The following is a 72089-nucleotide window of genomic DNA, read 5'->3' on the forward strand; positions in this document are numbered from 1 at the left end:
GATCTTTCCACTTTGCTGCTGAAATCACAAACTCTACTCAGCCCCATGTAAACTCCAAGAATTGTTAAGCCCACTGCCTTCCAGATGTTCTTTCCCCAGCCTTGGGTAATTTTCCTCCTGTACATATACAGACTGGTACTCACTTAAAATGCCCCCACTACAGATATCTGGAGCTCCGTCTTTGTGTAACTCCTTTCTTTCTGGTATTCTGACAGTTTTCTAACCACCTTGATCTTATCTAATTAGAATTTCTGCCTCCTGAATTCAGTAAAATCTCCAGGTGTTGCAACCTGAAAATTACCTCCAACAGATAACAAGAACTTAAGGTTCACCTACCCCATTTGTTTCCTTCTTTCGAGGATCAAAATTATATGTGCTCTGTGGTCCAATTGTGGTCTCAAAAACTACAGTTTCATATACTTTGTCCAGTTTTCCATTTGTTTAAGGATGGGAGGACTATCTCCTCCCTATCATTTCATTATGGCCTGAGGTGGAAATCCACATTTGCATTCTGAATTTTTCATATTATTATACTTAAACTAACTCATTTACAGCAGGTGTACAATATTCCATGGGATGAATATAATGAATTGATTAAGAAAGCCCATAGTAAAACTAGCATTTTCCTATTAAAAATAGTGTTACAATAAGCATTCTTATGCTTACAACATAGAATAATTTTGTGATATTTTGTTTTATTGGCCAACTTCCTAGAATAGATTTTCTGGACCACAGGGTATGAATATTCTAAAATACATATTTCCTAATTCCCCTCTAAAACTTTGCAAAATTAACACTACTCCCAGTAGTATAGAGAAGCATAAATTTTCCCCAGCATAAGAAAATTAACCTTTACCAATCTGAGAGAAATGTGTCTTTTGTTTTGATTTCCACTTATTTGATTATGAGTAAGGTTGGGCATATTTTGTATTTTACAAACTATTTATTTTTATTTTCTGTCATTTGACCTTTTTTTAAGTATGTCTGAGCTAATTGTGCATAATATATTTAGTCTATACCATATTTTTGCAACTACTTTCACAATTTTATTTGTCTTTTAACTTTGTGTTATTTATAACATGCAGAAATATTGAGTATTTATGCAATCAAAATCTTCAATATTTTCCATTTATGGTTTTGGGTTTTGTGGTTTTCCCTGCAACCCTCCTCAAACATACATTTTTACATCTTCTCTTATAAAACTTCACAGTTTAATTTTTAAATTTTTGCTAATTTACACTTTATTTTGGTGCAAGGAGTAAAGTAGAAATTCCAGATTTTTTCCAAATAATTATCAAGCTGTTTTAACTTTATTGACTCCCTTTTTCTATCACTGATTTCATCTACCACATTTATCATTAAAAGAAAATCCTTTTTATGGACTTTATATCCATGGATTTGTCTGGACATAATTTTCTGTCTAGTATCAGATTGTTTTCATTATTGTAACTTGTTAAGTTTCAATATGAATTTTATGAACTTATGTTCATTAATTTTCTGGATATATATTTTCCTTTACATGAAGCATTTAAGTTTCAATATTTGATAGAACTGATACCTGTCAACCTCTACCTATTTTTTCCTTTAAAAAATATCCTGGATATCAGGACAGACATTTTTCCAAATGAACTTTATTTTTAATCAAAATGTATAGAATAATTTATGAAAATTTATACCTTGTAACATCAGTTGTGCTATCAAAAAAAGTAGTTTAAGTTTCCATTTACTTTAGCCTTCTCTTACATTCCTCATAATATTGTAAACTGTTCTAAAAATAATTCTGTATAATACTATACTACTACTCATATATGTTTTCTGCTAAGCTTATTCCTATATATTCCTATATGTTTTTGATATCTGTATCAATTAGAGAAGACTAAGTTCTGTAATGAGAAATTCCAAATTCCCAGTGAGTTATCAGGATAAAAACTTTTCTTGTTCACATTAGAATACATTCCAGAATGGAGATCAGCTTTCTATAAAGGATTCAGAGACACAGGCTTTATCCACCTTGTGGCTCTGCCTTGGACAGAATCATAAAATTAATCTTCAGCATTTGTCCAGAGAAGGTAGGAAATGTAAGAACTCATGGGGAAATGGTTCCAGGCCTAAAAAATAGCACACATCACTTCTGTGCACAGTCCATTGGTTAAGGCTAATCCTATAGCTACACCCAGTAAAGAGCTGGGAGATGTTGCCTTCCTCTGGTCCAAAGAAGAAAACAAAACTATCTGATAAACATAAACATAGTGTCTGGTGCAATAATTATTATAATGGGGAATTTTTCTATTTATCCTTATTTTTGAAAATAAGGAATGGACATCAGATTTTGTCAAATTACTTCGAATTATATATTGACCTAATCAATATGCTATTTTCACCTTATATTTAAATATACGTATCATTATGAAGTAGAATATATATTTAGCATAACACACATACTTAAAATATACATTTGATGAGTTCTGACATATATGCATACTGAAAAACCATCACCATAATCCAAATAATGATTTCATTCACCTCCGAAGTTTCCTCATGCCCTTTTATAATCCATCCTCTCTCCCACATTTGTACCCGGTAATTACTGATATGTTTTCTGTCATGACTGATTAGATTGCATTTTCTATAATTTTATATAAATGGAATTATACAGTATATATTCTATCTGGCTGGCTTTTTATATTCATAAAATTTATTTTGATTTTCATATATATTGTTGTACATGTTAATAACTATTTCTTACAGTTTCTGAGAAGTAATATATGAATTTACTACGATTTGTTTATCCATTCATCTTTTGTTGGATATTTGGGTCATGCCCATGATTGAACTATTATGAATAATCTACTATAAACATTCATATACAAGTCTTTGGAAATATGCCTTCATTCTCTTGGGTAAGTATATAGGACAGAATGGCTGGGTCATGTGGTAGATGTATATTTCATTTTTAAAAAGAGATTTCTTAAGATATATTTTATATACCATTCATCTATTTTAAATGTCCTATTTAGTGTTTTTTAGCATACTTACAGAGCTGTGCAACCGTGACCACAGTCTAATTTTTAAACATTTTCATCACTCTTTAAAAAAAATACTTAAAGGTCACTGTTCATTCTCCATTCCCCCATCTCACCATCCTCAATCCTAGAAAGCCACTAATCTACTTTTCCATCTCAATAGATTTTCCTTTTTCGGACATTTTATGCAAATGGAATTATACAAGATGTGGTTTTTTATAACTGGCTACCTCTACTTAGCATAATATTTTCAAGGTTCTTCCATGTTGTAGAATGTATTAGTACTTCATTCCTTTTTATTGGTGAAGAATATTTCATTGTATGAATGTATCACATTTTATTTATCTATTCATTAGTTTATGGACATTAGGGCAGCTTCCACATTTTGGCTATTATGAATAATGTTGCTATGAACATCTCCATACAAGACTTTGTAAATATGCTTAATTCTCTTCAGAACATACATAAGAATATAATGGCTGGATTATATGCTGTACATATAGTTAACTTTGAAAGAAACTTCTGAACTGTTTTCCAAAGCACTTGCAACATTTTACATTCCCACCCGTAGTTATGAGAGTTCCAATTGTTCCACATTTTCATTATCACTTGGTGTGATTAAGATTTTTAATGTTAGTTAATCTAGTGTGTGTTTAATTGTGGTTTCAATTTGCATCTCTATAATAACTAATGACATTGAGCACATTTTAATACACTTATTTGCTATCCATACAACATTCTTGGTGAAGTATGTTTTAACTCTTTTGCACATTTTTATTGGGTTATTTATCTCCTAATTATTCAGTTGTAAGAATTCCTTATGTAATATAATATTATGGACACAAGTCCTTTGTTGGATTTGTATGTTTTCAAATATTTTAACCTAGCCTTTGTCTTGCCTTTCCAATATTTAATAGTATACTTTAAAGAACAAATATTTTTTCATTTTTATTATTTAAAAAAATTTTGTTGACGTATAGTTGCTATACATTATATAAATTATAGGTGTACAATATAGTGATTCACAATAATGAAAAAATGTTTTTAAATTTTTAACTCTTAAATTCACACCTATTATCCTTCTGGAGTAATTTTTTTTATGGTGTAAGAATTAAGTTCACTTTTTCACATGTGGATATCCAGTTATTTCAGCACCATATGTTCAAAGATTATTCTTTCCCATTGAGTTGTTCCAAGCCCTTTGTCAAAAATCAGTGCACTTATATGTGTGTATTTCTGGACTCTATTCTAGTCTATTGATTTATACATCTATCTTTCTGTTAGTGCCACATTGTGTTTGCTGAAGATTCATAATAAATCTTGAAATCACATGGTGTAAGTTCTCCAACATTCTTCTTTAAAATTGTTTTGTCTATTCTATATCTTTCACATTTCCATATAAATTTGGGAAATAGCCTGTCAGTTCTTACAAAAAAAGAAAAGCTTGTTAGAATTTTGATAGAGACTGTTGAATCTGACAGATGAAGACTGTCAACTGAGAGAATTGTCATCCTGACAATGCTGAGTCTTCCAATCTCTGACACAGTATTCTGTTCACTTAGATCTTCATTTATCTCTCTCAGCAATATTTTATAGCTTTCAGTGTATAGGTCATGGAAAGTTATTTTATCAGATTTATACCTTAGAATTTCATATTTTATGTTAATGTAATTGTCTTTCATTTTCTACTTTTTCTTTGCTAGTGTCTAAAGACATTGCATCCTGCAACATTGCTAAACTCATCTATTAGTTCTAATACTTTATTTGTAGATTTTGTAGGATTTTCTACATGATGATAATGATATGTTCTGTGAATAAAGATGGCTTTTCTTTCTTCTTTACAATCTCTGTGGCTTTTTATTCTTCTTGACTGATTGAAATGGCTATGACCTATAGTAAAATATTAAATAGAAGAAATAAAAGTGGACAAATTATACTTATTCCCAATCTAGGAGACAGGCATTCAGTCTTTCACCATTGAATATGTTAGCCGTAAATTTTTCAGGAAACCTTTTATGAAGTTGAGAAAGTTCCCTTTTATGCCTCACTTGTTGAGGGTCTTCACCTTGAATCGATGGTGAATTTTGTTAAATGCTTTTTCTGCAACTGTTGAGTGAACATATAGTTTTTCTTTTTTATTTAGATAATTAGGTGAATTACATTGATTGATTTTTAAATGTTAAATCCAACTTGCATTCTGGAGATAAAACCCTACTTGGTCTTTCCCCTCCTCAATCAATTCTCGCTCTTCCATGCCAATCATCACTAACCATACCCCACGACCCTTTGTCCAGGCCTTGTATAATATCTATAATGGACCTTATGTAATACCTGTAAAAAGTCCTGCAAAAACAATTCCTGCAGCCATATTTACAAGCACTTGAATCTGTAGTTCTTTTGAATATTTGCTTCTACTTTTATGATGGTTGAAGGAGAGAATACGGACCTTGAGTTATAAGTGGGAGAGACGAGGAAAAAGGAAAAACATAGGAGCAAGACTCACTTTAAGCCCTGCCTCAGTATATTATACAATAGCAATAATGTATTATAATCAAAATAAAATACAAAAAAACAGTACATTATATATATTTTTATGGGGTGGTACTGGCTCTTTTTTTGCTCATTTTGTTGGGGAGGGGTAGTTAGGTTTCTTTCTTTCTTTATTTTTAATGGAAGTATTCAGGATTGAACCCAGGACCTGGTGCATGCTAAGCATGCATTCTACCACTTGAGCTATACCCTCCCTCCATATTACATATATTGGCCATCATAACAGGCACACATTCAGGTTTATTTAGGGAGAGATTATGAGAAGGCATACAGCTTTGCCTAACAGTCTCTTTTTTATTGGCTTTTTTTTTTTTTTTTGCTTTGTTTCAGTATTTTTTAAATACTAGCAATCCTTTTTAAGTGTACAGTTCAATAATGTTAATTATATCCATAATGTTGAGGAATATATCACTAGAATGTTTCATCTTGCAAATCTGAAACTCTACCTCCATTAAACAACAACTCCCTGTCCCACCTCACCCCAGCTCCTGGTAATTACCATTCTACTTTTTATTTCTATGAATTTGAATATTTTAGACACCTCATATATGTGAATTAAATGGTATCTGTCTTTTGTGACTGGCTTCCTCAGCATAATGTCCTCAAGTTTCACTCCTGTTAACCATGTTGTAGCATATGTGAGAATTCCCCTCCTTTTTAAAACTGAGTAGTATTCCACTGCATGTACTTACCACATTTTGCTTATTCATTCATCCATCAATGGATATTTGATTTGCTTCCACCTCTTTGCTATTGTGAATAATGTTGTTATGAACATGGGTGTGCAACCTGTCTTTTAAATACTATTATAAATCTAGCTCAATGTAACAGAGCTGTATCTACCTCTTTGCTAAACTTCTTCTGTAGATAACCATTCTCTTTAATTAAATATTTATCATTTGTAATATTTAATAGGTTAATCGAGTGATTCTCAGTCAAGGGTGGTTCTTTACTCCTTAGGATGTTTGGAATCATGAAAGGAAGTTTTTGTTTTCACAATGACTGGTAAACACCACAGGCATTCATTGGGTAGGGCCAGGATTACTAAGCATTCTGTAACGCAAGATAGGTCTGCTGAATGAGGAATAAAGAGACACACCAGGAGTTCTAACAGCACTTCCCTTGAGGTAGACTAGCCATTAACCATGTGGATTTATGTTCATTAAACTAAACACTGTTGAAATTTTTACTATATCTAATTGTTCTGTTGGTAGGTTTTCAAAAAATATTTTAATAACTATTATTTCCTTTTAATAACAGGCTGCTAGCTGCAGGGAAGATTCTTCCTAATAACAAAACCATTTAATTGGGACTGTGTCCAGGGAAAATTATATTTGGATCATAGGAAGAAAAAAAAAGTATGGGACCCTCACTTGTCACATATTTTATAAAGGATAATTCTGGCAAAAAAAAATTAAGAGCAAAGTCAGCCTTGATAACTAAAGTCGGAAAATACACTGAATATAAACTACTTATAGGTAGTATTTGTAGTCTCCTCAAGAAAAAAGGTCATGTTGGTTTGGATCATCACTGTAAATCCTAGAGCCAAGCAGACAGAAGGTGCTCAAAAAAATACTGAATATTGAAAAAAGAAACAGGGAGAAAGGACAGGATAAATAGCAGACTAAAAGGATTACAAGTGAGAGATGCTCCAATTAGTAATTGATGCATTTTGGCATTAGGTCCTGGGTCCATCAGGAATATTGATGGAGGAAGGATGGAAGTAAGACCTAAAGTTCTAGCACTGGACCTCCAGGGATTCCAGGTGGTGAGCCTTGAGACCCAATGGCTCCTCCTGGGGTTTTCTTGGCCCTCAGAAATGAGGGTATATTTGAGAATAACTTATAATACTGGTCTTTTGAAGATAGTTCAGGGGTCCAAAAGTTATGAATGTAAAAGCACTGAGAGGATCATAGTGTTGGGAGACTTCAGGATTTGAGGATGAGGGAAAAACGGTTAACTTCTATAGGCTTGTGGAATATGGGACATTGATATTGCTACTTGAATATTCCAGAGCCTTGGTTATCACACTTACTTTGTATCAGAATCACCAGGGAGCCTTTAAAAAACTGCAAAGCCCAGAGGTTCTGAATGAACTGGGATGGTACCCAGGCATCTATATTTTTTGAAGCTCCCAGATGGCCTTTAGGTTAGGTGCACTGGTGAATCCTCAGGAATAATGCACTGTGGGTTATGAGGTCTGTGGCTGGATGTAAGAGCATTGGAGAAAAGAACATGGAGTGTTGGGGTGAGAGTATTTGGAAAGTGGTGGCTGGATAAAGGAGAGTGGGGGTCATTTGCATACTTTTATGCTTTATATATCAAGTGCTGGTTATTTTCCACATCCTTCAGAGGCTAGTAGATTTGTGAGAAAAGCACAAAATTTGCAATCAGGTACCATGGATTTAAAGTCAGTCTGGTCTACTTACAGACTGACTCACTTTTAATAAGTTACTCAACCTCTCTCAACCTGATTTTTGTCATCTATAAAAGGAAAATAATCATTTTAAAACTCGAAGAGTCACTGGGGAAGGAGGAGTCACTGCAATGCCCACACTAATGCTACTCATGATTAAATTCTGAGAGGCCTTCCCAAGCTGAAGTCATTTTCAACTTAGGGACGTTGTCTACAAATTTAGTGCCAAAATAAGAGGAGAGACAGGCAAGAAACACACTGATGGTGAGAGAGCAGACACAAAGGAATATGAAGGCAGGAATCTGCAGTAAGGACTCCATGATTCAAAGCTGAGAAGCCAGACAGGAGAGAAAAGTAGAGTTTAGATCTAAAGAGGATTTGAGGCTAAAAAAGATAGCATGACCCCCTCCGAGGCAGTTCAAGACTAGATAACTAGAAGATACAGAGACTAGAATTGACTCACTCAGAAGCTGGGTGCCTCCTCTCTGTGAGGTACCTTGAGGGACCACCCTTCCCACTTAGCTCCCCACTCGTGCACAAAGCTCCACAGTCATAACTGAAGGTCCTACGTTGGATGTTGTAAAAAAAAAAAAAACAAAGGAACCCTTCTTTTAATTATAGCTTCAAATGAGGAAAATACTTTTTTTCTAAATAAAGTGGCCAAAAGCTTAAATTGAAATGAGAGATTACGGAAAATGAAGGGTAAATGTAACTTTGTCCTAATATCCAGGAATTACCCCAGCAAAGCCCTAAAGCAGTGTGTGTTTTCAAAAAGCTCTCACTGCCAGCTTGGCTACCGTAAAAACAGGACACTGTCTGTGAAACTGAAAACAAAAACAAGCACCCTCTAAAAACATATTATAGCCTATTTATTTCAGAATTTTACTTTGCACTGAAGCATTTGGTTAAAATTAATTTGACCTTCCATCTGTGAAATTATTGTTTTCCATGGGCTTGGTCATACGAGTATTAAATGGTGGTTTTAGTTTCATCACTTTCTTTATTATAGTTTAAGATCAGTGTTTTATTATCTATGTAGAAAGTAGGACTGAGAACTGTAACTACATTCATCACATTTCTGCAATGAGAAAGCATTTAATGAGCTTCACATGAAATGCTACCGTGAGGAAATGTCACAGTTAAAACCGCACAGCTATCTTGAATATGTAAAATCTCCCACCAAAAAACAAAGCCAGGTACACCCTGAGGACTGTCACCGAGCCTGGCACTATCACCACCGTTGTTCAGCAGCCCCACCTCCCCCTTCTCTTCATGTTCACGCGCTGCTTACAGATATCACTGCATGATCAGTAACACGCAACTCAGTATGCACACTCGGTAGATGGAGAAGATTATATGAATATGAAAACTCACCCTCTGACAACACTCACAACCTTACAGCCCTGCTGATTTATTATCTGCCTGACACGTTGTACCCTTCAAACCCTCAAGCTTAAAAACATTAAATAAAAGTGTTCTGTATTCCACCTTCAAGATCAGATATGAGGAATTTCAAGACCATTGTATGATACACACTGTCTTTCTCTTCACTTGGCTAGAGAAAAACAAAAGATATAAAACTAATTTAAAGGAAAGAAACACAAGATAAGTAATACCATTTAAGCGGATTTCAGAGTCTTCTGACACAGACACCACCCCAGCCACTCCACGTGTCGGGCATGTACAGAGCTGAGGAGCTAGCTGGGGCGCTGGCGCTCCGGCACAGCTTCCCCGACTCTGATGTCAACTGCAAAATAGGTCAGACTCTGAGGCACACCAGTCACATGCATATCATCATTATGGGAAATTTATGAGTTATTTACTCAGCAAGCTTGAAAATATCAAAGAATGAATTTGGCTCTTATTAGCATGAAGCCTTTTAAAATGACACCCAGGAAATTCTTTTCTGCTCTTTTATTTGCAATTCATCTCCTGAGAACCTTTGTACCACATCTTGAAATTATGGAGCCACCCACAAATTTCCTCCTCTTCTTTTAGACAAATATTGATTTTTGCCTGTCCTTCTATGCCCAAGTATTTTGGGTGGGATGGAAATGAATGTCACATACCTCTTTCAGGTTGTAAGTGCTTAATAATGAGATGCCCTCGGGTGCTGTGGCACTAGCCGTGGAGTCAGTCACGAATTTTGGAAGGCGGGGTCCAGGTGTAGGGAGTAGCTTCATTGTATTTTAAGCTCTTGCTTAAAAATTAAGGCTAAAACATGGTGATGTGGCATTAGGGCTGGGAATGTTGTTATGCTGCTGAAGAACCAGCCCTTCCCAAGTGCTTTGCCCTCAGATAGTCCTCTGGAGAGTGAGCTGCATCAGAGGGACTCGGCTCCCCTGCAGGGGTGCTGTGTGAACTCTCCTTTCCGCAGAGGCTCCAGGCACAAGAGCTGGTTAGCTCAGCGTTGGAAGAGCTTCCTCTGAGGCTCCCCATAAAGAGCCAGTTCTTCCCAGGAACCTGTACCACCTTTCCTCCCAGCTGTGTACAGTCCACAGAGGCTACGGGAAGGGAGGAGGCACATTTCTCTAGAGTTAGCTTACAGAACTCAGAGCTAACCCCTTCTGTTGGAGGTGGAGCGTAACAGCAGTGAAAATGACCACCAAGACAAGAAAATATGAAAGTGAGCTGAATAAAAATATTCCAGGGCTAAGTAGAAGAAAGAGACTCAAATCTTGCCTGGCAAAGCAATCATTTGGAAAGAGCTGAGATACTGTGGAGACTCAAATAGAGTAAAAAAAGGAATGAACTCCAGTCTTCCAAGACTGAGGTCAGTTTGAACTTGGACAAATCAGTTAGCTTTTCTGGGTTTCGTAATGTGTTCCTTAATAACATTTGTGAAGTACTTTAGAGATAACAGGGTATTTCTGTACTCATTTTATCTTGTAATCATCACCGTAATGCCATGGAGTGAGGAGGAGGAGAAGGAAGAGGAGGAGGAGAAACATCATTTAGTTGTTGTTATACATCAGGTTCTGTTCTAAGTGTTTTCCATGTGTTAACTTAACCCTTCACCAGTTCTATAAAGTAACGATCCTTGCTAAGCCCACTTTATCGAAGAGAAACGGAGGTGAAAGGGGTGGCGTAATACACCTGATGACACAATCAGTAAATTTTTACAGAATCCAAACTGAATCGGCCTGGTTTCAGAGCTCCAAACCAAATGTATGATTATTGCTATGTTCATAGGACAATGAAAAAAATATGATGAGGGAGGAGCACTACAGAAAGAACTGTGCAGAGATTAAATCAGGTTTTCTCAGACTCCAAATTGCTTTCTTTCTGTAAGCAAAGCATTGCTGAGAGCTACATGACCTCATGTCAATCTGTGCAGCAAGTGGCATCAGAGAACTCATGCACTTCCCAAAAGCACTTCATACTACCCAGGACACTGGGAAAAGTCGCTTCCAAGGTAAGAGGAAAGTGGGCATTATTGTTATTACTCTTATCATTCAGTTGAGTAAACCAAGGCTTCCTACTATTCACACAAGTATAATGAATGGACAGCTATAATGTAGTTAGGTCTTGCTGACAGCAAAACACTGTATAATGTTCCTCAAACATCTTTTTAGCTGAGTGGTATCCAGAATTTCCCTCTTATTATACCCCTTGGAAATTCAATTTGTAGGAGTCATTTAAACTCTTCTAAAATACTCTCATTCTCTCTTTCCTCTCACACAGTAGGACTGCCTTCTCCACTCCTTAAAGTTAGAGCAGAGCCATGGGACTTCTTCCAGGCAGGTAAGTGACATGTGTCATTTCTAAGCAGAAGGTTAAGAGTCAGTGAGTGATTGGCCATGTTCTCCTCTTTCTCTATGTTATGGAGACCAGCAAGGCTTTGCAGGTGGTTCCTAGGACCCTAAGTGAGGAGATACGGAACAGTCTCCCTGCTGACCTGCTTAAGATGTTTAGTCTGAATGAGAAATTATCTTTTCCTGTGTTAAGTCACCAAGATTTGGAGACTGTTGTTACTACAGTATAATCTCTGACTGATATACAGATTTATAATTGTGTTAGAGTTCAACACAAGAACCAGAAACCACTCAACATATTATTTTAGTGGAAATACTATTAACAAAGTGAATAAGGTGCTACAAAACCATTGGAAAGCTTGAAGGAGAAGGGTTTAGGCCAAAGGTGCCAAATTGGCCCTCAGAAAAAATCCATCCCTGGTACCTGTTTTCATAAATAAATTTTTATTGGAATGCAGCCATGCCAATGTATTTATATATTGTCTGTGGCTATTTTCAAGCTATAGCACAGTTGAGTAAGTGCAACAGAGATTGTATGATCCACAAAGCCTAAAATACTCTCTGTTCTTTATAGAAATTTTCCTATCCCTTGTTTAGGTTATGCTTTCTGGGATGCATGCTGGAATCTTCCAAAAAGATTCAGAATCTACCAACTTAGGAAGCTACTACCTCTGAGGCCACAGCTGGAGCTTTGCCAAAAAAAATAAAAATTAAAAAATAATAATAAGGCAATTCTGCCCCCATTCTATCAGCCCGGCAACAGAGAGAAAGTTGAAGAAATTAACACTGGAAAGCTGATGCATGAAGACCGTCCGTTTGACAGAGATGCAGAAGGCAACACCTGCTTCACTTCTGCCTCCCAAAACTTGTGCAGGTAAACGTAATTGGTGGAGCCTACTTCTCATTCAGAATTTGAGCTTTTTGGCTGCAGGAAAGTACCAAGCATAGTTTTTAGGTTTCTAACTTCTTTTCTAGAAGAACAATGAAAGGGGGATTGAATGGCCAATCCAGAGTATTCGGCTTGTAGGAACTGTTTTCTATTTCTGAGAGTTCGTCCCTTTATGACTGTACATGAACCCTTGCAATACATACTTTCTTATTTAATCTAATTTGAGTGTATTCCTTGTAATCATTAGAAAATAACTTGAAATCAAGTTACAAAAAATATGGGTACTATCTCAACTTTATAAAAATATACATATACATATGCTTTGCATATTCATTTCCATACCATTTATAGCAGTTGCCAGCCAACAATAAGTGGTTAACAAATGTGTATTACATTGTCAAAAAACTTCTCAGTGTGGGGAAGGGATAGCTCAGTGGTAGAGCGTCTGCCCAGAAAGCACAGGTCCTGGGTTCAATACCCAGTACCTCTGTTTAAAATAAACAAACAAACTTAATTACCTCCTTCTCAAAAAAAAATTTTAAAGTTGAAAAAAAAAATTCTCATTCTATCCATTTCCCTCTATATCAAATAAAATTCTCTCCCTTTGGGTTTCAAGACAGTCGGTCTGGCCCTATTCTACCTAACCATGGGGCTATCAACTCTTAACTAGGTTTCCCTGACCTCAGTCAAGTTGGTCTGACTGCTTACCTTCTATAAACATACCACATAAGCCCCTAGCTCTGCGTCTTCCCCAATATTTTCTCCTTTTTCCCCTTTCCTTTCCCTCCAGCCCATCTGAATTCTTCAGAGCCAATTTTTTGAAGCAGCTGTTTGTTTGTTGTCTCAGTTCTACCCTGACACTCATTTCCATCAGTCCGTGGGACAGTAAAATCACCCGTGTCATTGAATTAGTGGACACTATAGTGGACTGTAGTCCTCATATTACTTGACCTCTCAGCCACATTTGAAGCTGTCACTGTTCCTTCCTTGTGAAATCACTTGGCCCTACGATTCTTTGACAATACCCTTGCCTGGTGTACTCCTCTCACCTCAACTGGCCAGCTTGTCATCTTCCTGTCTTAGACAGATCAGGCTGCCACAACAAAATATCACAGGCTGGCTGGCTTTGACAACAGAAAACAGACGTTCATTTTCTCTCAGTTTTGGAGGCTAGAAGTCCAAGATCAAGTTGCCAGAAAATCTTGTTTGTGGTGAGAGCTCTTCTCCTGGCTTGCAGACAGCTGCCTACTTGCTGTGTCTCCACATAGCTTTTCCTCTGTGCATTTTTGGAGAGAGAGCTCTGGCATCTCTTCCTTTTCTTATAAGGACACCATTCTATTTTATTAGGGTTCCACTATTATGACCTCTTTTAACCTTTATTACCTCTCTGAAGGGCCTACAGACAAATCCTATCATATTAGGGGTTAGTGCTTCACCATATGAATGGAGGAAGGGAAGACAGGACACAATTCAGTCCATAAAACTGCCACCCAGGTACTGACTGTTTCTCAAGCCTTTAACCTAGGCTCTGCCTTCTCTGCATTCCCTTCCTAGGTGACTTTGTCCAAGTCCACAGAATCAATTACCATCCTCACAATGATGATTCATTGTGGTTTATGTTCTAGATATGAAGAAGATAATTCTCCCACACTCCTTTTGTTTTCTTCCATATGGAGGATGCCTGTTCCTAAAACATTCCTGTTCTTCACAAAGGAAGGAGATACTATTTTTCAAATGCTAATTTTGAGAAAAATTAACCAGGAATACTTAGGTCAGCACTTTTTTCTTTCTTTTTAGAAACCAGACAAGAACACATGTTCTGTTCTCTCCTCCTGTAAGTTTCCAGGCACAGGGCTCACCCATGTTTGGTGCAGCACTACCCATGATGGGCTGGGTAGGTCTGTCTATTTGTGGGGTTCACTATTAGTAAAGAGTGCCCACAGTCAGAAGCCATGTTCAGCAATACTAATCTTATCAATAACAAAAACAGTTTAATTCTCCATCTTACCCTTAGATTTATCTCTCACTTAAATTTGAAATTGAGTAAGAAAGGTGGCACTCTGTATTGGGCCTGCACACAACAGCTCTCATGGAATTGAGTTCCATCTTCAGATCCATCTCACACACTTCAGAAATTTTTTTTGAACTATGTCCAGATACTATACTATGTACTGAAAATACATATGTATATTCTCAATGAATAAGATAGCTAGCTCTTCCTTACTCATCCATTCATTTGATTAATCATTATATACTGAGCATCTGCTCTATATGCTTGATATACATCAACTAAAATGAATGGGAAAAGATGTATATCCTTGTGGGATTTATTGTATTGGGGGAAGACAAACAATAAATATAACAAATAAGTTCCATGATACATTAGGTGTTAAGTGCAACAACAAAAACAACAACAAAAAAGCCAGTAGAGAAGAGTAGATCAGGATAGTTGAGACTGTACTGTGATTTTTAATAGGTTAATCAAGGTTAATTCTCATAGCGTGGTTGACATTCGAGCAAAAAGTGGAAGGTGATAAGGAGTTAGCCTTGTAAATACCTGGGGAAACTGTATTTAGACAGAACAGCCAGAGCAAAGGCCCTTGGATGAGAGTGTGTCTAGTGTGCTGTGGGAACTGTAAGAAGGCCTATGTGGCTGGAGAAGAGAGAGCAAAGGGGAGAAACGTAGGAAATACGGGTAGACAGAGCCTTGAGGCCAGGGCATGGCATGCTATTGTAAGGACTTTGGTATTTAATGGAATCACTCTGGCTGCTGTGTCAAGAATGCCTCATTGAGAGGAAGGATAGAATCTGGGACACCAGTTAGGCGGCTTTTGCTGAGAGAAGAGTGGCTTAGCCCAGTCTGATAGCAGTGGAGGTGGCAAAAAAAAATAATAGATTTGAGTATAGCTTGAAATTAAGGCCAGCAGGATTCCCTGACCAACTGGGAATGAGGTGTTAAAGAAAGAAAAAAGCTATAGGTGAAATCAAACCTGCTTTTGTTTTTGTTTTTCAATTTTTAATGTTCCATTTTATTTTCTCTTTTGGATTTTCTTTTTTTTTTTTGCTATACTTCTTTGTATTGTTTTATTTATTTCTTTGGAAACACAATATGCATCTTTTTCTTATCATAGTGTATTTAGAATTACTACTGTATCACTTCATATGAAATGTAAGAAACTTTTAACAGAATAAATCCATTTATTCTTCTCTTCTGCACTGTTGACATCATATATTTTACTTGTATCTACATTATAAATGTCCCAAGAAAATATTTTTATTCTTGCTTTAAACCACCAGTTGTTCATTAAAGAAACTATAAGAAAAAAAACATAGATAATCATTTATACTTACCCATGTATGTATCATTTCCCAAACACATTATTCCTTCCTGTAGATCTGGATTTCCATTTGCTGTTATTTCCCTTCTTCCTAAAGAACTTCCTTGAGCATTTCTTATAGTACAAGTCTGCTGGCAACAAATTCTGCCACTTTTTCTTTTTCAAAAAAAGGTCTTTATTTCACCCTCATTTGTGAAGGATGTTTTCAGTGACTATAGACTCTGAATTGACATTTTTCTTTCCACCACTTTAAAGGTACTGTTCTTATCACTGTTCCTCTGTATGTAGACTTTTTTTCCTCTATTTTTTATGATTTCAAAGGTTTTTGAAACCTTTTGTTTTCAGCAATTTGATTGTGATGTGCATTGGTGTGGCTTTCTTTTTGAGTGTCCTGCTTGGGGTTTGCTGAGTTTCTTACATCTGTAGGTTAATGTTTTTACCAAATTTGGGGAAAGTTTGGCCATTATTTCTTTAAATATTTCTCTCTCTCTTTTTCACTCTGCTGCCCCTCCTGGGACTCCAATTTTATGTATATTATACTTCCTGATACTCAATGGGAATAGTGTTTAATAGATCACTGAGAATCCATTTATTTTTGTTGTGGTTGACAAGGAATGTTTTCTCCTCTCTCTTTTACTGCATCATTTTATATTATGATTTCCTATAGGTTCTCATTAAAAATTTTCCACATATACATTATGTTTAACAATCTAACCCAATAAGTCAAACATTCCCTAGTTTCCATGGTAGTATGGAGGGAAGACTTCTAAGAAAAGTACCTAGAAAATTTTATAGCTGCTTTTGGAAGAAGATAATTATTTCTCTCTGCCAACAATGAACTAAATTAAAGTCTAGTGTGAGAATTTTGGCAGATATTTGAAGCCTTGTTGCCATGGATTTGGAGGATGCTTCATATAGCAAATTGAAAGACATTTCTGTATTGGCTCTTCTGTCCAGAGTGTGGCTCAATTAGTTACACAACCGTATTCAATGATATTCTACTTATTTTGCCAGGACTTGAAGTAAGTAGTCATTAATTTGTAATCTATTATTATAGTTACAAAAATCTCAAAATATTTTCAGTGGGCACATTCTGATAAATAAAACAATTAACATTCATTAAAAAGAAAAATGTTTACTTCCTACCATCAAGCACCTCCTTTCATTCTACCAAACTGCTTTTTGTGAAAGGAGTTTTTGTTGCTAGTTGTTGTTGTAGTGATCCAGGCTTGCTGACTAATTCTCTTTTCTGTTTCTCACTTGACTCTCAATCACAGGGCCCAAATAAGGTGCTTAAAAACAAGACCATCGCCCCAGCGTTTCTGATGCATTACTGAGTCACTACGCGATCTAAATCAGGAGAGGGCTTCCCTGAACAGTATTTATCAACAAGGCTCTGAAGATGTCATCTTGGATTTTACCTGATTTAAGCAAAGTGTTGATTTGTTGCTGAAATCACAAGAGAGGATTATAGAGATGAGGACATCCAGAGGTTAGGAATGAGAGCGGAAATCTTCTCTGAAGTGACTGTGGGAATCAGGCTGTTAATTCATTGTTGAATGATTACTGTAAATCCAAAGTATGTGAGTTGGGAATGGGGGGAGGAGGTAGGAGAGAGCTACTGAATTACATATTCCACTAAGGGAATTTAAAAAGGCACAGAAAGCACGATTCTTGGCCTTAAAATTCTCAGTTTCAATTAAAAGAGACAAGACACATGCAAATACACACAAGAAAAAGAGACAAAGAAAGCTATGTACAAAATCAAGAATAAAAAATATTTCAACTGGAAAAAATAGATTAAAATTATAGAAGAATTTGTTTTTAGTATTAGAACTATAACTGGTGTTTTTAGCCTCTCTTCCAAATTACAAGTAATGTCTTTTATGGCAGAGATAATATATTTATCAAGATTAAAAGAATTTATGAACTAATATATTAATAAGCATAAATTTGCATAATAGAAACCAATTAAGAAGTATGCATTACACCTCTACTATGTGCCTAGTGTGTGCTGGACACTGAGTACTGCTGAGGAGCAGAAGAGACAATCTCTGTACTCTGAGCTTACAGTCTCATGGAGGATATAAAGCTAGGAATATAGCAATAAAGCATCCTGTGTGGCACACTGTAAGTTGTAGGGATAGAAGTTTCATTCATTGATTAATATTCTCACTAAATATTACATTATTTATTACATACCTTTTATTGCTATAAAATAGTTGCAAAAGAATTGATCCTGGTATTCATGGAACTTTTGGTCTGATAGGTATAAACTGATATTGACTGATTAACCATAATAGGTGAACAGAAGCTCCACTTCCTCCCTTGATTTGAGTATAAAGTCTTCCCTTAGTTGTTTTTTCTACCTCACTGATCACTCATTTTTAATATCTTTTCTTAATCCATGAGCCTCTTTTCTTTAAAAAAAAAAAAATCTATGCTTGGTTCCTAACATGAGTTGAATTGTGTCCCTCCAAAATTCTTGTTGAAGTCCCAGTCCCCAGGACCTCAGAATGTGACCTTTATATGGTAATAGGGTTGTTGTGAATGTAGTTAGTTAAGATGAGGTCATACTGGAATAGGGTGGGCTCCTAATCCAATATGACTGATAGCCTTATGAGAAGGAAAAACTTGGACATAAACACACACACAGGGAGAACGTCATGTGAACATGAAGGCGGGATCGGGGTGATGAATGGATCTACAAGCCAAGGAACACCAAAAACTGCCAGCAAACACTAGAAGCTAGGAGAGGGGCGTGGAATAGATTCTCTGTTTTACAACATTGGAAGGAACCAACCCTGCTGACACCATGACCTTGGGCTTCCAGCCTCTAGAACTGTGAGACAATAAACTTGTGTTGATTAAGCCACCTAGTCTGTGGCATTTTCTTATGGCAGCCCTAGCAAATTAAGTCAGTCTCTAAGTAATCCCATTTGTCTCATAGCTTTAAATACCATCTCTATGCCACCACCTTCTAAATTTACATCTCAGTCCCAGAACTTCCATCCTCCAGGCTCATAGATATAAGTCTACTGGCATTTCTACTTGGAGGTCTTACAAACACATCTCAAATTCAACATGCCCAAAACTGAACTTTTGATCTTCTCCTACAAAACATGTTCACCCACAGCATTCCCTGTCTTATTTGATGGCAGTTTCATCTTCTTGGTTTTCAGGACAAAAACCTTGATGTCATTTCCTATGGACTGAATTGTTTCTCCTAAAAATTTATATGTTGAAGCCCTAACCCCCAGCATGATTGTATTTGGAGATGGGGCCTTTGGGAAGTAATTAGAGTTAGATGAGGTCATGAGAAAGGGTCCTCATGGTGGGATTAATGCCCTCTTAAGAAGAGACACCAGAAAGATGGCTTACTCTCTCACCACATGAGAACACAGCAAGAAGGCAGCTGTCTGCAAGCCAGGAAGAGATTCTCACCAGAATCCAACCATGCTGGCACCCTGTTCACAAACTTTCAGACTCCAGAACTGTGAGAAAGTAAATTTCTCTGTTTAAACCATGCAGTCTATGGTATTTTGTTACGGCATCCTGAGCTAAGATATCACCCTTGACACCTATCTCTCATATTTCAAATTCAGTCTTCCAAAAAGTCTTGCTGGCTCCACCTTTGAAACAGATTCAAAATATACTCTGTTCACTGCTTCCACTGCTGTCACCCTGATCTGAGCTACCGCCTCTCTCCCCTGGATTCCTGCAATAGCCCTCTAACTGATCTCCCTGTTTTTGCCCTTAAGCCCCTCATTCCACTCAACACAGCAGCCAGAATGAACCTTTTAAAATGTAATTCACGTGGTATTGAACCTCTGCTCAGGACCTGCAATGGCTCTGCTTTTCTTCAGTGGAAATGTCAAAGGTGTGCAATGGCCTAAGCCAGGTGCTCTGACGCCAGACTCTTCTACTCTGGCATATTCTCCTCTACCACACTGACTGGACAACAGATAAAAATGTCTCAGATTCTAGAAAGTGTTCTGAGTTAGAATTAATTGCACTGATTGAATTGTCATTTCTGTGAGCCTCAGTTTCTTCATCTGTAAAACGAGGAGGTTTAAATAATCTGTAGGGATCTTTCCAGCTCTAACACTTAGAATTTTTACTAACACAATGATTTACTCTGCTGTGTGTAGTGCTAACACTGTATTGAAGAAGCCCAAAATGAAGTGACTGTTTTGTAATTACTGGGTTGATCTAATCATCACAGGCAGCATTCTAGGTAATTTAATCCCTGAAGTGAATTTTATTCAGTTTAGATGTCTACATTCAAACAAATTAGGTACTTAGATAACCTCAGCCACTATGTAGGACACCAGTATCTTTAAACAAGCTGCATGTTCTTAACGGGCCATCGCTGATCAAGAGGACATATGCATATGTAAGAACACTCACAAGTTATACTTACACGACTAGTATGTATATGTTAGATTTCACATGGAGAAAAAAATGGCTGAAAATCTTGATTCAGAAAATATGAAAAGAAATACATATGTATATGTATGACTGAAACATGCTATACACCAGAAATTGATACAACATTGTAAACTATACTTCAATAAAAAAAAAATTTTTAAACTTGATTCAGGCCTTTTAAGATATAACTATTTTTAAAAGCACATTTAATTAGCATTAAATTAAAGACAAGCTGATAAAATTCTTTTTATTTGCTAAAATGTTTTCATTAATGTACTTTTTTCAATTTATTTCATCAACTTAAAGATTGTTTTTAATAGTTAAGCATTTCTTTATTTCTGAACTTGAAAATTGTTTTAAAGAATCCCTATTAATTATCTCTCCTTGCTCCCTCCCCTCCAGGCACACTACCTGCTTCTTGTTCCTGGAGCACATGACTCCTACACAGGGACGCTGGCCTGGCTGTCTTCTTAGCCTGAAATGTTCTTCCTTCAGATGTACGTACGTATCACTATTTCCCTCACTGCCTTGAAGCCTTTGCTAAAATGTCATTTTCTCAATGATCCCTTCCTTTCATTCCACATTCATGACATTTGTTCGCTATTTTTTATTGATAATACTCTACACCTCATAACATACAATATAATTTTTATATCTTGTATGTTTTTATTTATTTGTGGTCTCCCTTCCCTGCACCAGAATGTTAGTTTCATGAGGCACACACCTTTGTTTTCATTCACTGATGCATCCCAAATGCGTAGAATAGTGTCTGGAATATAATTGGTGCTCAACAAATATTTATTACGTGAGTGAATCTGACAGTGTTCTTACATGTATAAATTTAGATGATGGCTAATGAGATCTTTGAAAATAGTAAAAGTACTGGAAATGAAAAAATCAGTTTGTAATAGGGTGACATTAACATTGAGAAAATATTTACAAATAGTATAGTAAGGTATTTTAATTGTCCCTTTAACTTGTGGTTCCTAATAACCTCCCACTCCAATGCCAGAGCTTGAATATTATTGCTACATGAAAACAGTGGGCAGAGATTTGAGTTACTTATTAGTAAGATAATAAATAGGCTTGAAAACCAATTTGGAAAGAGAGATAATTTTTCTAAATTTTGCTAGCATATTTATCCAAGCTGACTCAGATCATAGAGTTCTTGTTATGGAGAAGACCATTGTCCAGAAAGGAAGACTAGGCCAAGAGTTTTGGTGCCCTAAGGCAAAAGGAAAGAACTTTCACCCTTGACACCGGGAGGTATTTTAGATAAGGGAAGAGACACACTGAGAGCAGATATTACTTATTGATGAATCTGGAAAAACAGCATGATAGAGAACAGGTCTACACCAACACAGCAGGCCCCAGCGTGGTTGAGAGTGGGAGACAACATGGTCAGCAGAGAGGGTGTCCAGCTGGTACTCCTAAGTGTCCTCAGTTTCTGTGTGGCCTTTTTGATGAAATGAGATGAGGCAGGTCTTCCGCAAAGACTATGGGGGCCCTCACACTCATGCCAATCATCCACGTTTTGCTGACACTTGCTTTTACCCGAGTCAATTAAGAGAGAAAGTTCTTTGTGAAGGTCTCCCACGTGTGTTCATAAATCACCCACTGCTGTCCTTTCTCTCTGGCCCCCATATTGATGATCATGGCTTACTAAGACCCTTGAGGGGATCAGCTTACCCCACACTTCTGCCAAGAGCCAGCTAAAGGAATTCCGAGGGTACTTCTTCCTGATGCTCAAAAAGCACCCAACCCTCAGTATTCCAAAGCCTTTACACTGAGCTAAGCTATTAGCACTCCACTGTCCCCACCCTACTCATAAATCTCAAATTACTGAGATGCCACTGTGTATGCCTTAAAGTCAGAGCCAAATGCCAGAAACTGAAGCAGTCATACGACTTGTAGTTGGTATTCATTCCCACATATGCTAAGAGTGTGTTGGGATGACTGGAGTAATCATATGTGCATGACTTTAGTCCAGAAAGACAACAAGGAGGAGGTGAGTTTTGAGCCAATTTCTTAAGGAAGATTGGAAGGCAGGAAGGACCTCGGACATTCCAGGCAATGGTAATGAAACAGCACAAGCCAGAGGCCAGTTATCTGAGATGTATAAAAGAAGCACATTTGTTTTGCTGGAGTAGAAACTCCACATCAGGAAGATGAGACAGAGATGGAATCATTACAGAGTAAAACCTGAGGGTAGCTGTGGAGGAATAATTTGATGTAACTTCTTTAAGGCCAAATCTCCCTACCTCAAAAGTACTTCACACTTCTGAAGCAAAGCTGCATCCAGTATCACCCTTCATCTGAGATTATATGTAGAAGCTTTTTTTTTTTTTTTTTAGTATTTCCTAAGAAGAATTTTATCCTTGGGAGTATTATTAAAACTACTGCTATAATGAAACTTCTCAACAACTGTAGCTACATTTGTAATGCTTGACTAGTGCTTAGCTGAGGTACCATGACACCAGAAAACACAACAAATCCTTTGGAGGGACAAGGAGTGGCCTCTATACTTAGCAACACTGTGTCTACATATATCAGAGGTGGACAAGCCTCCTGGAAGAAGCTTTGAATAACAAGGGATATGATTCACTTTTGCTGAAAATTCTCATTAAGAGTCTGAATTTGACTTTATGGCTAAGGCAGCAAGTATATTAGGACAGAAGTATTGAAGATGTGTGTGTGCATAGTATTGATAGTATAAATTCTGTATAAATCGAAATACACACACACACACACACATACGTGTGCACAAACATATATACATATTTGTGGGAGTTCAGTCACATCTGTTTGAGAGCTTATCTTGGAGAATAACTACCTCCATGACTCTAGATCAGTCAACTAATATCTATGAAAAAAATCTGTTTATTATGTTACCTGAGTTGGGAACTTAAAACGCTATCTCAGACCCTCCAAGAAGTATAATCTGTGTGACCTTAGAGCAGCAAGGGCGGGAAGACAGAGGATGGAGCTTGGACCTGACACATGTCCAGATTACTGTGCAGTCCAGTGTTCACAGGGCTTGACAAGACCAAGCATGCTTCAGGCAATGGTGAGCACATTATTACCAAGAGAAGGTCAAGTTTCCAGCAAGTATGCACTTTTCCTTCTAAGAAATCCAAGGCAGAAACATTTGTGATTTGCCTTCAGCAATGGAGGTTTATTCCAGGATACAAGAAAGTTACACAAAGTCACAAGAAAGTTACCCCACCAGCCTGAGAATCATGTTGAGATGTATAGGACATTCAGGAAGCAACCCAGAAAATGTGTTCAGCATCTGCTAGAGGACATCCTGATACTGAGACTCTTCCAGAAGTTATAAATCTCAAAATAAAAGAAGTTATTAGGATGGTTTGCCACCATTCTTTACTGTACAATCATTGGGGAGTGTTTGCCCCAAGCCACCTCAGAAGCTCCTGAGCTCCCTCATATGCACCATTTACAGTTATCTCATGCCTCCATCCCTAACTCAAAGTGGCTGGCTAGTGCACTAGAGCGATCTTCATTTAAAAAAAAAAAAAACATAATTTAGGAAAGAACAGTTTCTGGCCACTTTCTCTCTCAAAGATAGTTGCATATGAAATGAGTCTTTCCAGCAACATCGCCTCCACCAGCTTGCAATACCAGACAGCACAGAATGAGAGGCAGAAAGAATCCATGAGTTCACATAGCAAGAGGTCACTTAGATAGAAGTCTGTCCATGGATGACCTCAGCCAAGGAAATTGAAGGGAATGGGTATCACTTATCAGGAACCCAAGCAAAATTCCAGTCCTGAGAAGTGAAATCATAAAGCGAAAGTCATGAGTGGGGCACCAGAGCTGGGCCAGGTTGTAAACAATGTATGAGCGGGGTACAGCTAAGTCTTCAGGGGAATAAAGATGGGTAGACTGAGCTGAAGAGCTAGGATGATAAAAGCAGAAGAAAAAGATAGAGTTAAAAGAAGCCAGAGAGAAGCAAGATGGCGGAGTAGAATGATGCTCGTAGCTCACCGTCTCCCACAAATACACCAAAACTCACATCTACGGACCTACTCAGCCAACCAGAGCACCTGCCGAACTCCGACAGAACATCACCCTCTTCGAAAGACAAAGACACCAAAAATCTGGTAAGAGAAAAGGAAAAAAGAAGAAAAAGCAAAACAGTGCAGGACCGATTTCACAGGGAGGGAGCGACAAAGGAGGACTAGTGCTCGTTCATTGGGTCTCCCCCCTCCAACAGAGAGGCCAGCAGGATGGAGGGGGAGCCTCCGAGGCTCAGATCTGCCCTGAGCACCCCTTGACCAACAGAACTGAGTTAAACAGGCACAAAGGGTCCCCACGACACCTAGCCCTAGATGCGACCCAGCAGCTGGGGCCAGGACAGGCCACCTGAGCCAGGTGGAGGACTGGGGCAGCTGCACTGAGGCAGCCCCGGGGGACTGCAGGGTGCTGTGCACCATGGCTGGGAGGGGATACAGAGCAGAACCACCTTGGTCCCCATAAATTGCGAAAAAAGAAAAGCAACACGGCTGGTGTGCCCTTGGTGGAAGGGTGCCATAGCCTTTGTCTCCTCAGAACTGCACCACCATTACTGGCACTTCTCGCGAGAAGAGAGGCAGGGCGCAGCCACAGCTGCCATCTCCTCCTGTGCACAGCAGCCAGGCGGGGGCAGGGCCAAGCCCTGAGTCCACACACGGGGGCTCAGCAACCTCCTGGGCAGGACTGAGACTTGTTTATAGCCCGAGGTAGAGAGGATCTTTCTGCCCTGGCACCTCAGAGAACTTGCACCGCCAAGACAAACAAGGAGCTGACATTTGGCACGGAGCAGAGGCGGGGCATTCCACGGTCTTCCCAGAGCCCGCCTTTGGAGCACTGACCCAAGGCAGAGCGGGCAGCTGCACAGAACAGCGGAGCAACCGGCTGGGAGAGGGTGGGCAACCACCAGCCTTCCTGGCAGGAACACAGCACCTGACCACGGTGCTGGGAGGGGGCGTGACCCACCCACCTGCCTCCCCTGAGTGCAGCATCTGACTGCAGCATCGGGAGGGGGAGTGACCCACCTGCCCACCAGGTAAGAACTCAGCTCCTGACCCAGTGTTAGGAGGGGGCGCGATCTGCTAGCCCACAGCCACTGGGAGCAGCACAGATGAGGGCGCCAACAGAGGGCCTCTGGAAACAGCAAGCTGAGTTCATGAAACAGAGTGAACAAAAACCTCTCAATAAAATCATTAAGAGCACACTGTCTCCAGGAGAACTAGATAACTGATACTCCTTAAGCCACAGTGCCAGAGAAATATGAGAAATATGAAGGAGCAGAGGAACCACTCCCAATTAAAAGATCAAGAGAAATCCCCTGAAAGCACGATCAAGGAAATAGACATTGATGGCCTACTCGATCAAGATTTCAAAAAAGGAGTGATCAAAGTACTGAAGAAACTAAAAGAAATCGTGTTTAGAGATATAAAATATGTCAAAAATGAAATAGAAGCTATAAAGAAGAACCAAGTAGAATTAGTAAACTCACTTGCTGAGATGAGAGCTGACCTAAAGGCTGTGCAAAGCAGGCTAGATAATGCAGAGGAACAAATAAGTGACCTAGAAGACAGGACAACAGAAAGCACCCAATCAGAACAGCTGAGAGGAAAGCAAATAAAAAACAATGAAAACAATATAAGGGACCTATGGGATAATATAAAGCATGCCAATCTGCACATAACAGGGGGTCCAGAAGGGGAAGAAAAAAACAAAGGGAATTGAAAAGGTCTTTGAAGAAATCATGACTGAAAACTTCCCAAACCTAAAGGAATCAGATATCCAAGTACAGGAGGCTCAGAGGGTCCCAAACAGGAAGAACCCAAACAGACCCACACCAAGACATATCATAATCAAGATGTCCAGAGTCAAAGATAAAGAAATGATCCTCAAGGCAGCAAGAGAAAAACAAAGAGTGAGTTACAAGGGAACCCCCATAAGGCTCTCAGCTGATTTCTCTACACAAACACTACAGGCCAGAAGGGAGTGGCAAGATATATTCAAAGTCCTGAATGAAAAAATGATGCAGACTAGGATACTCTATCCAGCAAGGCTATCCTTTAGAATAGAAGGAGAGATAAAGAACTTCACAGACAAGCAAAAACTAAAAGAGTTTAGCAACACTAAACCCATGCTAAAAGAAATATTAACAGGTCTACTCTAAATAGAAAAGAAGCAGGATGCTACAAACATGAGAAACTCATAACTGGAGAGGAGATAACTGCCATGAATTACAAAAAGAATAAACACAAAATTGTAAAAGAAGACATCTAAATCGTTAAGAGTGGGAGAGCGAAGCAAGGAAAGCCACTGTGGAAAATAGTATGGAGATTACTCAAAAGACTATGAATAGACTTGCCCTATCACCCACAAATCCCGCTTCTGGGCATATATCCAGAAGGAACCCTACTTCAAAATGACACCTGCATCCCAATGTTCATAGCAGTACTATTTACAATAGCCAAGACATGGAAGCAGCCTAGATGTCCATCAGCAGATGACTGAATAAAGAAGCTGTGGTATATTTATATGATGGAATACTATTCAGCCACAAAAACCGACAACATAACGCCATTTGCAGCAACATGGATGTTCCTGGAGAATGTCATTCTAAGGGAAGTAAGCCAGAAAGAAAAAGAAAAATACCATATGAGATCACTTATATGAGGAACCTAAAAACAAAACAAAACAAAACATAAATACAAAACAGAAACAGACTCATAGACATAGAATACAAACTTGTGGTTGCCAAGGGGGTGGAGGATGGGAAGGGACAGACTGGGATTTTAAAATGCAGAATAGATAAACAAGATTATACCATATAGCACAGGGAAAAATATACAAGATCTTGTGGTAGCTCACAGCAAAAAAAAAATATGGCAATGAATATATATATATATATATATTCATGTATAACTGAAAAAATTGTGCTCTACACTAGAATTTGACACAGCATTGTAAAATAGCTATTACTCAATAAAAAAAATGTAAAAAAAAAAAAAAAAAAAGAAGCCAAACAGAGAAACTACCAAAATAGTGAAAAGCTAAATAACAGTATAGACAATAAATCATGATTCATGACACCAGGGTGGCTCTTCAGGCCTCCTTCAGTCACTGCCACCACCATCACCACAGAAGTCGCCGTCACAGACTAAGCAAATGAATAGGCACTCATCAGGCAGTGGGGGAAGAAAATCAATGTGACTACAGCACAGGGTGAGTGGAGGGCAGTAGCAAAGATAAACCTTCTATAAAGAAGTTAAAAATGAAAGTTAGCACACCACTGGAATAGACTTTAATAAAGTTTGCCTCAGCGACATGAGACCTAGGTGAGAAACTTTCACTTCACGCCCACTTTTATTTGAATATTCAAGAAGAACATTCACAAAAAATTTCATAATCCCATTACATTCTTCACACTAAACTTAAAACAAAAAGATACAAGTCTCCCCAGATGTAGTCAGCGTTAAGTCTGCCTTAATGAGGCAGAGCAGAGTCTGTCAACTAATGTTGAAATAGAGTGCCTCCCTTCCCCACCCTGCCCCACCAGCCAGGTATGTCAGGAAAACACTGCATTAGGTATCTCAGTTCATCAATCTAATAAATGAGTTCTCAAATGTCATTTTCCCTCCATATGCAGCAAACATTCCTCTATTATTTAGTTATGCTGTTTTAATTGGGTTAACTCTCAGCGCACCAGCACAGTTCCATCTGCAAGAGACGCCTATGTCATTTGAAGGAGAGAAAGAAACTGCAAGAGAAACGGGATGACGGTTCAGAATGACATGTGGTATATACACTTGTCAGGACGGAAAAGAAGCATGCTACATTCATATCTTTTAATTTGAGATAATAAAATCTGCCAGTAATATGCCTTCTCTTCCATTAAGAGAAACATTATCCATTTTGAATATCTTTTAAAGCAAAATAAGCATTTTAATTAAATCCTACATACAGGGGATATTCTCCTGGTCTATTTGTCATATGTAACTATTGTAATGGAGTTATCGACAGCATTGGAGAAAAGAGCGCAAAATGATACACATAGAGTTTAAACCTGGGTGAAATAACTACAAACTGGCACATGGAACAGGAGGGTAGGAGGTCATGCCAGTCCAAAATATGCTACTTTGGCATATTGATTACTTTTAGCTGAAGACAACTGAGGAGAAGCAGATGTAAGTGAAGCTCTCTGCTCTTTGCCTGTTTGCTTAAAAGCAGGACATAAATTTGTAAAGATGTTCTCCTCCCCCTTCTCGATCGGGAAGGATCGAAGTTAACCACTGGAGGACAACTCTAGACCCTCATCAACCCAGAGGATTCTATGTAATAAATCTTGATAAAACTGGCCTTTATCTACAATTAGTTTCCCCATATTTACCTTCCCCAAATTTGCCACTCCCAGAAGCTCAAAGTCCTTTTCCTTTATCATGTCTCTACAAAAATATTTTGCTTCACTAAGATGCAGGATAAACTCAAGTTCTAACCACGCCTTTGAGTTATTACTCGCTGAGTTTTCCCATGTTCATGTGTAATGCATGTGCTATTAAACTTCTGTTTTTCTCATATTAACCTGCTGGGTTTTTTTTTTTTTTAGCCCAATTTCAAGGCCCCAGACAGTGAACCTAAGATGGTAGAGGAAAAATAATTTTCTTTCTACCGAACCTTCTCATGTGCAACAAAAATCTTGAATGAACACTTAAAATGAGCATAAATTTAATTATTAATATATTATGTTACTTCAGAAGTGGTTAAGTCAATGGAAAATATTGTTTCAATTGTAAACGAAAAAACTTAACCATGAAAAGAAATTTGGCCAAGCTCCAAAATGTTGTATTAACTTCTTAAACTTAAACATGTTTTAAATCATTTTCTTCTATTATTTCAAGTATGAATCAAGTTTTCCCAGCACTTGGTGGCTTTTCTATACTTGAGCTTAATATATCCACCACTTTCATATGTATAATATTAAGTGTGTATGACCCACATGAAATGAGGATCAGTCTGTTCAGAAACTACAACTTGACTGCAGATTGCTGACTTCTCACACAGGGACCATGGTTACCTAATCACTCAATTTATGTGATGAATATAGACAGCCAAACTGAATAAAATTCACTTCAGGGATTGAATTACCTAGTTGGCTGTCTGCACTGATCAGATTTACTACATAATTATAAAACAGTAATTCCAATTGGCACTAGCTCAAATATATATACTATATATATATTACCTTGTTCACAAAGAATTACAGAATTTTTATGCTAGGGAGAGCTTAGAGACTAACCCTTTTTTTTAACAGATGAAGAGCTTGAGGACTCACACTTGCCCAATTCAATTAGTGTGTCTTAATCAGGAGCACAACACATTCTGGACTCTGAACAGCCTCAGTTATCAGTGTGGTAAATTAGCACGTTAGGCCACTTGGGTTCTAACCTTGAAACTTCTGCTGTCGTGATTTTAGGCTAGATTTTCCCAAACAAGAGGGCGTGCCTGGGGGAAGACACTGACCCTTTAGGCTGCAGCATGCCTGGGCAGGTCCTGAGGCTGCCTGAGCTCCTGGGCCAGCGACCCAAGCAAGTGTGACTATTCACCCAAGTGAGCCAAACACTATCATCTTCCATTAGAGCACTGACATGAAGGGATTGGAAAGAACTTGATCTTTAGTATTCGAGGCAATTAAATCTAATCTACCCATACCTCAGACACGTTCCCTGTGAAGTGATGGGCTCAGACTCTACTACTGGCACAAATACTTACCAACAGTTCTTCCATTTATTACATTCCACTGGATTCTTGGGAGGATACAGTTATGAATAAGACACAGTGCATTGTATTAGTCAGAATAGGCAAGGCTATGCTATGGTAACAAATAAACACCAAAATCTCAGGGGCTTAACCTAACTCAAACCAGTGTAAGTCAAGGTGCCCTCCTCCATCTGGAACATGTGGGATCCGAGACAATGGCAGCAGGGGAAAAGAGAAATGTGGGAGACATACCAACTCTTCACTGCTTGACTCAGAAGTGAGACACATTAATTTTGCTCTCATTTCATTGGCCAGAATTAATTACATGTTCCTAATTGCCAGGGTGCTGGTCATGGTTAACTTGTCCTCAGCCTCTACATTTAAGTACAGATAATGGCCCTGTTACACTTTCCAACTAGATACCTAGAGGACTGTTCAAATCTATGGTCCTTTCCTCTCTTTTAGGCAAACACGAACTACTAGTCAGTTATTACTCAGCCATTCCTAATTGTCCTTCAGTGTCAAACACAGTCACGCTGTGACTGGCCATGCAGCTCTTATGGGTTAAAATGATAGATTATGATGCCTAAAAGACCAATTCTTGATTTGGGGAAAGAGGGAAGAACTGAGTAATAGGTTAACTTGACTGATCCTCTGAAAGCTAGTCTCACATGAAAAGAGTGGATCTCTTGCAAAGTTCCATGGAAACTGGCTACAGCCCAATGATTAAAGCCATCAATCACCATCAACAGCAGTGCTTGTATCCCAGGTCTAATAAGTCAGGGAAGGACTGATGCTACACCCAATCTGAAATTCACCAAGGGGCAGGATAAGGCTGTAGTCAATGTGCTGCCATGTCATATAACTTTTGTAAATCAGCCTCTGAATACAGCAGAGGAGCTGGCACTTCACCAATCATGCAGTGTAAAAGCCCACAACCCAAAGGGTGAGGATAACCTCTCATGGAGTCTGATGAAGAACCCTGATAGGTTTTTGTGCACTGCCCTAGAAAGAATGGGTGTGGGAGGGGCACAGCCCACACATCTGCTACTGATCCTGTAGCAATGAATTGTCCAGAATGCTACTCTGGTAGGCCTTCTGTGATTGCTGTTTTGCAATCCATCTTTATTTGCACAACAGAGACATTACAATTTATCATTGAACCAACAACACTGTAAGGGTGAAAGAGAGCACTGTTACTATTTACACCTGGACAGCAGTACTATCCCTGGACATCCAGGACATGTGGCGACCTTAGATACATTACCTTTCAGAGGAGAAAAATCAATCAGTGAAAGGCCTGGGATCCTGGAAATCATATCAGCACACTGAAGACATTCAGTATGGAGGGAAACCTGATAGTTCATGGCAGTTTGTGTATATTTGTGTGCATTGTAGGTAAAGGAGGACAACAAAAACTTACTCAAAGGGCCATGATATGACAAAGTGAAAGGTTTGTTCTCTTCTGCTCCAAAAAGCAGAATCATAATCAAGAAGTAGATTCAGGGTCAATATAAGAAATCAAACATCAGAGCTACTCAACCACAGAGGAGGCTCCCTCACCAGAGCACTCTGCTCACACTCCGGAAGCATGCAAGCTGAGGAAGAGTGATACCTCTCATGGGTACAGTGGGGTGTTTTCTACAATGAGTGAGGAATTATACACATAGCTCCTAAGACTCTGAAGATTGTGTTTGCAAATGGTTATTATCATGAAAAAAATATGGTATCTTGGTTTTGTAGTATCAAAAATCTCATGCGCTGGTAAACAGTCCACAAACCAAAGAAGGCAGTGAGACCTAACACAAGAAAGGAAAATTAGAGATTTTCCGGTGTGTGACTGGTCATCCAGGACAGGCCACAAAGGATAACACAATTCCACGCCTGCTTTGCATGCATAAAGGAAAATCATAGTAATATATTGTTACCAAGGATGCAATTAACTGGTATTACCTCAAAAAAATGAAAGTTCAGAATTCCATTCAAAATCTGTTTACTTACATGAAATTTAAAGATTTAAGCACTAATTGAACAATGATGAAATTTTATTAACTCTTGAATCCTTTGGCTAAATGGCATATTTGTGTATAATATTAATTCTTTTGAAATAGGGTTGAACTTTGACTAAATTAAGAAGGTGGTAAAATTTGTCTTCAAATAAACACCACCTCCTTTTCCTCCATATTGTCATCCTTGGGGCAACCCTTCTTCAAAACTTCCTCATGTTTCCCACCTCTTGTTTTTTCTTTTTTACTCTCAGAAAAGGATGGAATCAAATCAGGTCCCCTACATTTAAAATGACTAAAAAAGGTGACATCTACCATCCACCAATTATTTTATATTTTAAATGCATTTAATTCAGTGCAATAAAATTCTAATAATGGAATTCCAGGAGTCAATCTTATCAACTAAGAGCCATTTGGAGAATTCTTGGATTATGAATTTTTGCTATGTAGGAAGCTACCAATTCTTCATACTAGGATAATCATATCCTACATTTACGTACTCTAGTTACACCAAAATAAGGCTGTTACAGTCTTCATTGATTAATAATAATAGCTGGGTATTTATTCAGGATTCCATGTACTAAGCATTGCACTAATCACACATATTATCTCATCTTTTAATCTTCACAATAAGAGTATATACTGTTACATATATTATATAGTATATATATAGTATAAATTATATACTATTGTCACAGCACAGATAAAACTAAAGAAATTTAGGTGACAAAGATTGAGAAACATGTTTAAAATCGTAAGAGTAAGTGGTGTGGTTGGAACTTATCACCTGGTGTGTCAAATTCCCAACGCTGGGCTCTCAATCTATAGGCTCCACACCACATGAACATGCTGAAACTACCCACAAGAACGTCAAATATATGTACTGAAAAAATGCATAGAAATGAGAGAGTGTCTTTTCTCTGTAACTTGCCCAATGTCTCATATCTTGTTTTCTTCCACTGATGCTTATGCCTGTGGCAAATTTAATCAGAATTCACCCAGATATTCCAGGGCCAATTAGAGACTATTAAGCCCCTCTCAAGCTTCAATACCTTCTCCTCCCACACACCTCCCCTTTTTTCAGAAATAAATGAATTTAACACCTCATTCTTCTTTTTGATTAAATTCTTTTAGGTAAAAATGATTTCTTTCTTCTGAAAATTAAAACATACGATTTCCTTTCTTCTATCGGTTATTTTAAACAGAAGTTTGGGTAATTTAACAGAAGAACAGAATCAATTACCTCCATATTAACTCAGAGGGGAAAACAGTAGAAATTGAAAAGTTCTATCTGATCAGTATCGAACATCTGACCAAACTGTATGGTCAACGAGGCTCTAAATTATCCTTCACTTTATTGCTTGTTAATGAGGAGAAACTGAAGAGATGGTTGCAGATTGAATACCAGAAGGTAGGTTCAAACACAGCTGCCCATGAGGGAGGGGGGAGCCTTGCTCATCATTCTCAAAGCCTCAGGTTTGCCCCATTGTAATAACTAGTAATCAGATTCATTCTAAGTAAGCACAAGACTGTGTGCCCTTTTGGACAAGTTACAGAGAGGCACACTCACACTGAGTGTGAAAGGAGGGAAATTTGTGACCACACAGAGAGAAATCAGGCAAACCATTGGAACTTTGGCTGGTTCAACTGAAAGACGAGGAAGGGAAACTGTACTTGCTAAGAAAGGATGGCAACAGCTGGTCTGTGAATGGGTCTGCCCCTCCTGCAGTCTGGTATGGCAATCCTAGATCCATTCAAAGGCAACAGGAATAATTTTCAGAAATTTCTCCAGTTGATCCTACTGCTAAAAGGAGCTTTGGCCCTTCTTAAGGAGATGTCTCCGAGACAGGCAAAAACATCTGTGGGAAGCCATGAATGAGGCATTGACTAGTATTCAGGTTCTCATTGGATTGGATTTACAGTGTTGATAAAGGAAACTCACTAGACAATGAGAAACTGACCCAAAGAAATCTGAATAAATGTTTGCTGTGAGCCCTGCTACCTTGGAAAACTCCCCTAGTCCTATGCTGAACAAGTCAGAATTTAAGGGAATTTGATGATGTGGCAGTGAGTACTACAGATTAAGGTAAACTTCTTTATAAAAATTGTCTCAATGAGAATAAAGACCAAGCCAGACAATAAGCATAAACCCTGAGACCACAAGTAGGAATCAATGTGCCTGTGGCGTTGAGTTAAGGGGTCTCCAAAGGTGTACTGATGGTGTTGGTTATGATGACCTCGCTGCTTGATAATGGATTTTGATTGGATCAAAAACATTGGAGGTTCATTTGGTTGAGTCATGTACAGCTGCTGCACCACTCAAAATGGAAAGTAAATATGACCTGCTCACTGAAGCAAGTCATTCTCTCCCTCACAAGACCCCCGATTCTCTCTCCTCCTCTAATCCAGACTCGACTGCTTTAAAGAGAAAGTTGATTAGGGGTGGAGCCAAAGTCTTCTTGTCCCCACAGGCACCAAAAAGCCATATGCACCAACCCAAGCATGCTAAGGAACAGTGGAGAGAGGACTCAAGGTTGTATGCTTTGCTGGGTAGATGGGAGTCACCATACTACCCTTTCCAAAGATGAGGGGGTGGGGGGAATGCCCAGATTCAGATCCTGGGGTTTGGGCAGCATTCACAGAAAGGAAGGGAAGCTAACCTGACCTGGTAGGTGGGCTCTTTGGGATGATTCAGTGTACTGTCACTGTGACTTGCGCTGCTGAATAAATAATTGGTATTGGTGTTTTACATACCTGTGCTGTGAATGCTTACAAGCACCAGAAGGGATTCTCCCATTCAGCATCTACTGCATGTAGAGAAATGCTAGAGAAACATGTGAGTCACTCTCCAACCCATGTTCCCTCCCAGGTGGTCGAACAGAAACAGAAGAGAATCCTAGTAGAAAAAGAAATTACAGCCCTCACTGAGGACTTAAAGGCCACAGGATGAAAGATGCTACATCCTTGAATGGCTAATGCAGAAGGCCAGGATGAGCTGGAGGATTAGAGTAGCTTGACCACCAATGAATTCAGGAGTTGCTCCCATGGCCCTGGCTGTTTCAGACATTGTGACTGGAACTGAATCACTGCATAGACTAATGGCACTCGATACGCTGCCTAGGATGTTGCCAAAGCTTTATTTTCTCGGTGCTGGCACTCAGTGGCCAAAACCAATTCACATTCATATGGCTAGGCTTCCGGTATATATTTGTCAGGGCTAACTAAACTCTGACCCTATTTGCCATCCACAAGTGGGTCGGGATTTAGCACAAGTGCCTCTACCTTATGGTGTCCAAAGCTTTCACTCTATAGTTGATCTCTTGTGGAGGTCTCTGCTAACAGCCTTGACTGCACTGTTATCATAGCTCTACCAGCAGGGGTAGCTGATAAACCCCAAAGAAATTCAGGGGCTTATTCACCAAGTAAACTTAGGGCCATGTGGACAGATTCACAACACTCAATCTCTCTGGCAGTCAAGGAAAAACTGTTGTCTTTTAGCTGCTCCCATGCCCCTAGCAAAAAGAAGGCTCAGCACTTTATTATACTCTTTGAACACTATAGACTTGGTCCTTTTATTCACTAATCTGCAAATAAGTAGCCTTTGAATGAGGACCAACCAATGGGCTGAATTGGAAGCTGTACATCAAGGTAGGGCACATTCTCTACTTTCAGGGCCCCCGAACAATAATGACCGCTTTGAACTAAAATTCTCAGTGACTGATGATTTTGCTGATTGAAGCCTCTGGCAAAGGGCATCTGTGAAACTGTGGCCAGCTGTCTTGTTAGCTTGCAAGTGGGGTAAAATTTGAGGCCCTTTGCAGTTTATAACACCTACCTGATCTTGAATTTTCATATTAGAAATTTGTTAAAATGTATACTACACTGACTTCTAGTTTTGAAAAAGCATTGTTTTTTGGGGTAGAACGTTCCAGTACACTGTTTTGTTTTGTTTTGTTTTTTCCAAAGCATCATTAACACAGTCACTCAATTTAAGTAAAGCTTCTAACTCAAGTCTCCCCTATTAGAAACAAAAGTTTATGTGTCAGAATAAATTGAAAAAGATGCAGAAATGGGCACTGAGGAGAACAGCAAAGATTTTCATCTTATTCTATTTTTTTAAAGCATTACTAAAAATAAATGATTACATATTTTATAGAAATTATCATTTTAATTAAAATGCAGACTAGAGATCTTAGTATATGAAGAAGTAACACTAGGGGCTTAAAATCCTTGAAAGCATCAGAATGTAAAGCTATTAGTTTTCATATTATCCTCTGGGCCATCTATTAAGTTCCTAGCTGAATATTAAAATATATTAATAAAAGAACAAAATACTGAATACCTTCATTTAATGTATAACTACAGGTTATAAATAGAGCTGAAAATACAATGAGTTATTTCCCCAATTCTACATTAAACAGTGCTGATGATCCAAATGAATTTCTATTTTATTTACAAACAGTAAAAATTCACTTTTTGATGTACAGTTCTGAGATGTTTTAACGTGTATAGATTCTTCAACCATCCTGCAAAAGAATGCAGAGGAGTTCCAGCCCCCAAAAGAGTTCCCTCCGGCTGCCACCTGTGTTCAGACTCCTCACTCCTAAGCCCTGGCAAACCTTGATCTGTTCCCTATTCCTTTTTGGGGAGTGGGGGAGCATTTCTAGAAGGCTTTATTAATGGACTCATACAGTATACAACCTTTTGAGTTTGAGTTCTTTGACTTAGCATTATTCTCTGGAGATTCATCCAAGTTCTGTTATGTATCAATAGTGCGTTCCATTTTATTGGTGATTAGCATTCCATATGTAGATTACCACAGTTTGTTTATATATTCACCCACTGAGGGACGTCTGTGATGCTTCTTGTTCTAGATGGTCATTAATAAGGTACTATAAACATTTATGTACAGTTTTTCACGTGAACATGAGCTTTCATTTCTCTAATATACGTACCTAAAGGTGGGACTGCTGGGTCATATAGTTGAGTGTATGCTTAATTCTCGGAAAAACTGCCAAACTGTTTCCCAGAGTGACTGTAACTTTCTGCATTCCTACAGGCAATGTACAAGAGCTGCTTTTGCTTTACATCCTTGTCAACACTGGATATCATCAGTATTTCTTATTTTAGCCAAGCTAACAGGTATGTAATGCTGTCTCAAGGTGGTTTTAATTTTTATTTCCCTAATGACACAGAGCATATTTTCATGAGCTTACTTGCCAGCTATATATCTTTTTTGGTGAAGTGCTTGTTTAAACCTTTTTTCCATTTTTTTAATTGGATCTTTTTTAAATTTTTTAATATTGAGACACTTACATATTCTGATAGAAATCCTTGGCCTGAGATTGATCAGCAAACATTTCCTCCCTGTCTGTGGTTTGTCTTTCTATTCTTTAAACAATGTCATGCATAGAGCAAAAGTTTTTACTTTTGATAAAGTTCAATTTATCAGTTATTCCTTTAATGTTGTTGTATCTAAGAATTCTTTCCTAATTAAAGGTCAAGAAGATTTTCCCCTATTTTTTTCTTCTAAGTATTTTATAGTTTACTTTTTCATTTACAGCCATGAGGCACTTTTAGTTAAATTTTGTTTATGGAGTAAGGTGTAGGAGAAGGTTCATAGCTTTGCATGTCTATTTCTAGTCATTCCAGTACTAGTTGTTGATAAGACTGTCCTTTATCCACTGAATTGCTATTATACCTTTGTCAAAACTCAGCCATTTTTGTATAGGTCTATTTCTGGATTTTCCCTTCTGTTCCAATGTTCTAAGTATCTGTTCTTTCATTAGTACCACACTGCCTTGACTACTATAGCTTTATAATATGTCTTAAAATTCAATAGTGTGATTTTTTCAACTCTTTTCTTTTTAAAAATTGTTTAGCTATTCTAATTCCTCAACCTTTCCACATACATATTTATGATCACCTTGTTGATATCTACCAAAAAAATAAATCCTGCTGAGATATAGTTTGCGATTGCATTAAATCTATAGATAAATATGGAGACAACTGACATTTTAACTATACTGAGCCTTCCAATCCACGTAGATCTGTTTCTCCATTAATAGCGTCTGTATTTTATCATTTTCAGCATACCAATCCTGTAGATATTCTGTTGTATTTATTCCATAGTATTTTCATTTTGGAACTACCATAAATATTACTGAATTTTAAAATTTTAATTTCCAATTGTTCATTACTAGTGTATAAAATATACACAGTATATATAATGATAAACGCACCACTCATAGGAATGACATTCTTATTTTAACGGTAGTGTTTCCATCTCAAATGTCTCCTACTTCCCCGAAAGATATAGGACACTGGGGAATATCTAGTATTTACTCTAACCCAATTAAAACAGTTGCCAACTTATTGAATCCACATAAAACTCTTATGAGGCAGATACTATTATTATCCACCTTTTACAATAAAGAAAGTAATGATCAGAGAAAGTAAGTGACTTGTCAATGGTCAGATAGCTAGTAAGTGACAGATCTGTGATTCAAATGGTGAGAGCTTAGCCCTGAAGCCTGAACAAATATTGAACACACCAGACCATCTCTGAAGGCAGACTTTACATAGCCCTCTCCAACATCTTGTTCACGTGTGGCCTGGTCCTATGATTACAGTCAGCAACCTTTTCCTTCCGTCCTACAACATGAGCACACCTCGAGACTTCCATTCCTCCCCACGTTTCTACCAATCAGGACTACACAACCACAGCCAATATTCCCTCCACAAACTATTGGTCTCTATTTCAAAGGATTAAACTTCCTCCCACCATTATGAGCCCTGCTGCAAGATTTTTAAAAGTCCTTTGTTTCTTCAGGTCTTACCAGATCAGAACAGGATGCAGTGAATTGAGAGCAAAGAGCCAGTTGGACAGGAATGAAAAGCGTAGTCCCAGTACAGCTGTAGAGAAGTTAGAGCGCTGTAACATAAAGCCTGAAGTTTTTCAATACCATTCCTTGACATAAATACCTCTATGCTTATAAATTTTTGCATATCACTACAGAAAGCTATGATTTTTTTCATCCGCCACCAAAGTCAAAAGAAGGGTGTAACAGCTTAAAATGAAGTCATTCATAGAATTACCAATCCTAATAATTTGGTTGTTTCATAAATTAATACAAGCGTAATCTAAGTCAATTTTGAATATTTTCTAGAACATACATACAAAAAATAAAATGTGAACCAAAGAATCAAAATGAGTTTTAAATGCTTCATGTGACTCTAGATTAGCTCTGACATTTTTAGAAGTACAAATGTCTTCTATTCAAGTGCCATGTTCTCCTTTCATATTGTACATATGTTATCTGCTCCAACAGTTCTAAGACTTGGTAGCTATCAGAACCACATTTGGATAGTGGGGCAAATAACAATGTTAAAAATACTCATTCCTGAAGCCTAGCCTTAAGAATCTTTGAGGGTGGAGCCCAAGCAAAAACATTTTGAAGAAGCTCCTCCAATGATTCTGACACCCACAAAGTTTCAGAAAGACTGATACAGAATAGACAGGTAAAATTTAAATTAATCTTTATAACATCCCTACTCCAATATTAAACTCTTATTCATATTGACCTTTGTGTTGATGTCTTTCCTAATTTTCTACTGCTTGAATATCTCTTTGGAGAAAAGTACAGTGTTGGTTCTTCAATATAAACATGTGTTTTCTCACATTCCTTCCTAGAACAAAATAGCATAAATAAGCATAATTATGACTTAAAGAAGAATCTGGTTCTAACTGATATAGGTAAATGTAATACCCCATTTTGTTTATTTATTTACTTGTGAGTTAAAACATTTCTTATCAATTTATTTTCTGGATATATATATATACATATGTGTATGTATATACACACACACACACATATATATATATATATATATATATATAAAAAATTCCCTCTCTCTCATATACATATATATATATATTTATATATATATATAAATATATATATATATATTTGAATACACGAGGCATTTAAAAAGATTGGCAGCTAGATAATTTAAAATCTTTTCTTACCATGTAGCCTTTTGGCTTTTTATATATCATCTGCTAAAACTCAACCAGTTAACAAAAAAAAAATTGTGTTGAAATCATTGAAGAAATACTGAAATATGTCATGTGCATTTGCTTCAAAAACATCTTTAATAGCTCTGTTAATACTTGTCAGTCATCATGTATTCTTGATCTTCTTGGTTATTTAAACATAACTTCCAGTTCCTTGTTGAAGTCTTTTTCTAGTACCTTCAGTATCTTCTACATAACTGCACATTTTCCACATTAAAATCAGAACTCCTTTCCATTTGATTTGTCTTCATAGCCCTTCAATTGCCAAAGTTGCTACTACAATTCACAAAATATTCAAATTTCAAACTTTCTTGTCATTTGTTGAATCAAAACAGTCACCTGAACGCTTTTTGAATCACTTTATTGTATGTTTATTTCTGCCAGGCAAACCATTTCAGGATGCCTAACAATAAATTACCACCTGTCTAAAGAAGTCATGCTATTTGAAGGGCTTTTCTAAGCTTAACTCCTTAAAGTAAAATGTAACAGGTTCATTTAACATTTCTTCAGAAAGAGGAGCATACACAATGCAAAGCAAACTGTTTATATGGTATGTCATACTAGTATCTTAAGACATGTTACAGTGACTTTTCTGAAAGCAACGGTAGTCATTCAAAAACAGAAATGGAACCTAGAATATAAAGAGAATTAAACTTGAAGCAGAGAGACAGAACACCGAGCTTCAAAATAACTCCTTTAGGAACACGCTTCCAAACATACTATTAAGTACATTCAAAAAGTTCCAGGTCAGAGGTTAAAGAACTTGTGGAACTCACAGAAAATGTACAACTTTCAACCCCATGAATTTTTATCACTGCAAGGAATTGAAATAAATACTACAAGTTTGTTTTCAGTCTCTGCCTACTGTCACGGAGAATAACCCAGCTGCACGATTTCTATGCCCTGGCAGCCTAAGAAGGTACTGACATTTAGGTGCTGTGATCAGAGCAATGCCTTTAATCCTGCACATGAAGACATCTAGACTCAATAAGTTATCAGATACTAATCCATAAGTGACAAGAAGGCTTAATGACATTGGCAGTCATATGATCCTACTCCCAGGGCTGTGCCCAACTCTCCTAGGTAAATGAGCCTACAGCTCCATTCATAAAAGTGCCCGGGTAAGGAGATGAAAATCCTACTTCCATTGCACGTTTCCAGTTCTTTAGGTCGAGCATTTTCCATTCTAGTCAAACTATCCATGTCCTGACAACAGTGATCAGACATAAGGTACACATGGTTGTCACAAACACCTCATCATTTAACTATTCCTGATTTTTCATCAGGAGGCTAAATTATTAAACAAAAGAAAATTATGGAAGCATATGGGATCCATTAAAATAATATCATTGTGGAAAATGAATGATGGAGTACTTCTCAGAGGCTAGTAAAGAGGCCAACCATGATTACCCTCTCCTTGGCCAGGGCAGATTCTGTCTGCCAGATTAACATCCCCTAAGAAGAGAAAATAATTGCCATGTTGAATCATAACTTGTCTTTAATTGCCTTCTTTGGGTGAAAAGAAGCAAACTGAAAGTAACAAATCTATTTTGAAGAAGAAAATGTATTGTTATTGGTCTCTCTTTCCCACCCCAAATACTAGACAGGGAACGGCTTTGGGAGAAGCTATTACTTGTATGCTATTACTTCATTACACAAATCAATAGCTGTTCAATTGTGAATAAAGCAGACGCAGGCAGAGACTATGAAAAGTCACCCGGGCCAGCCAGTATAGATTTTAGCAAACTGATTTTGCTGGGTTTCCATGCAAAGTCCTAAAATAGATAATTTAAAAAACCACTTTAAAAAAACCTCTCCTCTGGCATAGAGGTCAAAGCTGGTGTTTGATTTTCTGAATACTGTTCTCAGCGGAACTCTAATCTGCCTTGAAGGAAAACTGCAGTCATTATTTATATTTCACCTGTGAGAGCTAAATAAATATTTACTAACAAAGAATGTTGATACATACTTCAGATATAGATTTTCCTATGATTTTCCTGTCTACTTTCAATTTGGTGGTTAAGGATTTTCTGAGCTTTTAGTTGTGATGGAAAATTCTGTGCAGTCACAGATAGAGAAAAACTAGGTTTAGCTACCTATGCAGACTCCATGCTGTATCAAAGGAGTCATAGCTGAAGGCCCTTGATTGTTCAGAATACCAGCTTTTGGGATTAAGAGGCACAAACCTCCAGTTATATAATAAATAAGTCACATGGATGTGATACAGCATAAGGGATGTGGTCAATAATACCATAATACTTTTGTATGGAGACAGATAGTAACTAGACTTATGATGATCATTTCATGACGCATGCAAATGTCAAATCAGTATGTAGTACACCTGAAGCTAATGTGATACTGTACATAAACTACATCTCAATTAAAAAGAAAAAGAGTATCACCTTCCACTGGCATCAAGAGGACAGAGTGAGGATTCTTAACTTTATTTAAGTCACTGACACTCAGCTCTCCATGCTAAATTACCTAAGCTAGCTAATGCCCCCTTCCCTTTGTCCTACTCATATTGTTGGGAACCTTCTTCAGAGAGAAGTATCATGGCACCTCTTGCATGTAATCAATCTATCTTTTCCAAATCTGCACAAAAATATCTCCTCCATTTGAATATGCATCTTCCAAAAAATATTTCCTATATACCAGAATATTCTTGTCACTCTGGGACCTTCAGAACTTGAATTAACACTTCTCTAAGTAGCAACTGTACTTTCCAAGATGGCCACAACAAGATCTCCCATTCCACACCGCCTTCTACAATGAGACACTGACACTCCTTCTCTGGAGCTTGGGGGTGGGAAGTACAGAGTGCCTAGACTTCTTTGAATCTAGCGACCTATAACAGAATTAACTTTACATGCTTTGGAGATAGATCATAAAACCTAGCTTCTACCTGGTTCTCCTAGGAAGCTCACCCTTGGAACACAGCCACCATGCTGTGAATGGATGACGGTCTATGAAGAGACTCCATGTAGAAAGGAACTTAGGCCACTGGCCCACAGCATGGCTGGGCAAGCAGATGACAGCCAGCATGAACTTGCCAATTATGTGAGTGTACCATCTTGGCTATGAAACCTTCAGTCCAAAACAGAGCTGCCCCAGCTGTGTTGCATGGAACACAGAGGAGCCTCCCTGCCAAACTCTGACCAAATTGCAGATTCAGGAGCTAAATGAATGTCATTGTTCTAAACTACTAAGTTTTGAGGCAGGTTGTTATACAGCACTTACCCAAAATTACTAAAGGTATATTTTAACTGTGATATTTTGGGGTATTTGTGCAAGTGTGTGTGTGTGTGTGCACATGTGCATTATAAAGCAAAGTACTGAGACTGTTGAAAAGGGTAATATATTACTTCTTCTTAAGCACTGAATATGTAGTTCTGAACCTTTTTTTAATCAGCCTAATGCTGATCCCATGCCCCATCCCACTTAACTGATGAAAACTTCGTACTCACTCCCTTTAGGGGTTCTCCCATTATGTGCCCTGATCTGAGAGCTGTCTTCAGTGTCAAACACTGCAAAAGCTATCTGAAAGTGAAACAAAGTGTTGTTTCTGTGAATGGCACATTTAATTTTGCATATACTGGAATTCTGTTCTTCACTGAATTGTTTATTCATTTTCTTGACAGTCATTTATTGAGAAATTATTATGTGCTTTTGTGCTTGACACCATGCTGAGCACTAAGGATTAAAGATGCATTAGATTCCTTTGCGGTTAGATGCTAAGAAACTCATCCTATAGTCATGTAATAACTGTGTCTAAACACACAGAACCCCTCAGGTACGGTGATGAGCCATACTCAGAATGTCTGGTGAAGCTGGGGGCCCCTGCAGGGCGGGTCAGACTCCCCAGGGACCTCATACAATCCTCCCGCTTTGAGACCTTACTACCTCTTCCCACACAAATCAAAAAAGGATCCTGCCCATCTGATGATAACAGATGCACATTTGTTGAGCTTGCACTGTGTGTCAAATTCTAAGTTCTTTAAATGTATTATCTGATTTAATTCTCGCCAAAGCTCTATGATGTAAGAATAATTATTCTTATTTTTCAGATGAGCAAACTGGGGCACCAAAAAAGGAATCTGTTTGAGGTACATAGTTCCTAAGCGGTGAAGCCAGGAACTGAAGTGTATTCTCAGATGCTGGGTTTTACTGCTCTGTTATCCTCACGGGCAAAGACCGGGAGCAATTCCCAGGAAATAAAAATACAAACTACATAATAAAATAAAGTCTAACCTTTTTTTTCCCTTGTGCTTCCTCTAGTTTCACTTGCTCTTAGGGTACGGCGCACTGAGGCCGGGCACCCGGCACTTCAGACCAGAGCTCCCGGTGCCAGACGGCCGCGCCGACACCTCAGCTCTGGAGTGTGTGCTGAAGCGCCGCCTGGGGCTCACCCAAGATGGCGGCGGCGGGCGCGTGCAGAGACGCCTGGAGCAGGAGCCTCGCGGCTGCGCGGGCCCCTCCTCCCTCCCTGCTGAGGAGGTGGGATCCCTGTACAGCAGCCCCGCCCAGGCCCCCCGGGGTGGGGGAGGCGTGTGGTCTGGAGCCTCAGCTCGCACCTCTCCAGGCTCTGATCAGAGAAAAAAAGCTCTCCTCTGCTTCTGAACCAGAGCTCCGTCTCATTCTACTGGTGCAAGTGACACAGGGCAGAGAGGACACTTGTTGGGGACCTGCTTGGGAGGGTTAGTAACATCACCTTCTGAATAAGCATTTAGAAGTTTCCACTGAATGTATTAATTTAATTTTTGATTAATGTAGAACGTCAAACCATAAGTCAGCTCATGATTTCCTACATTCTTCATGATACAAAATACTGTATTTTCATGTAGGGGTTACTTTGTAGCTGTTCCTTTAATTTTATCCACCCTTCTAATGAAAATACAATATTTGTAAGCAGGTGGTGAAAAAAAAGCCAATCATCCATCTAGCCCAAAAGTATAGCAGAAGGCAGCTAACCAAACAACATGTTCTTAGAGGTCATTACTGAGTCGAGGTTGATGCCCTGGCACATCTCTACCCCCACACCTGCTCCTTCTTAGGCTTGCTAACTTAGGCAATGTTATCTTCTTAGAGAAGATCAAGAATTTACAACAGTTCTCTCTCAACTATGAATCAAAGCCACGTATAGAATACAAACATAGAGTTCAAATGGCCCCGTCTTATTTCTCAGGACTTCCTCCTCCACACTTCTAAGCTACTCTTGTCTCCCCAGCATGTGGCCTGCACTGCCACACCTGTACTTTTCTTCACGGTGTTCTCCATCTAGATCATGACTTTCATGTCCTTCAGTGTTGTCCTGTTTTTCCTTCGAGGGGGACTTCCCCCTCAAAACACATCATGGCCAACACCTTATTAGGCCTCTCTACTGTTCAGATAAAGTCCTACGCCCTCTCTGTTCTCTCCCTTGTGACTACCTCTGTGCCATTTCTACCTTTACTCAAGGCCTAAGTTTCTGGCTCTGTCTTCTATCCCTGACCCATCTCTTAGACTGCCTACCCTTGGACAAATGACTCGTCTGAAATGGCTTCCCCATTTCTGCCAGCTTCCCATCAGATCTGGTCACACTTGTGCTCTGGCTTCATCCAGCCTCCAGGACTCATCCCAGTAATTTTAACTTGTTTAGCTGTGGGATTAGATAAGTCTAAACCATATTCTTCCTTCAAACCCAACTCAGAATTACCTGTTCAAAGCACTCACCTCCTATATTCTGTCTTGCAGTAATCGTTCCTGTACAAGGCGGCCTATCAGTGTTCACTTACACACTGTCAAACACACTCCTGAGCTCATCTGGAGACTTCTGATACTGTTCAGTAGTCGCAGGGTGAGTTCTTGTCTTACTTTCTCTGAACAGTCTGCAAATTATTTGGCAGCACAGACAGGTTTTTCTACTTCTTCTATGTTTCCTGTGTTTTACTTTGAGAAAAAATAGCTTCAGTTTAGGCACAGATGTTCCATACTTGCTTATTGAGAAGAACAAAAGAAAATTCTAGATCACAAACCCTGGAATTTATTGGCCACTTATATGGCCAGTCTTGGCATATTATTCAACAGATGGAAAAAGGAAATGGTAAAAGAGATTATTAGCATGTAGGAAGGGCTTCTCCCAATGATAATTTCTCCAAATTTCAATATACCTGGTAGGTGCCTCTATCATCATTTCATAAATAATCGTTGCCATAGTGAAGTATTGTTATTGACAGCGTATCTCCTATCATTCAGGAGGGTTTAAGCAGAAAAAGTTAAGAACCACTAATCTATTACAGCCATTGAGTAAACTGTCTTCACAATGAAGTTTTCTTAGAAAATGCTAATGACTTATAAAAAATGTTGCATTAAACTACGGCAGCTTATGATCAGATGAGTATCTGTTCAGCCTTACAAATAAAAAATAAAGGCCAAATAATATTGATTTCACAGGTTTTAACAATAAAGGGGTTTTGACTTGTCAAATTCTGAGAGAAAAGTTTCCTCGAGAGAAACTCAAATTGGGAATAAATAAATATGAAAACTATTTGCTCCCTGTGATTCCCCCCAGAAATGAATTTAGTTCTCTTTGAAGTAAAGATTGCCATGAGTTGCTTAACCCTTGTATATCACGTAGTGAAGTTAATGTTTTGTTTTGTTTTCTAAGAATTCAGTAAGCATTACAATGTCAAAAGCTTTCTACTACAAAACAGCCACTAGGCTTTTTCAGAGATACTACCTCATGAAATTCTCAAAACCACCTCTGGGGTGTTACTATCCCCCTTTTTCAGATGAGGAGACCAAAGATTAATGCACTTACGCAAACAGCCAAAGCTACACAATAGCAAATGGCAAAACCAGGATTCAGTATTTACTTTTAACTTTAAAATCCTTACTCAGACAGATATTTCCCAACCACTTATTACATAATTATGTAGCAGGTAGAATTAAACAACTTAGAGTTAAAGAGATACAGACTTTTGCTTCATCATTTTAATTTTAAAATGGAAACAAATTTTAAATTAAGATGGATGAGAGCTTTTCAAAAAGGAGTTATGGGATTACTGTTTTATTTTTCATCTATGATCTTCTTTGCATAAATTTTAGCCAGAGATTCTTATTGAGGATCACAGGCCAAGTAGAAGTTTTGGTACTAAACGCTGACTGAAATGTGTTCTTTTTTTTGTATTTACAGTCATTATAATTCTGCTTTCTCTCAAGTAAAGGGCCAGATATTAGGAGATACTTCTCACAGCGGTTGTTAAAAACCCCAGTTACTGTGTCATCACTCTGTGAACTGACCCATTGTCCTGCTCACCAGAAGGGCTACCCTGTGATGAGCCAGCACTGTGTATGTTCACAGGCACCCAAGAATCAGAGCAGGTGACTACAACTAGGAAAGAAGTCAAGTTCACATTAGAAATCAGTTGAAACAGAATCTCAGTATTTTAAATTAATTCAAAATTATATAACTTTAAATTTAAAGATTCTTTTAACCTGCTCTGAGGGTTTCTCTTCACGTAGACTATAAACCTCAATTAAAATAACCTTCCTGTATTAAAATAGCCTTTCCTTGAGCCTCTCACCAACTGCAGGACTGACTCTAAGGCTCAGGGATCAGTGGGGAGGGGAGAAACAAGAATCCTAGTCAAAGACAAAGACAGTTCCTCCAGCACTGTGAACCAGAGCGGTGAGAAAGCCCACCCCACAGCGTCCAAGCTGGGAGCAGAGCTGCAGTTCTTTACAGCTGACAGAGTATCGCTCAAGAAGTCTGCACCAGTCCCATCTCCCATATACAACAGCTGTCCTCATGACCTGAATTTGAAAAAATGAAGAACACTATGCCTTGGCCACACAGTCCAGTGGTTTGAATCCTCCAGTTTTGTTTTTCTTTCCTTTTGTCTTGAAAGAGGCCTTGTCAAATCAGAATGAAAAGAATGTTCTAAAGTGTGAGAAAATTCGAATTTCCTATTTAAAGCCTGGAGTTAGAAGGAGTATGCTCACTTATTTCAGGGTCACTGGGTGACACAGAAGAGGCTGTCTCCCTGCTACCCAAGTCCCACACCATTCACCTGAAAACGGTTTAGAAACATTCTCAAGTCTATTCGCTTTCTATGGGGCCTAATGCATCTTTGCCGTGCTTTGTCCTGTGACGCTGTCAAGTGGAGGGCCCTGCTTTGATTATGTACTAGCCGTGTTTTCTTGGTCATTTCTCAGTTAAGTTATTGTCTCAGCTTAATTGGTTGTAATAATTAAAACTTTGTTTATATTACACTGCAATTTTCTTTTACCAATGATACTTACGTTAACTATTTTATTATCTACTGCCTAATACAGAAATTCTATCTGGAAGAGATAATCTTATTAAATGGATTCTTTTTTATAGGACTATTATTATTATATATGTATTAAGGCTAAAATTTAAATTTTTGCAAATAAGAGAAATTGCCTGCTCTTGACATTACAGAGTTAGACTAGAAACAAAGAGAATTTATCATATTATAATAACTGAGAGGTAGAATGTAATGCATATAAGCTTCAGAGACTAATAAATCTGGGTCTGGATTCTGCATTAAGACTTACCAAGTCCTGGGACCTTTCTGAACTTAAATTATCTTATCTTTAAAATGAAAATATTAATACCAGCCCTATGCAGATTGCTTGAAGATTACAGATGATTTATAAAAAGCACAATATTTGATCTGTTAGCTATTATTTGTTTTAGCTTTGCCACTAACCAGCTACGTCATCTTGAGAGAGCTACTTTTGTATCAGGTTCCCCTGATAAATAAGAGGGCAGAACTAGATAATTTCTACTTTTTCTGCCAAAACCCATTTAATAAGTAGACCTTCTCTGTTGGTTCTTTGCATAACTTTACATGAGCCAGAGTTTTTTCATGTTAAAATTGACAGGTGAGTAAAGATGACATTAGCTGGAATTTGGACAGTAATGTGAGGACAAAGTGACAAAAACAAAATGGTTAGAGGAAGTATTTCAGTCTGGGATGGTGGAACAAGAGCCAGAGCAAATGCAACCACATGTAGAAAAGAAAACCATAGATTCCTGGTTAATCTGCTTAAAGAACTAGTATTATGATTCCCTATTGGTTTTAACGGGTGATCTTAGAAAAGTCACTGGAAAAGTTTAATCAACCTACAGCAATGAGACACCTGCCACCTACCAGGTTCTTGGAGTTCTCGTGGAAAAAAAGGGAAATAAATACATTAAATATGATCATTTTCGTACTTGTCAATTATCTGTGTTTACAATATATTTGTAATATCTGCTTATCTGCCTTGCAGGAAAACAATTTTCAAAAATGACCCCTAAGCTTTATCTCCCATCAACAGTAGTAGGCTTTATTTTTTAATTTGTTTTTCCTTTGATACAGCCATACTAACTTTCTAAATATATTTTACAAAAACAACTTTATTAAGCCATAAACCATGTTTAATAATTCAAGCCATAAAGACAACAACACAAAATTTGAAACCTGAGAACATACAGTTCTTTATTTACAAATGCATCAGAAGAGAGGTGGACACCTTTCTCCCATTTGTAAGCAAGGGGTCAAGACACATAAGCAAAAGAGTTTCTAGATTAAGTGCTTACACAGATCTTTCCTTTTCTGAAATCTGTCCTTTAAATTTGGAGTAAATAAACCTTATATGAAAATCAGTATGGGAGACAGGGTTGGAGACATGGCTAACTAGACTCCAACTAAGTTTTTCTATGATAGAACAGCTCATTCTGAAACATCTTATGAGAAGAAGCAATAACAATAATAAAGTATTAATAGCAAAACTAATATCTACCTTCCTTTGCACTTAACTAATAGGCTCAATGACTCAAGACTTTACATATATTATGCCTTGCCTGGGAGTACATTTCTTGTATTAAATTGAGAAAATATATACACAAATATAGTTATGATAATTTGAAATTTCATGTAATAGCTTGAGCCCATTTATAATGGTCTATTAGCTCTGTCAAAATCATATACTCTCTAAAACAAAAAATCAATGACTTTTTAAACAACTAAAGGTATCAAAGCATGACTTTAGAAAGGTGCCCCATTTTATTCCAAGCACTGAGATGACATTTTGCAAAATTTCTAATTCCAATTTGAGATTCTCAACACACCACACCACAAGACTTCTTCAATTCCGATCTTTACCAGTTACCTCCAAGGCAGTCTTTGGGATCTTTGCCACTGCCCTTACAACTCTTTCTATTCGCTTCCCAACTACATTCTCTCAACAGTTCAAAGCCCTGTTCCAGGTAAGAAAAAACCAACATGCTGGTCATCTTCTCTAATTCTAATACAGTAACTATTAGGGTCAGTCTTAAGGAAGGAAGAAAATAAAGTATACAACTTCCTTCTTACACAGATATTTTACACATTTATTGATGTGTATAATTTTATTTATTAACCTTATATGAGTTGGGAAACCGGGATGAGTAGGAAGTAACAACAGGTAATTAAAGCTACAGAGAAACACTCAAACTTTTCTTAAATGTACTCCCTCCTCAAAGGGGGGCTATAAGATTAATTTAAACTCTTATTTTATATCCTGGGAAGAGGATTAATCTAGCACACAGGAAAAGGAGGAAATGAAATGATTTTGAACTTTTTTTAAACTACTTACTGTCTTTAGGATTCTCAGAAGAACTCAGGATTCTGTGAGAGTCCGGCTGAAGAATGACAAGGAAGGAGCACTACATAGTGCGACTGTGTTTTCAATGCAGAGAGAACACCAGAGGCACACTTCAGAAGCCAGGTATCTTACTAAAAAGTAACAGAAAGAAAACCAGACAATGCTTAGAGATTGGAGAATAATAGTGGTTTCGTGTCCAAGAATAGTAGCCACCACCACCCAGCGAGGCATAGCCAAATCAAGTAGAAAGTGGCAGAATTTCAACAAAGTACTGAAAATGACGAATGCAAAATGAATCTTTAGCCAAAGGTTAAAAAAAAAAAAAAAGGGAGGGAGGAGTGGGACATAAGAAGTCTCCACTTGGTGGTCGTTATCAGGAGACATTATTCAAAATGATGAAATTGTATGGCTTCCATCCTCAGAGAAGTTAGCAAAAATTAAGCCAAATGAATACATGAGTAAAATACGCATGAATGTTGGGAACCACTGCCCCAGTGTGACTCCCACATCAGCATAATGGGAGGAAGTAGGAAGCAATCCCACTACTGCACACAGTATTAAAAGCCTCAAAGTTACTTTGCTTTTACTACCTCTTTAGGCTGGGGGATCTCAACCTAAGAGGAGCTCTCTCTTTGACAGACAAGAACTCAACTGACAGGAACAAAGACATAGAGAAAACTATAAAATTAAATGCAAGGGAAACCTAAATCAATTTCAACTTGCTACAGGGTTTAGTGAGGCTGCGCTTTGTTTTTGCCCCAAACCTGCAGCAGACCAGGTCTCAGAGCCTTAGCATCACCTCCTGCCTCAGCCTGCTTGGTGCTCTCTCTTCTGGGAGACTTCCTCTTTCTAGCCCTTGAGAAGGTCTGGCAGACACAGTTTAAAAAACGACCGAAGCAGAGCGGTGGTGATGCCAAGGATGTTACTGCAGGAGAAGAGGGTCCGAGCTCCTGGGATACTGAGAGCTCACAGGGCTGGATCTGACATTCCTGATGCATTACACAAGCACTTTTATCTTGCCGACTCTGTAATCTGTCCTGCAAGTAGAAGAAGAAGGCTAAAAGCCCTCAACGCTGACGCACATACTCTGAGCCAGTTCTTTCATGCTCTATGTGGGGCCCGAGGATCCTAGTTTGCTTCTCAAGCTCCTTACCCCCAACTCCTCCCACTCCAGGTGAAGAGTTGTCATGTTTTCTCCTATGGAAGAGTGGCAAGCCCAGAGTGTTGCCACCCACTGCCCCATCCCTACCTCATTGGGACAGTCAGGATCATCTTCCTTGGCACTGAGTAAGGGTCCGCTTTTTATCTACTGCCTCATCTTCTTCAATTTGTGGTGGTACCGAAGGCGCTGGAAGAATGCTGGGGCAGTGGGTCTGCACCTTCTCCTCCCTCTTGCTCTTTCTCATTCTCCTTTTCCATACGACCTTCCTACGATGTCTGTGCCTTTTTGGAAGTGGATCGAGCTTTCTCTTCGGAACTGGAGGCATGACAGGATCTTTTGAAACATCACCCACTTGACTCTCAGATGTCCCCTCCAATGGCTCTGATGATAATTCTGAACTTCTCTTCAGAGGGTCATTCTCCCATGGGTGGAATCCATCCTCTGTATCTTGAGTATCTGGTGATATGTTCAAGTCATCAGTGATATGATTTGGGATGGAGATTGGAGACTCCCAACCTTTCTCACTGAGGGTTTTTTCCTGATCCACTATGCTGATCCCAGCCAGCTTTGCAGAAACAAGGAGCTCACAACAAAAGGACCAAGAGTCAAATGCTAAAGAAAGTAGTTGGTTACCTGACTCTGACTCTTTCCAATGATTTACCCTCAGCTACCATAGACATGGCAGCTGAACTGATCTCAGATTTCCCCTCTGGACTTATCTAAAGGAGTTCAATGGCCTTAAGAAATGGAGTCCTCAGGCTGTTCTTCCTGGTCTGGGAGATCTCAGCTTCCCTAGAAGAGGAGAGAAAGTCACTGAAGGAATTGCTCCATGGACAATGGAGTCCCTCCTAGTCACATAAAATCCATGGTTTAATAAGATTCAGCCAAACCTAGCATAGATTCCTTGGCAGAAACTTACCATCTCTCCAGAGTAGCGGTCTCCATGTATGTCAGAATCACCTGGGGTGCTCATTGGAAAAGCAGACTTCTGGGACATACCCTAGATTTGTAATCAAAATCTATAAAGCTGGATTCCAGGAATTTGCATTTTTTCTTAGTTATTTAAGTGATTTTCATGCACTCTGAAATTTGAAAACTACTGCTTTAGAGGGACACTACATCTAGTATTCTACAGGGGTTACAGGGATGATGGTTTTTTAAAAAAATCCCACTTTCCCCTACAGTTTTTCCTGATCATTTCAGTCCATGGCGACTTCTCTCCTCTGAGCTCCTTTAAGCATTATCACTAAATTTGGAATGTTATCCTTATTATTTTCTATTATAATTTAACTTCTGAGCCTTGTAACTCTGTCGTCTAAATAGATTATAAGCTTCTGAAGGGCAGAGAGTCTCTTAGACTTGTTACTTTCCACAGTGGCTTGCCAGTATTAGATGCTTAATAAATTGAATAAGCGAATGAAAATATGAATAGGTTTGTACCCAGTGGACAGTGATTGTACGAGATGAGGCTTCTCTGTAGGAAGAGTTAGAGAGTAATAGGATGCTAACAAGGACACAGGCCCTGGGGAAAACCTAATCCAGTTCTCAAAATTTACAGATGGAGAAGCTGACACTCAAGTAAGATAATGACCACCTAATGCTGGCCCTGGCAAATATTTTCTATAAAGGATCTAATAGGAAATACTTTACACTCTGTGGGCCATGTGGTTCTGTTACAAATACTCATCTCTGCTCATAGCATGAAAGATCCACAGTCAATAAGTAAACAAATAATCATGGCTGTGTTCCAATAAAACTTTATTTACAAAAACAGGTTGTAGTCCAGATTAGGCAGCAAGCCACAGTTTGCCAGTCCCTGGCCTAGAGTCATACAAGTAGCCGGCAGCACAGCTGGGATCGGAAGTCAAGTCACCTAACTCCCAGCAAGTGCTCTTTCCACAGAAGAGTGGGAGATTATAGAATAAGAAAGGGCCTTTTTAATTAAAAGGGAGACTTCAAAGAAGGAAAATGTGTCTGGGTTGTAGCACTTCTAAGATGGTCTCTTACGACCGGTTGTCATCTTCACAAACAACTAGTAGTTGATTCTGAAACTGATCAATTTTCAAACAGATCCATCAGTTGGGAAGTGGGCGGAGTACATTGAATATTTTCTATCATACTTCCCTAGGAAAGCATGCTATTCGGTCCCTTTTTGACTGAGGGAAAAATCCTACAGAAAGAAAATATTTTCATTATTCATTTCTTAAAATGATCATGACCTGGTGAATACAAATTCACAGTCCAGTGATCAAAAACTTCAAGTAGCTACCAGAGGACCATGGAGGCAGAGATAGGAGAGGTTATCTAAGAAGCTAAAACCTCACTTCCTAACCCAAGATGCTCTTTAATAATGAAAGTGACCCTAGTATTAAAGATTATGTTGTCCAGAATCCTGAGGTTATTTTTGTATTCTGGGCTTTCCAGGAACTATGAGGTCCATCCAAATTCTGTTCTATTTTTATTTCTACCCCTAATGTGTTCTTCGTGTCCTTGCTTTGCCTTCACAAAGTAGATGCTCAACAAATATTTGTTGACTGGTGGATTAATGGATGGATGAGTAAATGAATGAAGGAATGAATGAACCCGGTGCTTTTAGGAAGTTCCTTGTTTTGGAGCTATAAAGAATAAAGCAGAGTTGGTACACTTGGCAAGAGGACACCGAGTACGAAGTTACCTGTCTGTAAATCTAACAGTGCCTTCACATAGCAAATGTCAATAAAAGTTTCATGAATGAATTAATGTATTTGGTGTAAGCCACTTAAATTACATGTGAAGTCCAAAGAATATTGCTTATCACAAAAGATGGTATCTGAGGACAGACTTTATTTACCAATACGTTAACAGAGAATCCTTTGTAATTTGCTTCAGTTCCACAGTGTTAGGGAAGTGTGGTAAAATCTTTGAGAGAGAGAAAAGCTCCATTGAATAAGTGGGAGAAGTATGTAGGCTCAAGTTCTATCTCTCTGCTGTATCAGAAGCAACTAGGAAGACAGCAACTGTTGAAACAGCAGCCAGAGGAGCCTTCAAAGAGACGGGGATGGAACTAAAAAAGAGAAGTCATCTGGGCAGTCAAGACTTTAAAAGTCAATCCGGCTTCTCTGCTGCCTAGAAATGGCCCTGAGTCGTGTCTTCATCAGGCCTCAACTATACTTTGACTCATGCTTCAACCATACCTCTAATTCACCCTCCACAAATGAGCTAGAATAATCTCTCTAAAACAAATCTGATCACATCACTCTCCTATTTAAAGCTCTGCTCCCTATTCCCCCAGAAAGATACAGGTCCTTTGTGATCTGATTCCGTGTCACCTGTCCAACTTCAAGTCCACCAGCCACCCTCAGATATCTTGTGCTGCTGTGAAAACTGACCACTCGCCACTTCCTGAGAGCACCATACTTCTTTAAACACTCTTCTTTTTGTCTGAAATGCCCCGTCCCCTCTTTGCTACCCGGCCAAGTGATAGTATCCTCTCTCCTAAGAGGACTTAGCTGACTTTCCCAGGCAGAAAAAAATTGTTGATTCAGGTAACATTCTGCACATACAAAAATCATCACTTTGAATTGTAATAACCTATTTAGATACCTGTCTCCTTCACTAGGCTCGGAGCCCCCTGAGGGCAGGAAGTCTTGCTCATCCCTTGGTCCCTAGTGTCTCCGTGGGGCTTGGCACCTGGAAGGTGTTCAGTGTTTGTGGACATCAAAATGCACATCTTTACAGGTTGCCTCCCAGGGCCTGGGCTATACAGTCCCATTCACCCCTCCCTCTGAATGAATGAACACACTGAAGTTTGAGGGACAAAGCTGAGCAGTGCTGGCCAGGATGCAGGTACAAATCCAGCTACTAGTGCAAAGCCTGTGATGTCAGAGGCTGGCTTCACTCAGGGAAAAAAAAGAGCTGCTCATGTAGTGGTTAGCATTACTCAGCACACTTCTACACTAGATGCATTCTCTCCTCCACTTCCCCACTAGAATCACAAGGAATGCTGCCTAGGGAGGCCATACAGTTATTCCAATTCCTGGCTCCCTGCAGGACCCCTTCTCTCCCACCCCACCATACTTCCTTGTCTTCCTAGTAGAGTGTCGGCACCCCCTGACTAGCCCTATCTCCCCATCCTCCTCCATGCGGGGCTGCTCCAAAATCTCAATGATCCCTGGATTGCAAATTTTTACCCAGAATCTGCTATTTCATTCCCATAGGATACATACCCAACTCTAGTCCCTGACTCTCCCTTTTGATGCCCCAACCTAGGAACCTCCCCACAAGAGCTCAGTGTGCCCACATGCAGGGATGCTGTTCAGCCCCCAGAGGTCATTTGCCAGACAAGATGCAAAAGAAATTTGTACCACATGAATCTCACTAAACCTGAAGTCCATGATTCCTCTGGATTCCACATGTCAGAAATTATTGGGTGTATAATATATATAAATTCACATGTCACAATCTGAACCCATTTGTCTCCATAAACCTATTGCACTTCAAAATTCTTCGTGACTGATTTTCCCCATTTTCACATATCACTTGAAGCAAAGCTGAGATTATTAAAGCTCTTGGGTGAATTTGCTGCCTAAGCAGACTCAAAGCCAACTTAGAAGTCCTAAAACAACAAGCTTGTGGCCACTGAACTTCTGGCTGGTCCTGCAGAAGAGACCAGAAAAAAATTTCTCTAATCAACTAATCATTATTGAGTGAAGTGACTATCATTCTTTAAAAAATGGTAAAGAAATGACTGGCAGGAACCACCTTTGCTTCTCAGCAACTCTCCAGAGAATTAAAAAACCGAAGCATCAGACAACAATTTTCTCTGAAGATGACCCTTCATATTAAATAAAAAGCTGAAGAGCTAATCTTAAAGGGAAAGAAAATGAATAATCTGTGAGGGCAACTACTCATTCCTGAGTATACAGTAACAAAGGGACTAAAATATGGTAGGAAGCATCGCAGAGCATCACACTACAAATTAAGTATATTTTCGTCTTCAAGGTAACATTTACTGAGAGCCTACTATGAATCAGACATTGGAAAAAGCTGCTGTTTGATATGGTTATCAAAAAGTGTATACTGATCAACATAATGTAAATCAGTTGTTTTCTAACTTTAGCAGGCATGAAAATTACATGGAGGGCTTTTAAAACTCAGATTGCTGGGCCCCATCCCTAGTGTTTCTGGTTCAGCAGGTCTGGATTAGCAAATGAGGAAGTAGACTTCTAACAAGGTCTGGAGACTGGACTTTGAGAACCACTGAATTAAATCATCTCAGGTATAAGATGAGACACACTTACTCGGAACAGGTTAAACAGGGGGCATTCCTAACCACTTATTATGACCAAATGAAGACGTATGGACTCTGAAATGATTATCCACTGGGTTGACTCCTCCAGCCACGCTGCCTTCCCACCTACATTTTGAACTTTTAGAAGGACATGGCCAGAAGGCACTATGTTGAAATGTGGATACTGGTGACACTGGGTTTGCCAACAGGTCTTTTCTCTAGGAGCACCTCTGTCTGTACCGCTCCCCCCCCACCCCCAACAACTCTCCTTCCAGTTTCAACCTCAGACTTGTTACAAGCTTCAGAAAGTAGACATCAAGGTAGCTAATTATTAAAAAGCTAGGAATGTACATATAAAGCAGTCATGAAAGTTTTATTTTTCTAAAGAAAAAAATTGAGCATTTTCCTTTTCTTAAGTTCTTGCTCTTTTCTAAAATTTCATCATCTCATTTTAAAACTTTACCCCTCTGGGCTGAAAATCAGCACAGAAAAAGCAATGTGTGACCTTTGATTTAGCCTAATAAAACAGTAACAAATAACACACTCAGTGGGTGGTTAAATCTGATAATATTTTGTGCTGAATTTTCTGTAGTAATTCAATTAGAAATCCTGTGGCCAGCCACCAGAAAGCATGCAGATGGCTAAAGTTTTATAGTATTATATATTTAGTCTTAAAATAGCCTATATTAATTTGGTATCTTTATTTATTAACCTAAATACTTCAAGTGAGTTTCTCCCAAATATAATTTAGGATAACCATTTATATTTGTGCTGCTTAAAAACTCCAGCTGGCTCACATCATTATGGTGCTTAAAATTCCAATTAAAGAGGGAGAAACACTAATCAGAAAGAGAGTGCATTACAAAAGCTGCATGAATATGTCCACCACAATATCACTGTTTCTTAAAGGTTCTCCGGAACCGATGCATGCTGGGTCTTCTATGTCCTCCTGCAAGCAGCAGGACCCCTGGAAAAGGAATACTGCCACACAAAGCAAGCTGAAGCCATTCAGGATCACTGAGTCGTTCGGTCACATCTAATCCTGCCAGGGTTCCCAGCCAAAGAGCCAACGATCCTGGGCTGTCTTCATGCCTTCTCTAATGACAGCCTTGGAGCATTCCAGAAAACTTTAGCACTTCCTTTTTTTTTTTTAACCATAAATTGCACAGAACTCTTCCAGATTCTTAGTCTATAATTTCTCATAAAACTCTTTGAGATCCTCTGGTGAAGATAAATGGCAAGAATTATTGGACTTTAAATTGTTATCCTTCAATGTTATATGCACTGGATCATAACTCCATGGCTTTGGTTCCCTCATAAAACTAAACCACGAAGCCATTCTTTTCATTTCAAGCTTAGCAGCACACAGGCCCAGGGGTGAAGCAATATAAACACTCTTGAGTAATTTCTCAAAACCAAATCTCTTCTGCAAAAACAGACTTGCAACTCAGTAGTGTATAATCCTCCTCTGAACCTGTGAAGTTTGTAGTCCTCCTGCCACCCACGTAAAACAGTGAGAATGACGTTCGTGGGTTAAGGTGGGACAGGCCTGGGAACTGTCTGGAATCACAGAGCTTAGGTTTAGTCCCAGCTCCACTACTCTGTTGCCCTAGATAATTTACCAAGTTAGATGATTGTTTTGAGGGGAGAAATGTGACACCTCAGGTTCACAGAACTCTTTTTTAACCTCAGGTTCACAGAATTAGTTTAATCAAAATTACTGGTTAATGACACTTGTCATCATTGCTCCCTGCATGGCCTTCTTTTTCACTTACTGCCTTAAGTGTTCATTTTCAACATACATACGCTTAGGGATACACTTAAGAAAGAGTTATGCAAAATGTGCACTAGATATATGCATATAAATGTTCATAGAGGAACTATTTACAATATAAAAAGTTTGGAAAAATCCAAATGCCCATTGTTAGGATAATGTGGTAGACACTCACAATGGAATTGCAAACAAACAAAGAAGCTACAGCGACCTACAACAATATGGAGTCATTTGATGTTTCTGAGCCTCTGTTTTGCCCTCTTAAATGGCAAATGACAATGATACCACTTACCTTACCCTTTTCTGAGGATTAAGCAGATATTGTATGTAAAAAATCCTCAGAAAATTACAACTAATAAATGTTGGTTATTTTCCTCCCACATTCTTTACTACTTCTCCAGTTATCCAAGAATAACCTGGAGACATCATAGTAAAGAACAAGCAAGCAGAAGACAATCCAGAGGACACAAGTTTGGATTGCACTGCGGGGAAACACACCTCTAATCCTGCAATTATTCTGCATGTGGATTCGGATAAGTTAATTAACCTCTCTCAACCTCAGTTTTCTCTCATGTGAAATGGAAACAAAATGAGTACCAATTTAAGGGGGCTTTAATGAGGTAATTCAAGTGTTTAGCACACTGCCTGATATACCATAAGTATTCACATAATTGATAACTATTATATTAACAGGGACTCCTTTTGCATTTGTCAAATGAACAGAGTTGCTATGCTCTGCCCTTTCTCACCATTCACCCTCTCCACACACACACACTCACTCATGCAAATATATTTTCTTTGCTTTTGCCTATTCTTCAGCTCTTCATATCTATATTAGGATTGAGGGCAATAAATAAGTGCAATAATTAGGCCCAGAGCTCCTGGCCATGAACATCAGGACAGAAACAGGCACAATTTCATTAGATGATAGCAGTCTTAAATATAAAGTTCTTGGAATTTTACTCAGAAAGTCCATTAGAAGCAAGGTTCGTTTGCATTTTATTATTTAAAAAACCTGCAAATAGGGAAAGGCAACCATTTTCACTATCCACATAAAATAATAAAAGAAGTGTGGAAATAATCCTTTCAATGCCACACAGCCTAGTTGGAGTGAAAATGATTCAGCTACAGTCTTTGAAACATAAACATTGGGAAGGACATATCTCACATTTGCTGAATTTGTTAAAACAGTCCTGGGCAGGTCATAGTGGAAGAAGCTGGGACCTGAAACTAGATCTGCCAGCAGGGAGGCCAGCCCAGCTGCAGGTGCTGGGAGAGTGTCCAGTCTGGCAGGCAGAACAAAGTAGCTGAAGAAGATGGCAGTGCAGGAGAGTTGATAGTGCAGCCAGGAAACTCTCATCAGGAGGCAAACATGAAACAGTGGAAGTTCACTCAGTATGAAGTCACAGCCTGGTGCCAAGGAATCCAGAAGGAAAAAGTGCCCCGACAGTCAGGCAGGCAGCATGAGAGCCTAACATGAGACAGCGGAGGCTCAGTCAGCCTATGGAGCAGGGGCTGGACCCTGGTGGCTGAGAAAGAGGAGGAATGGCAGGTGTAAGGTTGAGTCTTATGTGCGCTCAGAGGACTTGGGCACAACTAGCAAATTCCTAAGAGAGGAACTCAGTCCTTGGTAACGAGACAAAAATCCAGGTACAAGAACTAAAGTGCAAGGTAGATGAAACACAAGGAACAAGACACAAATATGATTCTAGAAATACGGCAGAAGCCAAAGGCAGACTGAAGCCAAAATAACTTGATGCTGAGAACAAAAGTATTGGGTTAGCGTTCTTTAAATGCCTCCTCTCCCAGGTCAAGTCTGGCCACAGAGAGCTTAGCAGGCTCATCATGGTGAGAGGAGGGGCAGCAGCTGGACAACAGGAAGGACCTGACAATAACAAGACCCAGAAAGCCAGGCCCGCCGTCCTGAAATTACAATCAATATAATTAACCTGAAACTTTCTAAACAACAAGTAGCAGCACTTTTATTTAACCCAAATCCCAGCACAACAACCACAAAAAATTAGGAAAGTCCATGTGGGCTTGTTTTAATGAACCTGACCTATAGTAAAATGATAGGTTTTTAAATTTGGAGGCAGCTGCCCTGCCCACAGAAAATGCAAAAGCATCTCTTTTCCTAGTTTCTCTCCTTTTCATTAGTGTGTGAATTTAATCTATAAGAATGAAGTAACTTTTGAATTTCTTCTCATCTCTGAGATACACAGGCTTTTTTGTCCTTGTCCTCCCTCTAAAGAATAAAGACATTTTTCAAGTCTTGGCCATTCTTCTGAGAAAAATAGCTTTAATAGGGCCCTAAAGCAGTGAACTCTGATAATAAAAATCCAATATAAAAGTTATTTATGTATTTAGCACACCACTAGAATCTACTGCCTACCACAAAGTGACGCACACACACACACAAATGTTGGTCACACCCATGGCTCCATTCATGTAGAAGAAGAATCACCACAAAGCCATCCTTGGAAGTCAAGAATCTCCTCTTTTAGATGTGAACACTCATGAAATGGAGAAAGAGTAGTTTCATAAGCCAAGTGCGACGGCCACCGGCAGCCTGACCGCCAGGCCATGCAGATGCAACCAATCACCAACTGGCACATGTCTCCGCCATCGATGTCAGCGTGTCCTAACGAGCGAGGGATCTTCAGCTAAATAGGTACTCATGAGCAACTGCTCCTGGAACGCCTGATAATTAACAGCTGTGTGCTGCAATTAATTTTTATTTATGCCTTAGATATTCAGGCAAGATATTATTTCTTGGTTATGACAGATTCATACTTCATGCCGAGTCTCAAAGCAGCAATAAGAAAACAACATCCATTTTGTTTTTGTTTTTATTTTTTTCTTAATTCAACTGCTCTGCCATTTGTATCTCAAAACACCGTGTTGCCTTGTGTTCAGCAAGCAAATTCCAGAGTCCATGCAAAGGACCATGGGGGAAAAGCTGGCAGAGGCATCCTAGGCTTTCCCTAGGCATTCACAAACCCTTAGAGGGTGCCAGAAGGGACCATCTAAATTAAGGCGACGACACTGAGGTCTCAGCAGTCTTAATTCACCTCTGTGGCCCCTGTGGGCATGTTATTTCATTCAGCAATTGTTAATTGAATGTCCACTACGCACATGGTGCTGTTCAAAGGTTTGCAAAATGAAGAGGCTAGATAGTATTTTTCCAGATCCCTTCCAGCTTTACAATTTCACAAGTTAGTAAATCTAGAAAACACACAGACCAGGACCTCAAGGAGTTTACAATTCTGAAAATGAAATCAGATCATACTAACAAAAAAATCATAAGACAAAACAGGAGCAATGAGCACCAAATATAAGAGGCAAGTGTTAGAAGACTGTAGAGGAGTACTGTGAACGCCAGGCTGTCTTCCATGGCAAACTTCAGCACGCTTCAGGGCTTATTAAAGCACATCAGTGGGCCCCACTACCAGAGTTTCTAATTCAGTAGGTCTGGGGAGGGGACCCCAAATGTACATTTCTCACACCTTTCCAGGTCATGCTGATGCTGCTGGTTCAAGAACCACATCTTGAGACCCAACGTTCCGTGGGAAGCCACCAAAGTTTATCGCCACAAAATAACATGATGGAAGCAGTGTTTTGGGAAAGTTAATCTAGAAAGGGTGGGTAGGATCAGCTGGAAGGAGGCTGACAGATTTACAGAGGCCCCAGGAAGGCAATGGTCCAGGCCAGATGACTTAGATTTTAAAGAATTGACCTGACTAGCACAGAATTGACTCAAATAGCAAATTGGCTATTTGGTGACTCAAAAGGATTTCTGATGCACAGAATGGAACCCTGAATAGCTTAACTTAGCAATGCTATGTCCGGATATCTCTAGGGGTAAATAAGCCCTTAGAAACCACATCTAGCTTTAATATGGAGCTGTTGAGATTGTCCAGATATGAGAGGCTCAGAAGCTCCTATTCATCTCCCTCTCAAGTTATTCACAGTACATAAAATTCCCACCATGAGAGGGCGGTCAAGGCGCAGACTCCTTGAAGCCTGTTGAAGTTGGTGCGTATCCATCTCAATTAGAAACTTTTGCTCCTCTGTTGCCACTAAGGGACAAAAGTGGTTTTTCTCTTGAAACTCCAGCTTCGGGAATGCAGGTCTCCCCGATGCTGCCTTTCACAGTGAGTCACTTGGATCCTCACATGTTCCAGCCAGTAATTTAAGACACAAGAATCCCTGCAGCTTTACTACACGGAGAGGAATTTGGGAACACGAGTGACATGCGTGTCGCCAAACTGCAGGCATGTGGTGGTTACCAAGCTGTCTTCTCTAGCTTGCCTTCCAAAGACCTTCCTCCTTTATCGTTTCAGGTCAGGCAGTCGAGGCCCTTAGCACTCAACCCACACCATCTATTTCTTCTCTGTCTCTCCAGACCAAACATCCCAAGAGCTTTAGCTACTTGACTCCCACCTGTCCTTCCCCACACCCCAAAACCAAAGGACATTCCTAACCTCCATCATGCGGTTACAGAGTTTAAGCCCAGCAAGATGGGAGTCTGTCTGAAGTCACACTGAGCCTCCTGTTCCCAAGGCCTGGCCCCTCTTTGCTTGGCTCACCTGTTCTGGTAATTCATAGTCTATGCCAGAGTCCCCGTCTCTATTTCTGGCATATATGGAGCCTACTGACTCTGATACTTGTCACTTTGTCAGCCCGGGCCCTGTCCCAACCCTTCCTCAAACATTTCAGAGTGAATTTACAGCTACCTATCCTCCATCGCATCCCTTTCCCCCCTAAAAAAGCAACAAACCAAAGAGATTTAATAATGGTCTTTGCAACTCGTTGTCCAAAGTACAAAGCGTCCACAGTTCAGTAACAATGTGGGGGAGATTCCAGCTGGATTCCCAAGCTCCCCTCTACCAGCTCCTCCCCAGTTTATCCATATTATGACAGAGTCTGCTCAGTCCCCTTCTGCCCAGGTCTCTTAGGGTTTCTCTGTCCTTTATGCAGGCACCCTTCCCCAGGGAGAAGGGAAGAGAGCTCTGTTCTGTATCCTAGTCAGCTGGCTTAAGGGCCTCTTTCTACCCTGTTCTGTGGGAACTTACTAAATGTCAGGCCTTAGGCCAGATGCTGAGAATCCAGAGATGAATTAAGAACAGACAGACAAGGAGGAGGGTATAGCTCAGTGGAAGAGCACGTGCCTAGCACGTCCTGGGTTCAATCCCTAGTACCTCCATTAAAAATAAGTAAATAAATAAAACCCCAATTACCTCCCCCACCCCAAAAAATAAAAAAATTATAAATAAATAAAATTTTTAAAAAAGAACAGACAGACAAACAGACATCATTCCTTCTTTCGTAGAGCTTTCAGTCTAGCAGTCAGACTTCCCTACCTAGGAAGCTTTCAGACTTCCTAAATATAGATAAAAGACAAGAAAATTAATATGGAAGTGACCATCTTAATACTATTTGGAAATAGGCCAGATTTTTTTAATAATCAATGTGCATCCCAATGTGTAAGACGTCTTCTTGAAAATTACTTTAAAAAAAAGAAAAAGGATTTACACCTGTTGCAGTCTGTTTGGTTGCCCAGACAGAAAAGCGTTTCTAAAGATTTTGTCACAGTGTAATGCAATCTCCTGCAATTGTTGCCCCAGGTGCCTTTCCCTCACTGAAATCTATCATTAAAAGAGGCTCCTACATATCGGATGAAATGAAATGTGGAGAAGAATAAAAAAGGCCCTTTTCTCACCTTCCAGAATTGGCACTAGTTAAAAAAAATGTATTCATGAAATTGTGTTTCTAATACAAACATCAACTTTTCACCTAGCAGCAAAGTTAGAGAACTTTGCTTTCTTTCACTTTCCTGCTAACAAGTTTCTGATTATAAAAGGAATACATGCTTATTATAGAAAATATTGAAAATATAAGGAAGGAAAGTGAGAAGGAATCACCTCTAATCTCACTGACTAGAACTAACCACTTTTAATGTTGTGGTTTATTTCCTTCCAGTGTTGTTTTTCTATCTGCACTCATCATTAGACAAAAAGCGTGTCCTTGATAATTAGATATTATTTGAAAACATCAGCAAGGCTAAGTCTTTATATTTATAATGAGGTCATTTTCTCCCATGAATCTCAGCCACTATCTCTTGTCAGAGAGAGCAACACCCACTTCTCATTTACTCTAAATGTGACCTTGAGATCATACCAAAAGAAAAAGAAGAAAAGGTAAGGAAAATACTGATAATAAAAATCTCTGAAATGAACTGAGGAATAAAATGCTCCTGCAACTGCACTTTCCTCCCTGAAGAGAATTCCAATAAACTCAAGAGAGGTAAGGGATGGTGTCCAACTCTGTCTTCAGTCCTAACAGATTAGTCTTTAAGGTTTTGTAGTAATTCCAGTCTCCCGGCATTGACCCTCATCCTGGAAGCATGAAAGTATTAAAAAAAAAAAAAAAAAGTAAAGTTCAGAATTCTAGTTTGCAAACTCCAGGTAACCTGGCTTGGCAACAATCTATTTAAAAAAAAAAAAGAATTCAGAGATTTTTATTAAATTGGCATCAGCCTAATGTGAGCCAATGTGTGATACGTTTTCTATAGAAGCAAGAGAAAAAAAAACCTTTAAAAACCTAATAACTCTTATTTTATATGGAGTGTTAGGGTAACAAACCATTTTCTATTTTGTTTGTTTTAATTTTTAAAAAAATCTTAACTTTTTAAAAAATTATTATTCTTGACATCACTTCATAGTTATGTTGATTTAGTCATAAAAGTAGCACATAATCATTTAAACTGCTTTCTTTCACATTTTGTCCTCTGAACAATCCTAAGAAGTGAGTAGGCAGATGAAGATTGCTATCCCAGTTTCAGAGATCAGTCTTCCAGCATCTGGATGTGCTGACTGACTCATCTAAGGTCATGTAGGAAGTCAAACAGCTGGAGCTAGAAACTGCTAACTTCAATGAATCGTTCTTTTCAAATAATCTATTTTGAGCATTTTTTATAGAAATATGGATTGTCTATATTCTGTCCTACTAGGAAATTTATAGCATTCTATTCAAGTCTGTCACAAAACACATTTTAAGAGGAAAATTGGTAGTCTCAAGTGGGCTCCAGAGGAGGGTGACTAAGATTGTGAGAACTATAGAAACTATGTTCCATGACCAATAATGGCGGGAGGAACTTGGTCTATTTAGCTTGAAGACGGAAAATCAAAAGGAGATAAGAGATCGCCTTTAAAGTTTAAAAGTCTGTCAAATGGATGAGTGAGTAGACTTTTTTCATATTGCTACAAATATCAGGCAAGAATAGAACTTCAAAAGAAGAGATTCCAACACAGTAAGAGATGTCTTCTGAACCAATGGAACTGTTCAACTGTAGAGAAAACTGCTCTTTCTATAAGATGGTGAACTCCCCTTCCCTGGAGATATTGAAGGAAAAATTGTCGAAGATGCTGTGATGACTTTTTGGTTCTATATCTTTACTTTTCCTTTGTTTTTCTTGGCTCGCTAAGACAACATAGACTGCACAGAATGTGACAGAAAAGAAACTACTGTAAGCCAGGTGTCTCCAAACTGTTTTCAGAGGGAAAGAATCTCCTGGGGTGGCTGATGGCCACCCCTGAATCAGTAGGTGCAGAGACCTCAGAGAAAGAGCCTGGGAAAATGTTGTGACAAGTGCCCCCAGGTGATTTTTATCATCATGGAAGTTTGATAAACACTTTCAAAGCATCCTTTTGTCCATGTGCTTCTCACAACAATCCTGGAGGGCAGAAGAGAAACTAAGGCTCAGAGTCAGCACTGTGCACAAGGTCTCACAGCCCTGAAGTGCTGGTGCCCTCGAGGCATGAGCACCTGGGGAGTTTGATCTGGACTCCGAGATCTTTCTTACCCTCTGCGAGACTGAAAGACATGAAGCAAGGAAATGTGTACTTTGAAAGGGGGGTTTATTAGATGTGCATTTTGGATTTTTTTAAAAATAAGTCATGAGTCCTTGGCGTGCCTGGTAAAATGTGGAGGCACCTAATTGGTAGTGTCCCAATTTAGGCAGGGACTACGTTGAAGTTCACGTCTTTGTCTTTCATGAATAATTGTGAAAGGGTGTACTAACCAAATAAATAATTTCAACGTGATTACAAAGAGAACAACATTTTAATGCACTTAGCAGAAGCAATTTACATGCATACAATTATTGTGCTAATTTCAGTGATCTTTAGCTATTCATTAAAACAGGCCTGGCAGGTCTTACACTTGGCAACACTGTTAGTCATTTCCTGCCATTACTTTATGTACTCAAAAGTAATCAGTCATCTATAATTTAAGACTTTTCACTAATTAAATAGCCCTTTCTCTAATTATGTCCAAATTAGAGAGGTTAGTATGTGGATAAATATATTTGTATTTGGTCCATGTATTCAGAGATGGTGACTCCTCTGCATGTGGCAACAAAAACCAGTATGTGATCTACAGTCTTTAACACAAGGAGAGGAAAATGGTAGAATGCATAAGAAAGACCTTTCGACTTAAAATCTCTGCAGCAGAGGAAAAGTATTCTCTTTGAGGTGGGCTTTACGTTCAGCCTTGTAAACCCAGAGATGTCTGGATTTGTTGACCTTCAGGGAATAATACAATAATCATCTGTTTTTTCAGGCCTTTGCCTAAGAGGTGAAATGGAACGAGGTTCAGGGAGAAAAGGAGTTAAAGGTTGTGTTTGCAGGAATGTGTTTGCTGACATTGATCAATGGGTAATTTTGTGATTGTAGGTTTATTCACAGAGAGGGTTCAAAAGCAGATCAATAATAAAGCAATGGTGAAGATGCCAAAGAAAAGGTGATTAATGAAAAACATGGTGGAGCTGCAATCTGCCACGTAGTACGAACACTCCTGCATTCAGCACCCTATAAATAAATACGCATCAGATGGAAAGAGAGCATTCCCTTGGAATGCTGTTAGCACCAGGCAGAATCTCATCAGAGCCCATGCTTCAAAGGGCAGTTCCTCATGTCCACAGAAGCAAGTTTAAATTCTCTTGTGTAAAGTCTCTGTAAGCAATTCCACTCTTGCATTATGCATGACTCTGACATTGTAACATGAGCAGTGTTCTAATAGTGATTTCCAGTTTTATTTCCTGTGTTACATTTAACGATGCTATTTAGGTTAGCATTTTTCTCTGGCCACATAATATCTTGTTACATTTCCTCATATAGCATTTAACTATGGTAGTAGTACTGTAACCCAGTAATGTACAGACAAGAATTTAGTGCAGACTTTAAAGGATTTGTTGCTTTTAAAGCCAGTGCTTTGTTGCATCATTTTCATTGTGGCAATTTAGTGTGTAATGATGAACATTAGGCAGGATGCCAGCGCCCTACACCAGGGAATGATGATAGTAATAACGAGCTGTGTAAAAGTGAATGCCAAAGTCTAAGACAGCCAGACCTGACAGCAGGTGATGCGCCTTTCCCAGGGTAAGAACACCCAAGTTCTTAAATGTAGAGCTCCAGGAACGGTCAACCCTAGGTAAACTTGTGAAGAAGCCAAAAACCTCACTCTTCCCCTTCTTATGCCTCCCTCTTCACCCTCCTTTTGCAGAAGCCCAGGCTTTTCTTCCTGGTGACCTTTGCCCATAAAAAAGGATGTGAAACCAGACTTCAGCACCTAGAGGATATCATGTCAGGGAATAGCCTCTCCACAAGTCATGTGTATCTAAGTCTTATTTATTATTTCTCAATGTCAATGCCCTATTTAAATTACTGCATCACTCATTAGGTAAGTCATGGGTGATATCTGAGTGGCAAACGTGAACAGTTTTCTTTTCAGATCTTGTTTTTAACCGTCCAGAGAGGATATATCTACACTGCATGAAGGGTAAAATCAAATGCTTTCGATTAACCTGTTAATTCGATCCATGCATCACAGCATTGAGAAATGCGATGATTCTTCTTAAGCTTTTACTAGGCAGTTTCAACATCTTCACTGATAAGCAAGTGACTTCCCAGTACTTTCCTCTCCATGAACTGTGATGGGTGCATATAAAGAAAATTATGTTTATGTGTGATGTGTGTTATTATGTAACATACTGTATAAAAAGCAACTCTTATATGCCATGTGCTTTATAAACATTATCTCATTCAGAACTCTGTATATACATGTGCCCTGGACAGAGGAGTCCAGATAAGCAGGCAGAAGTCAGGGCTGAAGTCCAGCCCAGGTTCTCTTCACCAAATTTAGGAAGACACGTGGACAATATTAGCTTCCCCTCATCAGAGGGCACCTTTTTCTAATTCACATAAAGGCACTGTATGTGCTAGAGTCTGCCGGATCTCACTTCATACTCAAAACAACTCCATGAAGAACGTGCTTACAGGTGGAGGGGTCAAAGAACTGGTTTCAAGCCCTACAACTACTAAAACACCCCAGACACTTGAAACGAGACCTTTAACTACCTGCCTTTAAGTATCATGCTTCCTTCCAAAAAAGGGAAAGTAGGGGGAAGGTCACATATTTCCTTTATCTATACCTGCTTAGCTCAATTGTTTGAAGCATTGTGCTTATGAAACTACAAAGTGAAAGGCAGTGAATTATACTTTTTGCTAAGTCTTGGCTGCATACCACGCTTGGAATGCAAAATAAGGAGAGTGTAATTCAGTGGTTCTCAAACTTTGGTGGGCTTCAGAATCATCCTGGAGGGCTGGTAGAACAGAGATCCCCCAACCACAGAGTTTCTGATTCAGTAAGTCTAGGACTGACCTGAGAATCTGCTTTCTTCATAAGTTTCCAAGTGATGCTGATGCTCCCCATCCAGGGACCGTACAGGATCTATTCATTCAATAAAATGAACAAAAAAGCCACTAGTTTGTGAGTCAGGAGTATTATCTAAGAACATAAAAACAGTCCAGGTCTTGGGTCTCATTTTTTCCCTCTGTTAAAATAAAACTGCTTGTTGGATTAAAATGCTATCTCTAGCTTCCTATTTACAGCGGAATTATATTAAAAGATTGAAATAACACCAAGAGATAACAGGGTACCAGGCTGACTAGCTTTGGTATTGATGCCCTGCTTAATATTATTATCTTTGGGAGAAATGATATTGGTAGAAATGTTAGAAAATGAATAAAGAATTGGAAGCCTGCCTCTGAATTGCATATTCATTCTTCTTCCTTTACTCATTTTTAATATGTGGGCAATCACAGTTAATCACAAAGCATTTCTCTCAGGATCATTCCTGAAGTGTGAAATAAATATTCCAATAAAATGTTTAGTAGAGTGTATCCAGTTTCCAATTAAAGAAACATGCTTGTATGGTGTCATGAATTCCTTCCACAAAACATTTCCTTTGTGCAGAAACACTTTATGGTAAATCTGAAAATAACCCAATTTTGTAAGGATGACTTCAAGCAGGGTGCCTGGTGAATTCTCCTTCTGCCACCTCCCCCACTGCACATCCTAAGAAATAGTCTATACAAAATAACTTGATCTTATCTGAACATGCAGTCACCAGTGTGGTGAGAAAGGCACCATTAGTCATCTTAATAATCTATACATATCACTCCATAATCAATATGGCGAGCGTACCACCTGAGTGATCATGCAAACCAATTCTGTCAGCACACACTGAATGATTACCTAGGGCCATCATTCACTTAATCACAGGGGATCCAGAATAGCCTTGTCCTTACTTTCTGGTTTTTCTTTTTTTTTTTTCCCCCTTACCCTACTATTTTTTTGTCCCTTCCATACTTTTAATCTTCTTTAAAAGAATCTCAATTCTCTGACTCCACTAGTAACATTAAAAAAAAAAAAAACACACACACACACACAACGAGGCAATCTATTTTCTGAATGGTGGAACAGCATATTCACAGCATTTAATTAGAGCTAATTTAAGAGAGTTTTCTTAAGTCTTCAGGAGCAAATCCCTCAAGGGAAATAGTGATGCAATTGTTTGATGTCTTTCATTTGGCTGGTTGGCTTCTCTTTGGAGTTCTTAGCCATGTCTGGGAAGAAATCAGACAGGTGGGCTTGTCTTGATTCCCATGGAAGCAGCACTGCCCTGACAGTTTGATCATAGTTCTGGAAATCAAGTTTTTCTGGTTCCGAGGTACTGACAAGTCTGGCTCTGGTTTTAAGGACGGGCTTGCTTGGAGAGCTGTCTTCTTTGATGAGAATGTCAAACTAACAGTGACCACACTGTAACAGCAAGGCTCTTTCTCCCTTTATTACAGCCACAGGTAGAAGGTGGTTACCTGGTTTTCATGTGAACTATGACAAATGAGAATTTCCTTTTTTAAAGGGACAAACTACTGAGAAATTCTTAAATGAAAAAAATTACAAATGTGGTCATCTGAAATGGATCTTATATTCAATATATCATACAAGAAAACCTCGTTAGAAGGTTAGGGTATCATCTTGTGTATGACAGACCAAAGCTAGAATGGTGATTGACTTGAGGGCAGGATTTTTAAAAAATCAGATTTATCTTTCTCTCAAGTTGTCTTCTCAAGGGGCTTTTTTAGCTCCTCATTTCTGAAATAACAATAATAAGAATAAAAATAAGAGTGTAGAGGGATGACTGGTGAGGCAGAACTTTAAGTTTTCTAATGAGAGAACATGCATTTTTAAAACTGCCAACCCCTTTGGTTTCTACAAGGAGAAACATCAATTAGCTGTGGGAAGAACCATTTTGCATTAAGTGGTGTAAAACAAATAGGCATCCATTGTCGAAGGTAAAGGCATAACAGGCTTCCTTTTTCTTTTTACCTTGTAACTGAAGCTGTTCCACCATAGGTCCCTTGGAATCGGGAGCTCTAAGAATGCTGGCATAGAAATGGGCACATTTCTAAAGTGATTTCTGGAAAGAAAGAGATAAAAAACTTCACCCTCATCCCCTTTGAGGTTGCAGGTTATTCAAACACCTCCAGCAGACTAAGGTTGACACGGCTGAAATTAGCTGGTGCTTTAGCTGCTCAGAGAAGATTCAATATGAGAAACAAATTCTGTACTAGAGAGCCAGGC

At 38.8% G+C, this 72089-nt stretch overlaps 1 pseudogene; it reads right to left on the bottom strand.

The window, feature by feature from the left end:
* Positions 1-51483: 51483 nt before the first annotated feature.
* On the bottom strand, positions 51484-52384 carry LOC105081654 (uncharacterized protein NECTIN3-AS1-like; annotated as a pseudogene).
* Between the last annotated feature and the right edge of the window lie 19705 nt (positions 52385-72089).

The sequence above is a fragment of the Camelus bactrianus genome, chromosome 1, assembly GCF_048773025.1.
Source record: "Camelus bactrianus isolate YW-2024 breed Bactrian camel chromosome 1, ASM4877302v1, whole genome shotgun sequence".
In the NCBI taxonomy this organism is placed as follows: domain Eukaryota; kingdom Metazoa; phylum Chordata; class Mammalia; order Artiodactyla; family Camelidae; genus Camelus; species Camelus bactrianus.